General features: G+C 41.9%; 1 protein-coding gene across 1 annotated transcript; it reads left to right on the forward strand.

The window, feature by feature from the left end:
- Nucleotides 1–838: 838 nt before the first annotated feature.
- Nucleotides 839–47,723, forward strand: PDXK (pyridoxal kinase). Its single transcript, XM_082219908.1, has 11 exons — nucleotides 839–1,178; nucleotides 19,894–19,948; nucleotides 24,643–24,747; nucleotides 28,498–28,581; nucleotides 29,412–29,458; nucleotides 30,267–30,352; nucleotides 31,416–31,461; nucleotides 35,956–36,067; nucleotides 36,613–36,749; nucleotides 37,675–37,741; nucleotides 39,386–47,723. The coding sequence occupies exons 1-11, from the start codon at nucleotides 1,086–1,088 to the stop codon at nucleotides 39,496–39,498; spliced, it is 945 nt and encodes a 314-aa protein (XP_082076034.1). The 5' UTR covers nucleotides 839–1,085; the 3' UTR covers nucleotides 39,499–47,723.
- Nucleotides 47,724–72,089: the final 24,366 nt, after the last annotated feature.

Consider the following 72,089-nt stretch of genomic DNA (forward strand, 5'->3'; position numbering starts at 1 on the left):
TGATGCCCAACTGTCATGGGCAAGCATCTCATCGTTTTAACACGTGCCTCTCCTAACTGAGATGCGCATTTAAGTGGGAAGCGAAGCCCACTGCGAGAATTATTCCTCCAGCTGGTCGTGGCTGCTTGTGTCCCGGTGTGGCCATTTTAGGCATCTTTATAGCGATTGTGCAGAAGCTGGAGACTTGCCCCTCTTTGCTGTCGTGCCCACGGAAAGGGTCCAGTAGGGCTTGGGGCCTCTCTACTGGGAAGAGGAAACCGCTGCTGAACAAATCTTAAACCACAAAAGCGCCTTGAATAACTGACAGCAGCTTTCGTCGAGCCACGGCCTTTCTTAAGAGGCGGGGGCTCCACCCCACCAGAGCTCCCGAAGGCGCCAACCATCTGTCAAAGTCTTTTCAAGGTGGGGCGCGCGGGCCACAAAGCTCGCTCCCCCCACCCCCGTTTTATTTTTTTACATGTTTGCTTCAGCGCGTAGGAAGACGGGTGGGCGGGCGGGCGGGCGGGCTTTCGGGCAGGGAGGCTGGGGTTGGGAAGCCCCTCACCGGGGGCGCCTCTCGCGCGCAGCTTCCCTCCTCCTGCCTCTCAGGGAGGCGGGCAATCACGCGCGGGCGCAGAAAGCGTCGCACGTGGGCGGTTCGCCCGTGGTTCCTCCTTCCTTCTCCCCCCTCGCCCTCGCCCACCCCGCACCAGGCTCGGCCTACGGGGGCAGGTGGCTCCTTGCGCGCGCCGTCCCCGCTCCCTCCCTCCCCCCTCCCTCCCCCTGCTCGCTGGGCGGCGTGTGCGGGTGCCTTTAAATTGCTTTCGCGGGAGCTGCCGCCTGCTCAGTCTCATCTGTGATGTAAGAAGAGACTTTTAGGTGTCTGCGCCGATCGCCTGACTTTCTTCTCTTCTTTTCCCCCTTCCCTCCTGCCGCCGGTTCTCCCGCTCGCTCTCTGCGCCGCTGTCCTGGGCCGCCCTGCTGCTGAGGCGGATTTGCAAAGCCGCCGCCGCCCCTGGGTCCAGCCCGCCCGGAGCTGCGCTGTCCTGGGCGCAGAGGGCGCGCGACTGCCCGGCTCCTCGCTCAGCCGCCGCGGGTGCGCAGGCATGGAGGAGCAGCCGGAGTGCAGGGTGCTCTCCATCCAGAGCCATGTCGTGCGCGGCTACGTGGGCAACAAGGCGGCCACTTTCCCCCTGCAGGTAGGTGCGCGCGTGTGCGTGTGCATGTGTGCGTGCGTGTCAGAGAAGAGACAGAGGGCAAGCCGGAGGGACGCAACCGAGCAGGCGGCGGCGGCGGCGGCGGCAGGTGGCTCCTCCTGCCGTCTCCAAGGCTGCCTGAGGCGCGCAGCCCGGGAAAGCAAATGCCGGCGAGGTTGATGCTCCAGCGTCCGCGGAGGGCGCCTAGGACACTCGTCGGGCGGCCTGGCTGGAGGCAGAGACTTGCCGTTCCCAGTCCAGAGGGAGCTGTGGGGCTTAGGCGTGTAGGGATTCTTTCCCGCTCCACCTCGGTCTCTCTAGGCGAGGCTCTGCCAAGGAAGCCCCTCCTGACACAAGCCTCAGCCTGTGCAGAGAAGGAGGGAGAGGGCGGAGAAAGCGCCCCTTCTTCGGGGATGGGGTGTTTTGGGGGAGGAAGGGAGATACTGTACAGTGCATATATATATATATTTAAGGAGCGGCTGCCTTCAGGCAAGTTCCTAACCGCAGCAGCGCCTGCCAAGTAGGGCGAGGGTCAGAGAAATATGCCGAGAGAAAAACAAAACGGAGGCGCACCCCGTGTCAGATTGTAAGCTCTGGGGAACGATGGGAAGTGTCAGCGGTGGCGAGGTTGCTTGGCCATGACACGTCCTTCCCATTAAAAAAAAAAATGTTTTCATTTGGGTATCTTAAAAGGCTTTCCAGGGTCGGTCCTGCAGCTCCCCTGAACGCCATGAGTGATCCTCTAAAGAGCCAGTGCTTTAAAAACACATAATCAAGTATGTTAAAATTCCGAATCTGGCTCTTTTCCTCCAGTTGTTGTTAGCTTGTCTATGTTAACAGGCCCTTTTTTGGTGTTGCTGATTTTCATGGTATATTCATAAGGTGCTGGCCAGTATTACTACATAGCACCAACAGGAATGCAAAGTATGTAGAAACAACAACAACTGTACTGTTAACAGTGGTTGTTTAGGCGATGTTTTAATGACAGTTAGACTTTATTGAGGGACACCTTGTTTCCAGGTAGAGCTCGGGATTTTTTGGGACTTACAGTGCTGTCCAGCATGTTTTGGAATGTAGCTTCAAACCATTTTTCAAATGCTGCATAATTACATTTCCTAAAATAGCTGTGATAAAATGCAGTATTTCTGGCTGTCATGTGATTCCCAAAGAATCAGAAAAGAATGGTCACTTCATAAGAAATGTTGCACACAGCTAATTGATTTTTGCACTGCATCAAGCATATTGCACAGGCAGCAACAGAAGTAAATAATGAGTAACCTCACCATGCAGTACTGTAAGATGAGTAACCTGTTCCCAAAAGAATTTGTCCAGCTGAGCACAGGTCAGTAGGTTCATCACACACAGAGAGCTCAAAGCTAAAGCAGATACTAGGGCTGGATTTTTGGATTATATAGCTGCCATTGTCCCAGACTACTTGTGCTAACAAAGGATAAACTTCTTTTTTGTAGTATCTCCATTTCCCAATATATGAAATAGCCATTTAAATACATTTGCAGTGCAAGTCTGTACATGTTTATTCAGAAGTAAGCCATAGTGTGTTCAATGGGGTATTCTCCCAGATAAATATGGATAGGATTGTAGCCTTAAAAAACCCAAAGAACTTTTAGATTTTTCACCAAAGGACCTTGAGCGTTGCTTGATATAAAATGCTTCTCTGTAAAATTTGATATAGCCAGTTGATGCCATTTATAAGTACAATCACTTGCCGTCATTTGTTTACAGCTACTGCCTCAACTGTAGCAGACGTACAAAAAGAAACAAGCTACCACTGCAAATTTCAGTGTGAAAAAATATATACCCTAAGAGTTATCCCAAATCATTATCTTTTATCTTGCCTTCAGCATATATACTTGCCATTGTCTCAGTCCACCTGTTGAATTAAGCTTCTGACTATGATAGCACAAAAGCACTATATTGTCTTTGTGGTGCTTTAAGCACCTTCTCTCATTTTGTGGCTGCAAACCCATATAACTGTTCTTCTGGAATTCATCCTAGGCTAGGAACATGATGAAACATCACCAGCAGAAAGTTGCCATGGTGAAGATTAAGCATTTTATTAGCTACTGTAAGCCTATGAAGGGATTATTTTAAAATTTTAAGTACCCTAGAAATGCTGTGAAATGCAATTCAGTGTGCTGGTGTCTGTCCTCCCAAGTTGTGTCTGTATTAGCCAAACAAAAAAAGAGATCTAAATGTGCATCTGCCTTTTCACTTTTATCAAAGTTTTAAAATGGCTCAGGTGTGGAAGGGAAATATTATGCTGGGGAGGGAACCATAGCTTGATGGTATAAAACAGGCACCATATGCAGAAGGTCCCAGATTGAGTCCCTGGGATTTCCACTTGAAAGGGGATTATATAAAATATGGAGTCTTCCATCGGTAGGTTGGGACACAATATTGAATCATAGCCTAATCCAAGGTGGGTTGTAGCAGCAGTACTAGCAATTTCCATATATATATATATATATATGGTAAAAGAATTAAGAAGAGGGTCCCCAAATGCATGTTTTGGTTAAAAGTGAGTCACGGGTCTGGAAAGGTTGAAGATCACTGATGTAAGGAAGAGTCATTGTCAGAGTAGAGACAACAGTGGACTAGGTCAGCAAACATTTTCAGCAGGGGGCCGGTCCACTGTCGCTCAGACCTTGGGGGGGGCGAACTATATTTTTTTTTGGGGGGGGAATGAACGAATTCCTATGCCCCACAAATAACCCAGAGATGCCTTTTAAATAAAAGCACGCATTCTACTCATGTAAAAACACACTGATTCCCGGACCGTCTACGGGCCACAGTTAGAAGACAATTGGGCCACATCTGGCCCCTGGGCCTTAGTTTGCCTACCCATGGGCTAGGTGGACAAATCATCTGACCTACTATAAGGCAGCTTTCTATGTTCCTTTGTTACTGGTCATTAGTAAATAATTGCTCTGGCCCTTGCAAGCATAGAGCATAATGTGCTTGCACTTGTGCTGGAAGTGCAGGGTTGGAGAGAGGGACTCACATTTTTTCCAGAAACAGCAAGTTGTGGTTTGTGACTTCTGGTTTATGCACAAGCTTCACTTTTTGCCTGGTACTCAGCATTGTCAGCTCTGATTAGCAGTCCAAAGCAGCACCAACCTACTGGTCGAAATATATCCAACACCCCCTTTTGCTTTTCTCTAGTGCTTGAGCATTTGAAAGACCAATGATAACATCTCTTCCTGCATTTACTGTAAGGAAATTAGTCTGGGGGAGGTGTAGAAATACAGGCCAACTGAGGCAAATTTCAAATATGCTGCACACTTACAAGGAAGGAACTGCTATTGAATCCTGTCGGAATGACCCAGAAATCCGCCCCGCCCCCCAGACTTATGTGTATGGAACCTAGCAATTCTATTGCTTGTGTTTCATTGCCAAAGCTAAGAGCTATTTAGGGTTGATCCACACATTGAGAAGCATCTCATTGTACATCTTAAGAGGCCAGGGAGCTAAGAGAGCAAAGTCTACTTTCTATGTGATGAATTTCTTGCATTGTCACTACACAGAACGACAGCCATGCTTAAGCAGTTATTTAGAGGATGTTATAAGAATTTTAAGGTCTCAAAGATAGAATAAATATTCATAAATGCACACATATCTAAATATATGAACGATGGGTCTGAAATAGTATGGGAAGGCAATCCTGAAGCCATTTTGACTCTCCCAATGACCTCAAATATTCCTCTGCAGTAAGGGAGGCAAATGAGGAAAGTCTTCCCATTGTCTTTTTGCGTGCAAATCCTGTTTTTAAGGTGCATTTGTGTATGAATAGGGTAAGCCTGTGACCTGGATTGAGGAACTAAAGTATTAACCATCACAAAAGAATGGCCAGACTGCCCAAGTAATGCAATCAGTGAGCATTATCAGGTCTCCGGGCAGACAGGAGTTCTGCTGTAGACCACCTCCTTCTGTGATGTATGTATGATGTTTTAGGGGGATGGTATTGGGCTACAGGGTGGGCAATTTCAAAAGTCTATATAAGGCCTTGTGCACCATTGTTCATGTTTCTCCTCCCTCCTGCGTGTGGTGAGTGGGGACCCTGTTGCAACAGTTCCTTTAATAAAGATCAGGCTTACTAGCCACTTTGCTTTTCAGTTTGCTCTGGTTGGCCTCTGTTATTTCTCCTACCAATAGGGAACCCACTCAAGGTCTCTATACGTGCTCTTGGATACCCCATAAGGGAAAAGGAGCAGGTTTTCTTAAAACAAGGATACTTAAAAACAAGCTGAGACACTGTGAATAGATGGAATGTACCAAAGTATTTGGAAGAAACCCGCATGAACATGAACATGCAGTCCGATTAACAGCAGAAGCCCTGCAGTGTGTCCCTTGGCAGGAGGGAGCACAAGGCAGGGCTTTTTCAGTTGTAGCAGCAACCCATAGAGTGCCTTTTGCAGAGGAGTCTGCATAGCTCCTTTACAACTTCACAAGCAGTGAAGACTTGGCTTTTTCAATAGGCATTTGGGCTGAGTTAAACTAATTCTGGATTGTTTTGCTCTATATATCTATATATTTTGCTTGCAGCAAGTTGTTGTCTGAGTTCTGTTTTGTGGGGTTGGAGGAGGTTTTTGGGGGGTGGGGGTGACGGCTGCTTTTACTTTCTGATTTTTTGTTAGTGTAGCTAGCCTCCTTGAGGGTCTTTCAGCTGAAAACTGGAGCAGAAATGTTTTAATAAATACATAAAGGGTGAAGTTTGTTGATATGAAAAAGGCCAAAGCTTTTCAGAGCCACTGAAAAGTAACAGTAATACATAAAAATGGAGCAGAAATATGAGTGAAATTAAAACACTTTATGAATAAACACATCAACTAAAAGGTGTGACGAAATTTGTCTAGCACCAAAAAGACATCATACTGGGGCAAGGTGAACCACTCCCCTTGGAAGAGAGTGCCATGGTTTGGGTCACCAGAACTGAAAAGATCATCTCTAGGGTCTCCCTCCCATCTGTGTTCTGAAAGTGAGCGTGGTCAAAGAAAGGCCTCCAAGGAACATCTTAATGGCTGTATATATTCATGTGGCTGGATAGGTTCAGGTGATTGTTAAGGCAGCCTGGTGCTAAGTCATTTGGTACCAGAACCTCTAGTTATACCATGGCATGCATCCTATGACAACTCTCAACCAGTCCCAGAAGATTTTACCTCAGCATAAAAGGTAAAGGGACCCCTGACCGTTAAGTCCAGTCGCGGACGACTCTGGGGTTGCACGCTCATCTCGTTCTATAGGCTGAGGGAGCCAGCGTTTGGCCGCAGACAGCCTCTGGGTCCTGTGGTCAGCATGACTAAGCCGCTTCTGGTGAACCATAGCAGCCCACGGAAACGCCGTTTACCTTTCCGCCGGAGTGGTACCTATTTATCTACTTGCACTGACATGCTTTCGAACTGCTAGGTTGGCAGGAGCAGGGACTGAGCAATGGGGGGCTTACCCCATAACGGGGATTTAAACCGCCAACCTTCTGATCGGCAAGCCCTAGGCTCTGTGGTTTAGACCACAGCACCACCCAACCTCAGCGTAGCTCTGTAATATTTTTGCAGTTCCCCACTATACTGGATCAACACATGTATATGGAACAGAATTTCACATCAGGATGTAGTGCAGACCCCTTTATTCCCCTTTGATTCCCTTCTTAGGGGAGAGGCCATAACCCAGCGAAAGAGCATACACATTGCATGCAGAAGGCCCTAGGTCAAATCTCTGACATAACCCAGTTTTAAAAAGGAGAGTCAGAATGGACAGTACTGGGATAGATGAACTAAGGTCTGATCTTGTATAAGACAGCTTTTAACTGGGCATAAGATGATGTATTGTATAGTAGCATCATGCCAACTCATTTTTGTTTTACTTTAAGTTTGTTAAAAACTTATAAAGTGACTCTGAATGTACCTTGGGGAAAGAGTTACTAGAATTAATGGATGGGCATTTTTACAGGGCACATTACAGAGTGTTTCACATGCAGTGTCTAGTTAATCCTTACAACAGATATGTACAATAAAGCATTGTTATCCATATCTTGCAGCTAGGGATATGAAAAGACATAGGTTATTTTGACTACCTAGCAAGTTTGCATGTTGATAAAGCCTTTGCTGGTAGAGAGAAAGATAAATATGTTTTCTGATAGAGGAAGTTCTATAATATTTTGCTTTCTGCCTTGAATATCTGTGATGCTCAGGCATCTTGCCAGCCCCTGCCATCTGGACCAATTATGAATGGAATGGAGGCAGAACCAGTGATACCTAAATAGTCTGCATATTTCATTATGAACACGTCTCATTTGCCACTTAACAGAGTTTTGAGGACCATTCTCTTTATTGATCAGAGACCACATGGCTTTAAAATCTGCTCTGGGTAAGTGTCTCCATATTAGGAGAGAGAGAAGATTTTTTCCCCCTTTCCACCAGAGGATAATCATCATGCAAGTCAGTGCTGGAGCAGACGTCAGAGCATGCCAGTATATGCTCTGATGCAATGTAGAAGCTGTGAAGCTAATCTGTCCTCTCTAGTGGCAGCTGTTTCTAATGGCAGAGGTTAGTGGTCTTTCTGAGCAGTGGAACCTCTGTAGGCTAAATTGCCCTGAATCACAAATGAAAGATGTTTCAGCATTCTGAGTCATGCTGACGTTTCACTCCTATTTATAGAAGGCATGAAAGCTGTTTTAAAAATCAAAATGAACAGTAGTAAAGAGGTTAAAAAAAATATGAGTGAAACCAGCAGTGGTGATGAGGGACGGCTGCCACTGCTGATGCCACAAGACTCTTTGCCCATGTTTGCAAGCAAAACATATAAAACCACTGGTGTGTGCAAACTATGAGGTTATTTATCAAATTACCAGCATGTTTATCTTCTTTATTGCACTGTGGCAAACAAACAAATGTGTCCATTGTAGCAAGACCAACTTTTATTTTAAGCTAAAATATAGTTGTACTTGCTTTTTACATGAGGTTACCTGGCTCGGCAGTTGTCAGGGGTTGTTTTCCAGCCGGCACTCGCTGGAACTCTCAGGTGGGCACCATTGCCATTCTAAGAGAACGAGGGAGGTCTTCATGGTGTGTTATGGCATCTCTTTTTCTAAAAAAAAATTAGCACTGGCAGTTGTATATGGGAATCTTTGGACCTCAGGACTTCACAAGCTGAACCATGAATCAGCAAGTGTTGTGTGGCTGCAAAGAAGGGTAGTGAGAGTTTATTTAGGCTGTATTAACAGAACCAAATTTTCCAAGTCATGAGATGCAGTAGTTCCACTTTATTCCACATTGGCTGGATCTTTTGGAATATTATGCCCAGTGCTGGGTGCAGCACTTAAGAAAGCTACAGACAAATTAGAACAGATTCAAAGAAAGACAATGAAGATGGTCAAGGGTATGCAAAACAATTCTTATGAAGATAGCTTAAAGAAGAGGAGGAGGAGGAGTTTGGATTTGATATCTCGCTTTATCACTACCTGAAGGAGTCTCAAAGCAGCTAACATTCTCCTTTCCCTTCCTCCCCCACAACACACACTCTGTGAGGTGAGTGGGGCTGAGAGACTTCAGAGAAGTGTGACTAGCCCAAGGTCACCCAGCAGCTGCATGTGGAGGAGCGGAGATGCGAACCCGGTTCACCAGATTACGAGTCTACCGCTCTTAACCACTACACCACACTGGGCACTGGGAACTGGGTATATTTTATCCTGGAGAAAAGACAGAGATACAGTTATGTTAGCATTCTCAAAGTGCTGAAGGGCTGTCTCGTAGAAGAGAGCAAAGGCTTGTTCTCTGCTGCTCTGGAGGCAAGAGTAGATCTAATGAACTTAATGGTGGTGGATTTGGGCTGGACATTAGGAGAAGTTTCTTAATGGTAATAACAGTTGGACTTTTAGGGCTCTCACTTCCTGGGAGCAGAGGCATCAGAGATGCTCTAACTCTATTTCCGCATTGAGTAGAATGGTGTTGGACTAAATTGCCTGCAAGACCACCTCCAGCTCTATGACTCTCCTGGGAACTACAGATTTCATTTATTATGCAGTGGACAGTGTGCATAGTTGGGATTAAATGGGTGTGCAATCTTTGTTGAAATCACCATTCAGCCATGAAACTCTTTGGCTGAACTGTTGCCTCAGCCAATTCTGTTTCACAGAGTTGATAAAAGGATAAATAAAGGTTAGAAAATGAAAAGCACTTGGGACTCTTCCAGCCATCCTCTTTACTTGCATTCAGGATGATTTGTGCTCATGATGGTATTGGGCTGGTTGTTCATGACCTACTTTAAATAACGTTTGTGCCTGTAAAACCTTTGAAACAGACATACTGCTTTGTTTCCAGTTGGTGCATGTCATAGAGTGGTAAAGTTAGAAGGGATTTCATGCTGAAATCCTCTAACTTCATGCCACAATGTTATAGAGGGTTGTTGCACTATTAGATCAGTGGTGCCCCTCCAGATAGCAATAATGCAGAAGCATCATAGAACAACTAATAAACTGGAATGATGTGTGGATATTTTAGTATAAATCCACTACTAATGGATTATTATTGAGTCACTGACAGGTTGCAGAATACACCCACAAAACACACTCCAGTTTGGAGGGGCCCTTTGTAGAAACTAGATCTGTGCAGGTGGACCATAAAGAAGGCTGATCGCCAAATAATTGATGCTTTGGGATTATGGTGCTGGAGGAGACTCTTGAGAGTCTCATTTCCCAAGGAAATCAGCCCTGAGTGCTCACTGGAAGGACAGATCGTGAAGCTGAGGCTCCAATACTTTGGCCACCTCATGAGAAGAGAAGACTCCCTGGAAAAGACACTGATGTTGGGAAAGATGGAGGGCACAAGGAGAAAGGGACGACAGAGGACAAGATGGTTGGACAGTGTTCTCGAAGCTACCAGCATGAGTTTGACCAAACTGCGGGAGGCAGTGGAAGACAGGAGTGCCTGGCGTGCTCTGGTCCATGGAGTCACGAAGAGTCAGACATGACTAAACAACAACAACAACAACAGATCTGTGTGCACTGGATTTGGTTGAGACCTAATTGGACCTATTCAGAGGTCTCGTTTGAGTTGGGTTGTAATAGCCCTTGATTGCTACAGGTTAGGTTGAGTGGCCTAGAGCCACCTGGGACTTTTGTCCAGCAGGAATGTCCAGCGGCAAGTAGACATGAGCAAACATGAGCAAGAAAAAGGGGAAACCACAAAAAGGAGGGGACCTACCAGGTGGCTGCCTCTTCACAAGAGAAGGTTGGGGGGTGCACTGCCAAATTGCCTCAGGGATGAATATGAGTTAGGTGGCTGCTATGGCAGCACAGGCCAAAGTGGAGCGATTCAGGGGCCACAAATGAGGGCCACGGGGCAGATAGGGTGTCCGTACAGAGCACTAGAAGAAACAGCAAAGCCAAACTGACATAACAAACAAAGTTCTCTATCTCTACATCAGGGGTTCAAAGCTGCCCTTTGTTGTTAGGGCACCAGAGTTAATTTCAGCTGGTTGCTTTCTCACTTAAGTGCAAATAAATAGTGAGTTGCACTCCACAAAGTAGTAATCAAATTCTTAAAAATCCAAGTGAAAACTTTACTTGGAGTGTGACACATTTGTTTTCTCTCAGTTAGAAGCCTGTAGTAACACATTTCTAATTTCAGTTGGAAGAACATCTGCTGTTTTCATAACAGCATCCTTGATCCAAATGAAGGGCTAGGCACATACCCTCAGAATTCAGAAGTGCATGCTAGCTTTGCTCCTTAAACTTTAGCCTCAGGTTTTGCACCTGTCAGCACAGCGCAACCATGCTGTGGTCTGCAGTACAGAATATTGTCTTTCAAGGGTTGTGGCCTTTTTCCATGTGCCCAACTTCCAGATACACATTTCAGGATGTTTTCTGACTATGTGAATGAGATCATCTTTAGCAGAGGCCTACCAGAGTACCATATTTTTCCATGTAAAAGACGCCCCTTATTTTGGGGGACTCCAAATTAGGAAAACACCCCTCATCACTACCCGTGTATAAGATGAGCCCCAATTTTAAACCTATTTTTTGGTTTTAAAAAACCTAGTCTTACACACGGAAAAGTACGGTATATTGAGAAGCAAAGTGGCTAGTAAGCCTGATCTTTATTAAAGGAAAAGGAAAACAAACTGTTGCAACAGGATCTCCACTCACCACATGGAGGAGGGAGGGAAGGAGAACCCTGAGCCCTTATAAAGACTCCTGAAATTGCCCACCCTGTAGCCCCCACAAAACATCATACATACATCACAGAAGGAGGCAGTCTACAGAGAAATCCTGTCTGCCAGGATATCTGATAATGGTCACTGATTGCATTACCTGGGCAGTCTGGCCATTCTTTTGTGATGGTTAATACTTTAGTTCCTGATTCCAGGTCACAGGCTCACCCTATTCATACACAAATGCGCCCTTAAAGACAGGATTTGCAAGCAAAAAGACAATGGGAAGGCTTTCCCCATTTGCCTCTCTTACTGCAGAGGAATATTTGAGGTCCTTGGGAGAGTCAAAATGGCTTCAGGATTGCTCTCCCATACTATTTCAGACACATGGTTTATATATTTAGATATGTGTGCATTTATGAATATTCTATCTTTGAGACCTTACAATTCTTATAACATGTATATGTATTTTTTCCACACAAAAAATCAACAGAATTTGGATTCTCAACCTCCCCCCCCCCCCGCAAGAGTCACTGAGAAGGGAGGGATCAAAAGTGCTGCACCAAGCTCTGTTTCCATGCCCTGAAGCAGAGTGCCACCAGTCCTCCTTCACACCTCTGTGGCTTAGCAGCAAGATGAGTCAGTTGGCTCTCACCAGAGGGCTTCCTGATCCCTTTCTCATTGCATGAATTTTGAAGCTGCACAGTTTGGTCTAGGTTCAAATATTTGGTCCTGAAGGTACAAAGGCAGGTCTCTTAGACATACTTTGAAAAGGGGGTGCAGGAATTATGCATACTTTCCCCAAGAGTTTCGTTAACGTTTGCTAGAATATTGCAGTTGACAGTGCAGCTAAATGATTGACGTCTTGAGTTCCCATGCTTGGGAGCATAAGACTGAGAACTTGGGCCCTTTGTTCTTTGAACAGCAGACACACAGGCTAAGCACAGTTTGTAAAGGTCTCTTCATTTTAAAAGCTATTTGCCATGTATCTTCCGGGAGTGGGGGAACACACTGTTAAAGAAGAACAAGTCCGAGCCCTTCCTTGGGCTCATGGAACTAACTGTACAGTTTGTTGGATACTGGTCATTGACTTTATTGGTCCACATTAACTACAAGAGTTTATTTTCTGTTTTCATGACAAGCCATAGATTTATACACAATAGTCATCATTTGCTACTGGTTTTATAAATTCTCAAAATTGCATAAAGTAAAACTGTTGAGAGTTAAATGTGAACTCCTACTTTGGACAATCATGACCTCTTCAGGGTCATAATAGAATACATGAATCAGCATTGTTTCCACTCTTTACACCCTGAAATAGCTAACTCAATGCCTCTTGCCAGGGCGATGCATTATTGTTGCTTTGTTCCTTATCTTTAAGTCAATTGCCTACCCACTGTATTGCATTATTGCCCCAGGAATATATCTCCAAAATCTTAATGAGATTTTGGAACCTCATTGTATTCATTTCTTTCAAATACAGCTAAACTATGTCGTCCCATTATATAAGCTTGATGTGCTGTGCTAAATAATAAGAGAACAAGAGATACAAATTGAGTAGGACCAATTTATGATTGGTTGACCTATGCTGGCCATTATGTTCTACTCTGAGATTACGCTGCATTTTTAAAGCAGCTTTATCTGAGGGGAACTCAGTTTTACAAAACGTAACAGCAGTCATGTTGACCTATAGGAAAAATTCATAATATTGAGGTAGCAGCAAGCTTGCTTTTTTTTTTTTTTTTTGAGAATTCAAAAGAGGAGAATAGTAGAGATTCTGAAAGCTTGCACACTATTTTGTGATATTTTGAATGATCTAAGATAAATAAAGGTAGTTTTCTAACATAGCTTTTGAGTATTGTAAATGTATTTCTTTTAAGCAATATTTTTAATAGTAATTCTCTCCCTCCCTTAGGCTAGAATTTCCCAGAATGAGTCATGCCCCCCACAAATATATATATATGCTAATTAGAGACCCCTCACAAACTCAATCCCAACTTTTCCTAGAACTTGGCATATGTTTTGATCTACTGCAGGGCCAGCCCAATGTTCATAGAGCCCTTGATACCTAAATTCAGTGGTCTAAAGTGGCCACCTCAATCTATCTTAATAGTAGATAAGCAGATACACAAAGTGTTTTACATTTACACTGCAGCATTTAAATACAGCTTGTGCATCTTCTCTGAATGAGTTTCTCTTTGATGTCATAGCACAAGTATTTGCTAGCCAAATTCTGCCCTCCATTGATCTTGCACAACCTCCTTGAATTTGATCCAGGTGTCTTTCTTCTTGTGTTCAGTTTATAGTTTTTTTCTTGTTTAGAGTAGAGGATCTTCGTAAAACAGCTGTGAAAATCACAATATGTTCTTTTTTTACTTTCCCTCAATTTCTGTTGGACGTAACACTACTTGACTTGTACCACAATCAGCTTGTAATTAAGATTGTTGTAGATTTAAAGGAAGAAAAAAAAAATGGCATGCGAGTGTTTAATTTGAATGCAGGAGTGATTAGACTAGTTACAACAATGACAAAAATAACTGTCAGGGCTGCCTCAGGTCTCAGCTCACAAAAGACCAACGCCAAGTTCTTCTTATATACAAGGATGTTTATTTCAGTTCATTATTGGTTCCACAACCGAGGCGCGCAGCCCCTTATCTGTTAGCCTTAGACCGTAGAAGTCCCTTCTGAGTCGGTCCCCCCCCTACACCAGCTTAAGATGCTGGATTTGCTCCACCTCCTCCTGTCTTTCCTTTTCCGCAGGGTCTTTCTGCCCGCTGGAGTTCCGCCCCTCCTAGATTCCTCTGACGCTGAATCTCCCGATGGCTCTCCCTCCCTCCTGCGGGCTTTGGGACCTGGCTCCTCCCCCGGGCTCTCCGTTTCCCCGCGCGCTTGCACATTTGAACTTGGCGCACGCGCCCAGTTTCCAACCCTTCTCCTGACGGTAACGTCACTCCTCTCACTGCTCCCCTCCCCTTCCGGAAGAGTGGCTTGTTCTGACCTCTCCTCCTTTCCAGCCAACGGAACTGCTTCTCCTGACACACTGGAACTCCCCCCCCCTCGCTACGCTCTGGAGGGGAAGCCGGCTTTGATCTCCAGCTGCTGCTTCGGGATTCCCTGTTGGCTGTTTCCCCCTGATGAGTCCCCCCGGGGCTCCTCTCCCCCTGGCTACAGGCGCCCCTTCCTGGGAATCCCCTGATTCACTGGGAAAGCTCATGGAGTCCCTTGGGCCACAGTCCTCCTCCTCCTCGCTGTCCTCGGACTCTGCTCAATGGTCCTCCCTCTCCTGCCTCCCATGTGCCTCTGCCCCTGAACCCCTGACAATAACTATTATTTCAGTGACTTCTTTTGGTTAAAATAAAGTCAGCATAGAGAATGAATTAATGGTGTTTTCTTTTTGTTTTGGATTTGAATTCAAAGCAATATGTTTTATCCTTTAGAAAGCACCATGCAAGTTTGATCTAGCTAGGTATGTTCTAGGTCAGGCATAGGCAAACTTGGCCCTCCAGATGTTTTGGGACTACAACTCCCATCATCCCTAACTAATAGGACCAGTGATCAGGGATGATGGGAATTGTAGTCTCAAAACACCTGGAGGGCCGAGTTTGCCTATGCCTGGCCAATAGTAACAAAATTCTACACACACAGTTTCAGCAAATTCTGCCATTCTGCTGCAGCTGAAAGAAAGGCTGCTGTGGCGTGGGGGAGGGGAGGTGGCAACCAAAGCTGGGGGCGGGGGAGAGTATACAGAAGAAAAAGTTCTGGCTGAAGATATGAGACTCAGTAATCTCAGAATGCATTGTTAATCCTACTTGACAGCTGCTTAATCTGAAGAAGAAAAAAGTTCACATATTGAGATGCGCAACTTAATAAGAAAGAAAGAAATCTCCTGTATCTGAAACCATTGTTGCTTTTAAAGCACAATAACTTTCAAATGGTTTGAGTGATTTACTATAAAATTTTAAGCTTCTAAAGAAAAACCTTGCCTGCAGGACAACACTTGGAACGCCAATGATTTATGTAAAACTGCCTTGCACAAAGCCGTCTAATTGTATTTTGTAGTTTCTGTCTGGAAATTAACAACTAAACTGCTATCCTGATAAACTGAAGACAGGCGTATTTGTTCAGATGCACTCTCTTAAATACTGTTCCTAATTTGGTGACGTGTATTGGAACACTTTGAGAACTTTGGAATGTTCCAGTAGAGGAGCTATGCTGTGTCACGATCCTGCAATGCAGTTGACATGCAATTAAGTGCCAGTTACAGATAGGTAGCCGTGTTGGTCCTCATAGTCAAAATAAAAAAATTCCTTCCAGTAGCACCTTAAAGACCAACTAAGTTAGTTCTTGGTATGAGCTTTCGTGTGCATGCACACTTCTTCAGATACACATGCACACGAAAGCTCATACCAAGAACTAACTTAGTTGGTCTTTAAGGTGCTACTGGAAGGAATTTTTTTATTTTAATTAAGTGCCACTCTGCCTTGCAGCTTGCCACTTCCATCAGGGGACGGAGGAACTGAGATTAAAGCATGCTGTGGATTAAAACAAAAACAAACTGTGGTATTACTTTGATTTGGCAAACAGTTTTTGATGTGGCTCTATTTTGTTTTTGGTTTTTTTGTGCCATAACTTTTCAGCTGATTCTTAGTTGGTCTCTAAAATGCTACTGGAAGGAAGTTTTTTATTTTGTTCCATCTTTCCAAAGTTTAAGATATTCCTCTTTAACTTTGTTTGGTGAAGAGATGGAAAATTGGGAGCTTGTTTCGGGCATAGAAGTGACTAGTTGCATCTAATGATGCTATTAAAGGCTGGTGGTAGCTGGCTTGTAGTGTGCATTGTTGCTTGCAGTATTTGAATGCGTTGCAGACATTGCTCATCTTGGCCCTGTGTGGTCTGCAGTCATCAGACTAGGTACTCAGATTAGCACATGTTTACTCATTGCTGAGATGGATGAACGTTTAAAAATGGGTATGTAATTTTCTGAACAATTCTGTCAAAAGATATGTGATCTAGTCACGTGAGTCCTGTTGGGAAAACTAAAACCTCCAGCTATCAGAAACAGATCACAATAAACCCATGCTTGGTAGTATGATAGTATTATCCAGTTATTACACGGGGTGAATGTCAGAATAGGTGGCTTGTAACAATAATTTTGAAATGAAGAAAATAATTCCTTTTGCTCAGGGCTCCGCTCCCCATCAAAAGCAGATCTGATTACCTTCCCAGTCTTCCAATCAGCCATTCTCTTCTCCCCTCCATACAAGTTGTACTACGGAAAAGCTTTTGCTTAGTATAATGTTACATGTTTTACAAGCAAAAGATCCCAGATTCTGTCCCTGACATGGCTGGGAGAAACTCCCGTTTGAAACCTTGGAATGCTACTCACAGTCATTGTAAACAATACTGAGCTAGATGGACTAATGTTTTGACTCTGTATAAGCTGGATCACTGAGTTCATATGTTCAGTTATTGGAATTGGGAATACGAAGGGGGACTAGGCCAAAATGTTTTATTTATTTATTAAATTTCTATACCACCCTTCATCCAAGGATTGCAGGGCACTGATGGCGGCAACTCTTCTCTGCCAGTGGCCAGTGCAGCAGGGCACATGGCAGCAAAGCAGGGAGTGTCGGCAGTGGCAGCAGCAGCAGGTATGGTGGTAGTGGCGGCGGCAGCAGGGTGGCACTTCCGGTTTTGCCTCAGGCGGCGAAATGAGATGCATTACCCCTGTACTCATGAGATGGGTAGTGGAGATGGATCCTGGCTTGTATAGACTTGGGCTTGTGTATAGGCTTTCTCTATAGTTACAAACCTTTTGGATTGCATTCAGACACTGATATACGAGGCAATTTAAACCTGCTGTTGTACAACCAGTAAACGCTGTGGCTTACTTGTTTGGCTATCTGTATCTATTAGAAATCGCAGTAATGCATTCCTCTTGTTTCTAATGACTATTTAATCAAAGCAATAATTCACTGCAAAGTAGAGTGGTGTTTACCCCCCCCCCCTTTGGTGGTGGCCAGCTTGTCTTTAAGATGAAGTTAGAATTTTAAGGAGCTACTATGGAAATGTTTTATCTTTTAGAGTTCTTTATTATTTTGGCTCTGCAATTATTTCCTCAGCACTTTCACTTTCTTTGTCTCCGCTGTTCTTAAGTTGAAGAGATAGAGAGACAGACAGACAGACACATATTGGTTGAATTTCAAATGGTCCTTGAAGAAAGAAAGCTTGCATGGAATTATATAAAACACACACATCTTCCTATACCGTATGGAGCACATAGACTTCAAAAGTGCATAAAGTTTTGAGTGCATGTGTAAGTGACAAGTGAAATATTCAGTACCTGGCTAAAGGGCATTCATCACATCGCAACGGTCTATGAGGCAATCAGTGGTGATTTTGAGGTGGCCTTCACTGCATTTATCAGGCAATAACTATAGCTACTGCTTGCTTTAGTGAACCGTGACAAATGGTTACCAGCTTGAATTCTTTCTTCTTCAATTAAACTGTGTGAAATGACCATATGGATCCAGTTTCATAAGTGCTTGCTTATTCCACTCAGGCTTTCAGCTGACTTACATTATTCTAATTGCTCACAATGAGATTTCACTAGTAAAAGAGCTATACTAACGTTGGTCACACAAGGAGCTTAAAAAATATTAACACCAGTAACTTTTATTACTGCATTTTTAAAAACAATCAATTAGGAAAGCTGTACTAACTTGGGCCCTGATCTAGGAAAAGTCCAGATATGTCACAATTAATGTTAAGTGTGATTGATTTTATCCTAGATCACAGGTGCCAGCATGCTGCACTCCAGATACTTTTGGGCTGTAGCTCCCCTCGTGTTTATTTGTTTATTAAAACAAATAAACTTTAAAATAAAATAAGATACAATAAACCACAGAGCTCAAAAACAGCCTTTCTCCAAGTGCCATTTTGTCTCAACCTACCAGAATTTTTTATTAAGTGTTGGACATTAATAAATATTATCTACCTACCTATCGATTTAAAGTTTGTATGGGAATAGGTGGTCCTTCAGATATCCAGGTCCCAAGCTATAACGGTCTCTTAGAGGTTATCAAATCAGCACTTTCATATTGGTTGCAAACAAATAGGATGCCAGTGGAGCTATTTTAACACTGGTGAGATGTTCCCTGTGGCTAGTACCAATTAGCTGCCTTGTTCTATACCAGTGTAGTCTTCAGACGTCAAATGCATTGCAATAGTCTCATTTTGAAGACTGTTGTGGCCAGTACACAAACAAATCTCTTCCAGCTCTATGGTTCTGTGTTTTCCTGCAGTAATAGCAGTTCACATTAGTTTTCCTTTGCTGGGAAGTATCCAGGGGGCTGTATACCTTACTATAGATGATGTCAGGATATGTGTGCATGGATATCTTGGGCAGCCAGATTCACACAGCTGCCTGTGTGAGAACAAATTATTGGAGTGGCATGAGGGCTCTTAATAAACTGCCGTCCCTATATTTTAAAGTTAATGCAGCTGTGGTTGCAAAGAACCAAGAAGCCAGCTTTATCAGTGGTTGGTGCAGATTCATCCAATCTGTACACTTCCCTAGGCCACAGAAAAAAAGATATTGCAATCTGCTAATATTTTGTAAGTGAATCTGATATGAGCCGTATGGCATAGCCTAGTTATGTGGCTTAAATTTACGTGAAGGGGCTACCCTGTCATGTCAGGGAAGACACAATGTCCCCCAGTGTACTGCGTGACTAGCAAAGCTTCAATTAAACTGCCAGCAAATTGCTTGAAAATGGATCATACACGATTTCTGCACTATTACTATTGTCTCCCTGTGACTCACTCTGCTGTATATAGTAGCTTTTATTTTTAAGACTATTTTATTCCTACCAAGAGAGGTTTGAGAGCAAATATATTAAATGTCAGATGTTTCCATCATATTTGCAGCCTAAGACTTAAGCAATGGATGGAAATGTAGCATGCCTTGAAATATCAGATAAATATATACGGTATTTACTGTTATCTCTATTGCTACTGCAAAGAGTCATTTACCTCTTTGCTACAACACCATACACATATCCATCTCACCCGCTCCTCCCTCCCAGGCTTGGCTGTTTTCGGGGAGGGTTTTTTTGCATGTTGCGTCATAATTCTGCGCAATATCAAATATAGTCACTGCAAAGGAATGCTGTTTATTAGTAATGTTTCTGTAAACAACCTTCCCTCATCCTCCAAGAGTTTCCCCTTTTAGGCCCTTGGGATGCTGAGAACTGGACATTCATATTTTCTACCTTTTTCTCTTCCTGTCCTTATAATTGCTGTAATATTGTCTTTACAGCTTTGCCCTGTTTACCTTCTATTTTAGTTTATTCATCAGTATCTTTCAACTGCGTGTGTTGGCAGAAGAAGGGAGACTTCCAGCAGAAGCGTTTTATTGTTTATGGGTTTGCTTAATTACCCAGCTTTTAGTAATCAACATACTGTACTTAAATGCATAGTGGGCCACAGAAATATGTTGCTGCCCTAGAATAAGGAGGAATTTTGTTTATAAGTATTATTTGGTTTTTTGCAGGTTTTGGGCTTTGAAATAGATACTGTGAACTCTGTCCAGTTTTCAAATCATACAGGTAAGTATATACATATATCTATTCTCTTGAGATGCTTTTAGTTTATGGAAAAGGGGATGGATTTTCCCAATGAAGGGATGCAGAAAGTGGAGTCTCCCAAGGATCAGTATTGGGACCTGTGCTTTTTAACTTGATCATTTAGAGTTGGAGATGAGCAGAGAGGTAGCCAAGTTTGCTGATGGTACCAAATTGTTCAGGGTAGTTAAAAGTGATTACAAAGAGCTCCAAAAGGATCTTTCTGAACTGAGTCAGTGGGTGATAAAATGGCAAATGCAATTCAGTGGTAAGCAAGTGTAAAGAGATACACGTTGTTGGGGGGGGGATCTTAATTTTAACATATACACACATGGAATCTGAACTTGTGGTGACTCACCAGTAATAATAACTTTGGGACAAAGTGAATAGCTCAGTGAAGATGTTGACCAAGTGTGGCAGCTGCTAGGGGTCCATGCAAGGGATCATTAGGACAGGAAATGAAAATAAGCCAACATCATAATGCCATCATACAAATCTATGGTGTGATTACACTTGGAATACTGTGTACAGTGCTGGTTAACTCACCTCAAAACACCTATTGTGGAGCAGGAAATGGTGCATTAAAAGGCAACTAAAATGATTAAGGGGTTGGACTGAAGATTACAGAATTTGGGACTTTTTAGTTTAGAAAAAAATATGAATAAGGCGGGGGTGGGACATGAGAGAGTTGTATAGGATTAGACATGGTGTGGAGAAAGTGGATAGCAAAAAGGTTTTCTCCATATCTAATAATGCTAGAAGTAGAAATGTTGGAAGATTCAGGGCAGACAAAAGAAAGTGTTATGGAATTCTCTCTCACAAGAGGTAGTGATGGCCACTAACTTGGATGATTGTAAAGAGGGTGACAGCATGTCTGAATACCATTGTTGGAAATTGTAGGTGGAGAAAGTGCTGCTGGTCTCAGGGCCTACTTCCTAGAGGCCAGATAGGGAAGCTTTTGACCTGCCAGATGTTGAAAACTGCGACTCCCATCATCCCTGGCTATTGGCCATTCTCGCTGGGATGTAATTCTGCAACATCTGGAGGACCAAAGGTTCCCCAAACCTACTGCAGGCACATATGAAATCTACTGTGAGAGCATGTTGTTGGATTAGATGGGCCTCTGACCCGGTCAAGCAGGTTCCTCTGGTATTCTTATGTATAATCCTAAATAAATGTTAAGAATACAGAACACTCAGGGACCATTCCCAACTGCCCAATGTTGATGACTTGAGGAGGGATTAGATTTGGTCTCTGTGCTGGTCTCTCTCTTGCTGCTGTGGAGACCTGAATGGATGGGTGGTTACAGCTGGTGTTTTAACAGTAGTCAGCGTCAGGCCCCCAAACAGGGCATTTCAGGGATAGAGCTGGACTCGAACAGAAATCCACTGATTCCTATGCGGGTCCATTGTCAGATGGTTCTTCTCTGTTGTGCCAGCCTGGAATTGGTGCTGCAAAACAACATCATCATCAACAACAACAAGGAAACCGCCTCTCACCTTCCACCCAGACCAACAAGAGCCAACAAGGCTTCGGATGTGGTGGTGGCTCTACTGCTCTGATGGTCCCCTAGGCAAGGTTAGGATTGTGTTACCTCTCTTTATTTGTTGGTATTGAGAGGATCCAGCTTTATGCGATATCAAAGGAGCATAAAGAACAGACTCTTGCATCAGATTTCCATCTGAGTCTGATCATTCCAGCCTTGCAAAGGAGCTTGGGTCTGGTGTTGCTCTGGCAGTGTTGGCAGCGAAGGCTGGGCTGGCGTGCGGTGTGCTCCTTTCACCCTCCGATCCCCGCCCTCCCAGCGTGTGTGCCCCAGGTGCCATTAAAGCACGTTCTGCCGCTGCTTCACATAGTGGGTCAAATCTTTCTTCCTCCTTTTCCAGCGGCCATTAGAAAAACACATGTTTTAAGGAGAAACTACTTTGCTTCTAAAAGTTTTGGAAACAGCCCCTTATCTCTCCAGTGATGAAGGATTTGACAATCAAATGCTTAGGGTGTTTATTTGTGTATATATTATGTTTCCTCCTTGGTTCTCCTCCAAGGAGCCTGGGCTAGCATCTGTAGAGGTAGCTTTTTTTTTATCCCCACAAGAATGCTAAGAGGTACTAAGGTTGGTAGTAATTTGTCTGAGGCTACCCAGTGGCAAATTGACACTGTCATTTGTCACTATAAGCACCTGCCCATACATAGACTTCATGGTTCCTTCAAAAAAAATGACTTCCTGATATTGGCGAGGGAGGGAGGAGAGAGATAAGGAGCATATATTAAAACATCTTCCGATGGACACTTGTTTTTTTCTGAATCACTCTGTTCCTTACATTAACGAAAAGGAAGATGTTGATATGCTATTTGTGATGCTCAAGAATATCCTTCTTTTAATCCTCCTGATATAGAGAGAGCATTTTAAGCTGGAGCCCTGAGGGAGCTCTGTTGGCTAAGTTGCCTGGCGAGGAGTATTTACTGTATGATTAGAGTGAGTGACTCACCTCCAAACGACATTGTGCTTCACGCTCGAATAAAAGGAGCTTGTCACACAGCCTACGTAGATGCTCTTTTTTTAAAAGAAGAAGAAAGGGGGGAAAGGGGGAGACAGTTTCAGTTTGTCACGCTCTCTCTCATGTGTACGAATATAAATGTTTTGGGGGAAGGGGCAGGAAATAGACCCTGATAGGCTTCTGGCCTGCTCTTAACAGTTTGGCAGGCTTGTTATTAGCATGCATATAAAGGACTCATTTGGTTTGCTTCCTATGCTTGAAAAGCAAAACAGGTGCGTGTTGTAAACTCAGATGCATTGTTTAATTTCACATTTGGGGATGCAGTTGGACTGGGATCCAAACAGGATTTCTCACAACAGGAATTCTCACTCCTGAATACGGCTTAAGCACATGCTTCCAGCCAAACATTTCCCACTGAGGCGTGCTGCAGAATGCTGATGCTAACTCAGACATTCTCTGTAGCCTCCTGTGGGTTTTGGCTCTGTAGCATCCTGTGTGAGGAACCTTGCAACGGGTCTACCCTAATACCAGGAGGCAGCAGGAGGCAGGATGGTTGTATTTATTGGTTAACAACAGATCAGGAGCTCAACACCCAAGCACCAAGAAGACCATAGAGTAGAGAGGTTTAAAGTAATGTGCAAAGCTATCCTCGATGCCTGTTGTTGCAGTACCAGTTCTGATTTGAGCAAGGCTAATAAATTTGCAGAACTGTGTTGGAGAATTAAGGAAAATGCTCCCACCCCCTTTTTTTTGGAGGAACAAGAGTGGAAATTTGAACCTTCGTTTCCAAGGATAACATATTATAGTATGCTGACCCATTTACTGCTTGCCCAGTACCTCCTGCCAGTCACAATGGGACACTGTGTCCTTGAATGCTCTTTGGCTATTTCCCTCCCTCTCAGAGTTTATTCAAAAGTGTTCTTGGCACCGCTTCTGTTCATCTTTGAACTTTTGTACCATCAGATGCCAAAATGCAATTATGTTTATAAAAGGGGTCAGAGAAAGCAGGTGGGTGAACTCCCTAACCAAAGCTAATGTGGGGAATTAATATAGCCAGATGGTAGATTTCATGCCTCAGGTGGCTTGAGGAACACCCTTTTGTTCTTTCACTTGTGGAATGTGATTGGTTTTCCTCTAATTCTATATTTGGAAAACCCCAGTTGCTTTCACAAAATAATAACAGGACTGTTAATGTTGATTTATTTCCTTTCGAAAATGCATTTATTGGGTCAGAAATTACTAGATTAATCTTGTTTTAGTGCTCTCACTCATTCCTCTACAAAACCTGCCACAACAATTTCAGTTTTAATGAGATTATTGCGCTGGAGATGCTGTGGAGTCAATCATTCCCTCTGTTTCCAGTGTTCAGGCTGTAACTGCCATTGCTTTATTTATTATTTGCATATTCCATTTTTAAACTGCCCTTCATCAGTTAAGATCCCAAGGCAGCTTACAGTATATGGAATTAAAACAGTAACATTTAATTTAACAAAACACTATAATACACACCAAACATGAATTCAAAATTAACAATAAACCAATCATCAATAGACAATATAAATATAACTGACTTGAAACACGTCAGTTTTCCCCAAAGGCCTGGATGTAAATATGTGTCATTAGATGGGGAACCTTTGTCTTGTAGGTCAGATATGACCTATGACCTGATTCCATCTACCCCACAGGGCTTTCTGAACACTGCAGCCTGCTATGGGTCTTTGGGTGAGTAGAGGTGGACTAGTAGTGTGGACACCATCAGAAAGGCAGCACTCTTCCTCCCCTCATCACCTGGAATGATTGGGTTGCCAATCACCCACAGTCTATATTACATTCTATACCTAGTGTGAACATCCTCTGGCCATGAAGGATCCCCTCAGGGGAGAGGTCTTGAGCAAATGGCCTTTGTAGCCACAGCCTAAAGGTAGCTCTGCAGACCTCAATATGTGTAGTACCAGCTGGGTGTTCATGGGTATCCATTCCTCAAGCTGTCAATCTACCTGCCACCACCTGCTGCATAATTCTCCAGACCTGAGATAATTCCCCACACAGACATTATAGCAAGGGTTAGCGCAATCTAAATGAGAAAAAGGTACAGACCAGTTCCAGAGAGATACACCACCAGGTGTAGTCTTACTTAACCCATCCAACCTGTAACTTTATTTGGTCTGTTTCTTTGCTCAGGTTATGATCACTGGAAGGGGCAGGTGTTAAATTCAGATGAACTTCATGAACTATATGAAGGACTGAAACTGAACAATGTAAATCATTACGATTATGTACTTACAGGTAAGCTTCTTAATTTTTGCGAGAGTGTTATCGTGGCGACTAAAGAACCTGAATAAAAAAATTCCTTCCAGTAGCACCTTAAAGACCAACTAAGTTAGTTCTTGGTATGAGCTTTCGTGTGCATGCACACTTCTTCAGATACACATGCACACGAAAGCTCATACCAAGAACTAACTTAGTTGGTCTTTAAGGTGCTACTGGAAGGAATTTTTTTATTTTGACTATGGCAGACCAACACGGCTACCTGTCTATAAAGAACCTGAAATATGTAGGCTGAGGGTAAAATGATTCCATAGCTGTTGTTAAGGCAAACGGGGTCCTAGGTGGCCTTCTCTCAATCTCTTAAACGTGGTTAAGAGATAACTCAGTGTTATGTCTCCATTACCTCTCTAGGAGAAGCGTTTTTAAAAGGCAACCTCAGCAGGAAGCTTGTAATATAAAGCTTTGCATCCAGCAAAATACCCTCGCTCACATTTCTGCAGATTATTATTAATAACATAGTTTCACCTCAATGCATACAGTGCATATGTTTTTAATTTCATTTTCTGTATTCCTTACTGCAGTGAATAGGCTTGTTATAAACTTGCTAGATGAAATTGATTGCCATATTGATTTATATAACTTCCTCAAGAAGGGAGGTGGTTTCAAAGCCGGGGATAACGGAGAAATTTAATGATACAGGTCCAGAATTATCGCCCATAAAGGCTACTCTGCCATGAAGGGTATTGCACAACTGACAGTTTATTTCCCCCTGCTCTGGTTTCCATGGAGTTCTTGGAGGTAAAGGAGATATTTAATAACAAAGCGAAGGAGATTGCACTGATGTGGCAATGAATTTTCAGCATAAACAGATTCCATTTGTTTTGAAGACCTTTTTAATTTTCCCCCTGAGGAAAATCTTAATGTGCAAAATGACAGAATAGCTTCACAGAATTGCTTTCTTTTACCAACCACAGCTGGCCAGCTAAACTATTTTTCTACCTGCACTATTGCTTTTTTTATTTCTTATCCTGCTTCTATCTGGGCTCAGGGTTGCTTTTTTCAAAGTATAGTTTGAAATAATTGAGGTAATTCCAAGACTGGAAAGTCTATATCATTTAAAGTTGATTTTTAAGGTATTACTCTGTGTCCATATTCAGAGCTTTTCAGGAAAGTGTAAGTTGTGAGGAACTATATTTTCAGGGAGTTGTGTGTAAGTGGGAAAAAGAAGCTTTGATGAAAGAGAGTATGGCACCAGTGAAACAAATCACATTTCAGACATTCATTGGCTAATATATTGTGCTTGCTGGGTATAGAGGTTAAAACTCTAATTTTAATCTTTATTTTTGCTCATTGTCTTAGCCCTGTTTGGGAAGAGAGAACAATAAAATTTTTCTGAAAATATTGGCCCAGGATGCGGCACCCTACACAGACACATTCCAATGAACCCAGTTTGGATTGCTAGTCTAATATCTAAGAGCGATACAATTTATTTATTTATTTATCTATTTAGATCGACAAATATATAAACTATTTAATCATAGAATCTCTAAGCAGCATGCATAAAGCAGCTGTAAACAATATACAAATAAAATAATCAAAATTTAAATGCAGTTATCTGCAACTTTGTTTACATGTTCAGGCAAGCTTGCTAAATAATTTTTTTAGCAGCTTCTACTGCATGTGGCGACTTTGGTCTCTACTTTCAGTATCACACATTGTGACTAAAGAACTAAAGAACTAAAATCACTGTTATAAGGGATATGGCGTTGCTGCTGTTTTTGTCCTCTTTGCTTTATAACGCCTATTAAAACAGCGGCATGTGATGTTATCACACGGGCCTTCTCCTTGCCACCGTCTCACATAATTGGCTGGTAGGGGATGAGAATGGGGAGTTTCAGAGTGTGGTGACATCATACTGCATTTTTTTTTGATACTATATGTTGTTTGAAAACATACAGAGCAGCAGCTGCCCCTTGTCCCTCACACTACATTTTTTCTCAGGTCTCCCTAGTGTCTCTTGTTATGTCTTGTTTAGACCTAAGACTAAGGTCACTGCCACACCATACATTTGCACCACTTTAACAGGCATAGCTCCTCGCAAAGAATTCCGGGAGCCCTGGTATGTTAAGGGCTATGACCTCACAGAGCTACCATTCCCAGCACCCTCAACAAACTACAATTTTCAGGATTCTCCATGAAGTGGTGTAAGAGTGCTTTAAATGTATGGCATGGATATAACTTAGGCCATATTTCTCAACTCTCTAAGGAATGATGACTAGACATGTAAATTATTCACTAAAGTAACCTTGCTAAACTAATGAATAACTTGAGTAAAATGTATAAGGGTCACTCCTATATAGGCAGGGCAAAGTTTGCTCTGAATTTCATCTGAATTACCCGCTACAACTCAACAGTGTTGAAGAGCAGAGGTGGGGGCTGGGGAGTTCTTGCTTCATTTGGTTTTGCAGAATAGCAAACCATCTATTCTAGTCACGGCCATCTTATACAGTAAATTTATGTATTCATTCAGGGTTTCTGAGGTGCCATTCACTTTGCCTCACAACAAGCCCCTTATGGGTGGGTGCTTGATTTGAGTGGCTGCAGCTTGCAGATGGGAGAACTTAGCCAAAACTAACAAAATATATTTCAGTAGGAAAATGTGTGCAGAATGTGTGCAGAGGAGGATGACCGAGATAATAAAAGGTCTGGAAGCTAAGCCATATAAGGGACAGTTGAGGGAGTTGGACATGTTTAGCCTGGAGCAGAGTAGACTGAGAGGAGATATGATAGCCATCTTCAAATATCTGAAGGGCTGTCACGTGGAAGATGGAGGAAGCTTGTTTTCTGCTTCTCCAGAGGGTAGAACTCAAACCAATGGATTCATATTACAAGAAAGGAGATTCCAACTAAGCATTAGGAGGAACTTTCTGGCAGTAAAAGCTGCTCAACTGTGGAACAGACTATCGTGAAAGGTGGTGCACTCTCTTTCCTTGGAGGTTTTGAGCAGAGCTTGAATGGTCATCTGTCAGGGATTTTTTTAGCTGTGATTCTTGCATTGCAGGGGATTGGACTAGATGATCCTTCGGGTCCATTCCAACTCTACATTTCTGTGATTACTCCCTTCAGCTCACTCTGGTTTATGGAGGGGTTGTGGGGGGAGAAGTTGGGAGGGTTCCATTTGACATGTGTGTGTGTGTGTTTGCAAAAGTAGGGTAGCTCTACCCTTGATAAAGAATACATTTATCATAGAATCATAGAATCATAGAGTTGGAAGAGACCACAAGGGCCATCGAGTCCAACCCCCTGCCAAGCAGGAAACATTTACCATCCTCTGCACTTGAACTGGCAAAGCTGAAAAACTAAATGAAGATCAAAATGTGACCTGTGGCACTTCAATTTGTGGTGACTGAGTCACACATGGAGGAAAGTAAAAACCACTACAGCCAATCTGCATCCTGAACAGAAAATTTGGTTGTCTTTCCTCAAGGGAAGAGAATGATTTTGTTAGCAGAAAAACTGTTTGGAAGCTTATAGTGGTTTCTGGGTTTGTGTTTTGCATTGATCTCTTAGACCTATGAAAAAAGATTGGCTTAAGAGTCCTTCCGCACGTCCAGGCAGATAAACTCTAATATAGCAAACTCACCCCAATTTATAGAAGTGACAACTACAGTACTGGCCAATTCATAGAGCTGCTGCCACTGAACAGAAATTGGGTGTGGAAAATACTTTCCCAACATAATCTTAATTTCCCCTCTTATCCCTTCAAAGGCTACACAAGAGACAAATCATTCCTTGCAATGGTGGTTGATATTGTTCAAGAGCTAAAACAACAGAACTCCAATTTGGTATATGGTAAGTTTCTAATATACAAATTATTCACTTTACATTATGTAGTTAGGGAGATCTCACAGACGGAAGATATTGGTGGCCCTTCTGAACATAACTCTAAAGGCTCAGGGAAGGCAAAAGTGGTTATGGCATTGATAGTATATAAAAAATAGATCATGATATTTATTGTGAGTAAATTAGTTTTGATGTCACCAGCTGGGACACCAGAGAAATCTCTTAGCAGCGCGGTAGTGACAGTAAAAGGGCATTAGCAAGTTCACAGCTCATGGGTGTTTTGTCTGGCAACAAGAGACTGATCTCCTCTGATGTTATAGTGGAACTTGCTGCCTTGACTTAGCTGCTCTGATTTCAAAGAGGCAACTGAGTGCTGGAGCATTCGCTAGAGAGAATTCAGATTCAAAGGTCACTGAATAACTTTCGTTACATTAGCTGTTTAAGTCTTGCCTGATATCCTGGAGCTATGAGACAAGACTTTGTTTGCTGGAATCAATATAGGTTAACATCGCTTTCAAACTGTTCTAAGAGGGCCTGTTCAAGTTGCTGCTGCCTGCCCGATTTGGTCCCTCTATGTATGAGTGACAGATTCACAGCCTATAATCCTTCTATCCTTTTATGGATCCTGTACAAAGTTTTTTTTTTTTTTTTTTTTGTGTGTGTGTGTGTGTGTGTGTGTGTGTGTGTTTTAGCAAAGATCAAAACAGTTTATTGTAACTACCATGGAGGTTTTCAATGAGCCTGGCATGGTTATGATCTCTTGGCTCTTCATACTTAAATGTGTTCTTATACGGTGGCATTATTGCATCTGCATTAACAATTTTAACTTTCTCTTTCAGTATGCGATCCTGTGATGGGTGACAAGTGGAGTGGGGAAGGCTATATGGTTGGTAATCATCTCACTCTTGGCCCATCTTAATGAATAACGTTATACCAAAAGAAACCCCATTTCTTCAGGACATAGATACAGACTGGACCAGTATAACAGGGAATGAAAACTCGTGTCTGCATGTGTGGAATGTGTGGTGTGCTGGCTGCTTGAAGTGCAACTGCATGGTGGCTACTCTGTATGGAAAGCCATTTACGGAAAGCAGCTTGTCTTAAAAAAAAAAATAGGCGATTCCGCGCCCCCCTCCCCCACGCCACAGCAGCCTTTCTTTCTGCTGCAGCAGAATAGCAGAATTTGCTGGAACTGTGTGTAGAATTTTGTTACTATTGACCAGGCATAGGCAAACTCGGCCCTCCAGATGTTTTTGGGACTACAACTCCCATCATCCCTGACCATTGGTCCTGTTAGCTAGGGGTGATGGGGGTTGTAGTCCCTAAACATTTGGAGGGCTGAGTTTGCCTATGCCTGCTATTGACACTCATGTGCAAATGTTGACAATCACACACACATATACACACACATTGGGGCATTCACAGTATTCCTCTGGGGATTCTCGGTATTTTTATGTAGATGCCAGCATGTAGCAAATTTTGAGCACTCCCTCATATGAAATCTTCAAGTGCAGTAATAGTTGTGAATCTCTTCCTACCAGTGTGCTTATCAATTTCTGGATTGAGCTGAGAAAATAACTGCTCATTCATGGATTTGTTTTTGGAGGATTTGAACTTTGTTAGAATAAACTGTGAATAATGAAGAATCTGCTTGAGCTTTCCAAAGCCAATATCCTTTTTCTTATTCTTTACAGTATGTTCCAAAGGATCTTCTTCCAGTTTATAAAGACAAGGTTGTGCCTGTAGCAGATATAATAACACCTAATCAGTTTGAGGCTGAGTAAGTATTGTTTTTCTCATATATTTTTAAAGATGTAGAAATAAATTGTTTTCATTATTTTCCTGATTAAAATGAAAAGTTGCATTTTGTAATGAATTAAAATTAATATTAAATGCATTCTTGACATTTCTTGCCATATATAAAATCACGTGCTCACAAATCTAAATTTTGGTAAGTTTGCTAAATTAGTTTGGCTGGGATTGTTTAAACAACATGGAGTACATATGCTGTTTGAGTCTATTATTTTACAGGGTCTGTTAGCTGAGAGGATTAGAAGATGCCAAGGGTTGATGAGCAACATAGATTAACTTCTTGTATTTGTTAGTGTGAAGGCAAACTTACACATTTTTCACACTGAATAACGCCTTAGTAAGACAACATTCAGAGCCTTTTGATTAGAAGGCCTTTGCCAAAGATAGTAAGAAGACTTTTAGAAATATAAATTTATAACTTTTGTTATAAATTTGAATTATTAATTATACCTTTTTGCCTTGAACTCTCCTTCGAGTACCCCTGTGTCAGAAAAAGCAGCTAAAATACCTGAAATAAATTAAATGAAATATGTTATGATAACAGTGCAAAAGGGAACTCTATGCAAACTTTTCTCTATCTGTTGAACCAAGGCAGCCCATAAATTCACAGAACTGTATAAAACATGACACAGAAATAGATTAAAGAATGAGAAATAGGTTAAAGAATGAGCCTCAGCTGGTGAAGAAAGAGGCCAGAATTATACTTCGGGTTTTATAGTAGCTCAGAAGGTTGTTAGAACCTTCCTTAAAAGTTCCCTACTTGCTAGACTCTTGAGCTTCTGTAATACTATGTCAGAGACAAAGGATACAACATAGGGGCTTGTTATACCATGTCTCTTGTTTTTGAGGACCAGTTTGATGGGAAACTGTTTGAATCTTTGTGCAATGTGGCGTTTATTAGTTTTATCTCATTTAAAGTTGGAGGATGATATTCCGCAGTAAAGTGCACTATAGATTTTATTGCTAAAATATTAATTAGCAAAAGATACCTATTTTAAAAGGACACTGGACTGTTATTTCCTGCTTTGTAGGTTACTTACCGGGAGGAAGATACACACTGAAAAAGAGGCTATAGAGGTAGGTGTTCTTGAACGCTTAGATTTCTAACTGCCCCAGTGAAAACTTTTTTAACGCCTCCATGTAATCGCTTGTGGGTCGAATATGGTGCTGTTGGTAGACTTGTAGAAATCACACAGAGATGTCAAGTGTATGGAGTGGTGCCTCCATGTGACAGTTGTTGTAGCCCTTACCATTGCTGTGTGATTGTGACTGCTCAAAAAAGGGTTGTTGTGACTGCTTGTAGACATTCGTACACTTAGTGCAGTCGGTCTGCTTCCATGCATTTACCACAAGTTAGTGGCACGTAAGAACTTTTAAAACAGAAGTGGGCAACTTTTTTTGTATTCAGGGGTAATTTGTGGGGTGGCTACATGACAAGTGTAGGTGGGACCGGAGCCAAACGTGGGCAAGACCACCTCTTTTCTCTGCCCCCATTCACAAACCATGTTAAGCAAAGCCATGGCTTAGTGCAAGAAAGCAAATTTGTGCACTCCTGGAGAGCAGATTGGAGCTGCTTTGCTCCTTCCTGGTCATGGTGATGATGCACTTTGCTGAGCTAAGCTGTGGTTTGGCTTAGCATGTTGTCTGAATCCAGGCTCGTAGTTTAGCTCTCTCCAAACAAACCACAAGTGGGTAACCGAAGTTTGGCCTACGGCTTGCAACTTGTGGTTTGTCCAGGAGAAATAAGCCACAAGTCCAAGTTCAGATGACACACTAAGCCAGACTATGGTTTCGCTCAGCAAAAGGCAGCTGCAAAACGACCGAGAAAGAAGCAAACTATGGCACACTATGCCCAAGAATTAACCTCATCACTTGCAGATGGTTTTTGAAACTGGGCCCAAGGGTTGCAGGTTGCCCACAACTGTTTTAAAGTATCAACTGGGACTCAGCCATACTTAAAGCCACAGTGTTTAGGATTAACTCTGTCCTTGTAAAAATGTTAATGATTCAGTGCTTTATTCTGCACATAGAGCAACTTTTTTTTTGGTTTTGAAAAAATCTCGGAGAAATGAACTCAACACTGGAGAAAACAACACTTGCAATTCAAAACTGACTTTCAGCATTGCTTTACTTTGCAGTACTGCCCCCTGGTGCTTACATGCTGGTGCTGTGACAACAATAGTAGGAAATGAGCATAAGCATATTCCACTTTACCTAGGGCTGCCATATGTCCATAATTTCCTGGACATATCTGGGGTTTGCCCGTTGAAAATGGCGTCCGGACTGAATTTTCATAAATTGTCTGGGTTTCCGCTTTTTGAAATATGGCAATCCTGACCATAAGGTTGATTAAGACACTTCACTAAGAAGATCTTTTAGTGCAATTATGTCTTTGTTCAAGTCTCCTGATTCCACATCTTAGCTCCTGGCACTACTTTATTTCCAAAACAAATTCATGGTGACCCACAAAGAAGCCCCCTTTAATTTAACCATCAGCCACAAGAAAAATAATAAGCGGAACAGCTTCTATTGCCAGCAAACCAGTGTCTCATGCGGCATTCAATAAGTGGTATGGAAGGAGCCCTGAGTTCTTGCTCTTGGTAGTTCCTCCTTATTGTTAATAAGAGAAAAGAAGATAGTTTTGTCAGTGTACTCTGGGTGCATGGCGAGCTGTTCCTTTAGGCTTTGATTCATGATGACAGAAGAAAGAGCCAGGCTGGCATCCAGGCCGGGCAGATTCAGTTAACGGGCACAGAAAACTGTGATGCTAAACTAAAGTGGCAATTGTGGAGTATCTCTGCACATTTGAAAAGTGTGCTGTATAAAAAGATAAATCGGAATAATTGTGTTTTGAGATAGAACTATTGTTAGAGTGTAGTAACTGTTACTGCTGTGGTAATTATGTGTTAGATCAAGGGTTGCTAAACGGTGGTCTGCAATAAACACACAAGACGTAACCGGCTGTACTTTTGAATAAATAAGGTATACTATTCATTGTATCAAATGTAGATTTCAACAGAAGTAGCTCATAAAGTTCAACGGAAAAAGCAGGATATTAGCCCTGTTTCGCCATCCTGGGCTTCAGGACTTAGACTCTGTGAAAGGATTCTGTGGAACTGTAGCAACCTTTCATGTGGATTGTTGAACTTCAAGAACAGACAGGTGGAATAGACACTTATACACATATGGACCTTATGCATGAACTGATTACAGAATGAACTGATCCACTGGGTCCTCTGCTTTTTCCGTTGAACTTTATTAGCTACTTCTGTTGAAATCTACATTTGATACAATGAATAGTATACCTCATTTATTCAAAAGTACAGCCAGTTACGTCTTGTGTGTTTATTGAATATGTTTCACATAACCATAGGTTTGTTGTTGTTTTGCAAACTGGGACTCAACCACACTTAAAGCCACAGTGTTTAGTCTGCAGCATATGTGTGGATTTGTGGTTGAAGAAGGCAGGTGGTACATCCCACATAGTAAATATTCATATTGATTTTTAATTGTATTTTTATTGATGCTTTTATTTCTTGTATTGTATTGCAATTTGAAGCCTATGGAATTCACATAACGTGATATATAAGAAATAAAAGATGCAATAGAGATGTAACAAAAAACCATACAGCATCTGTAGCACAGCACATTACAAGTGCTACAAGAAGCAGAAAAAACAACAATCCATAAGTGATCCTGCAAAACCCTTGGCAATTTTCCAGTGGTCTGTGGAGGGGGAAAATGTTTGGGAGCAACTGTGCTAATAGTTATGGTCACGAATGTGTTTTCATGACACAGTTCTGCACTGATATAGCTATGGAAGTCCTATAGATATAATTTACAACTGGATTGTAGTCTTAAATTTCTGGTAAACACACCCTGTCTTTAAATGGGATAATTGGGTACTGAAGCGTAGATATTCCAGCAATCTACTGAATGCTATTGATTCCTGTAAGTAAAGTCCTCTGATGTTAAGTTTCGCTAATTAGGTTCTGTCTAGACAAATATCCTGATGCCAAGAATAAACAGGCCCCTGATCTTTGCAGTTTTTCTCCCAGCAAAGCCAATTGAATGTCAGCCCACAGATTACACTTTTCCCTGCATCAGAAAGCATCTCCTGACTATTACGGCTATTTTTATCCTTATTCTCCTTTTTTTTTTTTTTTAATGCTTCTGGAGTCACCAGGGAATACCCCTCCTGTCTTTCATTGCTAATTATAATGCTTTGTTTGCCATTTTCAGTCTCATTAATGGAAGCAAGCCCAAGTTAAGTAGTCTCTGGACTGCCTGACAAGTTAATAAGATGCTAACTTTAGGTCTATAGATTTTCTAGTCACATTCCAAAATCTTTACTGAAGAATTTTCTGTCAGTCTGTTTGCTTGCTCAGTCCCATTCTGAAAGGGAAAAAATATCTCTTTAAACATAATAAAGTTTCAGCCAGGCATAAAACAATGTGGTTACAATGCCATCTCATTAAAACACAATCCCATCTCAATTATACTGCAACACTCAAGTTAACACAGGTGGGTTTTTTTATTATCTGAACACTTGTTTTGGAACAAAGAGCTGGCTGAATCAGGCATTAGAAATATTCTCATAAAGTGAGCCCCAGCTACCCTCAGGGGCACACTGACATGCAATACATCATGTACAACCTTGGCCTTTGTTTCCACAACCGCAAAGTTATGAGCTGAGAACCACCTATGCAGTAAATCAAAGCCAAGTTTAGACTAGTTTAATTACAGTGGCTTCCCCAAAATAACCTTGGGAATTCTAGTTTTGTGAAGGTTCTGATAAATATTTTGTTTAGTCCCATCTTAGCACGGTAAATATGGCTCTGGGAGGCAGGAGAGCACACCTAATACATGCAGTATACCCACATGTAGTCACTGTGCAACAGCCCTGTGTCTCTTGGCACAAACAGGATACTAAGCCCAGGCCTTCTTGTTTTCCATGCAGATATCCTACTTTGTTATCCTAGAGAAAGAAGACTGCTTTCCTTTCTTTTTGTTAGAAACAAAAATGGACTGTGTGAAGAAGAGTTATTTCCAATGCAGCAATCTTATACCAACTTCATTGGGAATAAGACTTATTGAAAGCAAGGGGACTTGCTTCTAAGCCAGGGGTGGTCAACCTTTTTACACCTACCGCCCACTATTGCATCTTTCTTGATGGTAAAATTTCTTTACTGCTCTCCACTGCTTGATGGAAGGAGGATTCAGCTTGTGCTGTAGAACCCACTACCGCCCACCTAGAATCCTGAAATGCCCACTAGTGGGTGTTAGGGACCAGGTTGACAGCCCCTGTTCTAAGCAGACAGGTATGGAATTGCACTGTAAGAGCCCAAATTGTCAAAAGTAGCGTTACTGGAGCAACTTGGCTTTTCATGAGGTGGAGGGTATTAAAAATAGTGGCTCTCACTAATACAAACTTTATAATGTTAAATATAACATACTTGTAAGTTTGTATTTTACATTAGTGCCTGCCTTTTGAGAAATGCTGGGACATTTAACTATTTGTCATTATTCTTCAATGAGAATTAACTGCTTAATATTTTGGTTCATGGAAAGGTAATGGATATGCTACACAATATGGGACCAGAGACTGTTGTAATCACCAGCTCAGACCTCCAGGCACCTTCAGGAGATGATTACCTGATAGCATTAGGAAGCCACAGGAAAAGTAAGTTGATTTATCTGTTTAAGTGAGAAAGCCCTGCTTTGTCATATGCATACACATTAAAAATACACACCACAATAAAGGAGAACATTTATTGAAAATTAAGTTTCATATATAAATACAGATACATGTAAAAATAAATCAGTTACCTTTCTTTCGAGATATTACTAATACATTTTGCAGACACTTGTTATTGTTGTGGTGGTTGTTGTTGGCATCGGCATCCATCCATCTCTAGAGACAATGGAGTGTGCCGCCAGGGTTGAAGTCAGCTCACTGCATTAACAGCACTGAAGTGAGCTCCCTGGGGTGCAAGCCTGGCCAGTGTGTAAGGAGTACATGGGCTGCTCGGATGACAAGACCCCGCTCTTGCCTAGCTGGTGTGGGCCAAAGGAAAGGACCACAATTGGCCTTGTCTGCTCAATTTGCCAGAGCCTTCCTTCGCATGTAGGAGAAGGTTGCTATGTTGCCCACCTATGAGTTAACCTCAGATTCCTGTTTGATTACATTAAACTGGGAAGAATATAAATATGAGCCTTCCTTGACAGCTTCACAAGATGGGACCACAGTGACACAGAGGATCCGAATGGAGTCTCCTAAAGTAGATGCTGTCTTCGTTGGTACGGGAGACCTGTTTGCTGCCATGCTCTTGGCCTGGACCCACAAGCATCCAGACAATCTAAAAGTATGGACAGACACTTTCCCCAGTTTTCCTTCCTGCCTCAATGACAGAAAAAATATTCTCATTTCTTTACTTTAAATTCTTAGTATGTAAATTTGTAAATGAAGACGACAGGATAAGGAAACGAGACCATATAAAGCAATAGAGGATGAATGCCCTTGTTCAGATGTAACAGTAAACCATAGGTTAGTGGTATGAGAATGAGCATGTGATAGTGTTGGGTTCATGCACTTCCAGTGTCAAATTATACACCTACCTACTGCATCAGTGCTGGTTATGCTGCTGGGTGCTAGTTCCTAGGTGGAGTAAGGGCTATGGAAACCTGCAAGATCAGCTTGAACAGAGGCAATGAAGTGTCAAAATAAAACAAAAAGGTGCATACAAGTTAAAATACTCTCCACGTAGAAGGTTTTTGGGCAGTAGGGTTGGAAAATACTGGTGCTTGACACTTTGGAAGTTTGGTACAAGTCAGAATAGGCAATACTGAGGTGGGAGTGGTTGTAGATGAACTGATAGGTTGATCTGGTATAAGGCAACAGAATCATATGTTTGCACATACTATAGCTTTCTGAGCAATGTCTCAAAATTTCTGAAAAAGCAAGAAAATACCATGTTAAAATATTGTATGTATTAAATGCTGACGCCCAGAATATCTGTATTGTGCTATATACCAGTCTGTCTTCATTTTGGGAAATAGAATATAATGTGCCAAAGGCTTTGTTTGGAAATAAAGCCTGCTACCTATAACTCGGTTTCTCCTGCATATTCCTAGTGAAATTGCATTTAAATTTAATGTTTCTCCCCATGGGCACATGTTTCGAAGAGAACAGCTCCAACAAATTGTCTTCAGTGTCAGTAAAGTAGTAGTGCTACTGGCCTGAGTCAATAAAGTGCCAATGAAACTGAAAAATTTTCCTTCCAATTGCAGGTGGCATGTGAAAAGACAGTGTCAGCCATGCAGCATGTTTTGCAGAGAACCATAACGTGTGCAAAAGGTAACCTATTTACACCATGCTTCTGAATTCATTCATTTACGATTACTGGAAAATACATATTAGGGAGGGGGCATAGCAGAGTAGTACAGCCCATATACAATTCAGTTGAGTTTGGTTTGAACATGATTTTAAATTGACCATCTATTACTCCTTTAATTTCATGCAGTGGCTCAATGCTTACAAATTAAGGGGCATATAAGGAGCAATACTTACAAATTCCACTCTGTAAATCTCCCAGGTGAGAGCTGGGAGGGTCCACCCCCTTTTGTGTGAGATAAGGGTTAAAATCTACCCATGACAGAGAGCTCTGTATTTTATTTTCTCTCTCTTTTTTTTCTATTTCCTCTCTCTATTTTCTCTTTTTTTTTTCTTTCTCCTTTTCTTTTTTGTTTGTTTTCCTTTTCCCTTTCTTCTTTATTTTTATTTAGATTGGTTTGGTGGTGTTTATTGCATTGTACGTTGAAAAGTTTCAATAAAAAATTATATATAAAAACAAATTCCACTCTGTAAAACAATGCTACACAGGTCATGCACGTCAATTAATATTTTGAATTGTGCTCTATTATAATCAGCTTTAATGCAGTCAAAGAAGTGGCAAATTGTGTTGAATGTAATTGCGTATGACCAAGAGGAAGGGCCTTATATACCCTTCGGGGTTGGGGAAACTATTCTGAGGGCGGGCGGGCATGATAGATGCTAACAAAATTATGCGTGGTTTAGAGCAGCTGTGGCCAACATAATACCATCTAGATAGTTTGACTACAACTCCAATCACCCCAAGCCAGCATCACCAAGAGTCAAGGATCATGGGGGGTTGTAAGTCTGAAAGGCACCACATTGGCTTAGAGACGGCAAATAGAAACCCTGTATTTTTCCCTCAGGGAGTCATCCAGTGAAATAGTGATGGCCACCAACTCGGATGACTTCAAAAGAGGGTTAGACAAATTCATGGAGGATAAAGCTATCAGTGGCTACTACCCATTATGGTTATGTTCTACCTCCATTGTTGAAGGCAGCATGCGTCTAAATGCCAGTTGCTGGGAGGCCCAGCAGAGCGTGCTGTTTGTCAGGTCCTGCTTGTGAGCTTCTGGGGAGCCACTGAGAGATTCTAGACTAGATGTGCCAGTGGCCTGATCCAGCAGCTCTCCTGGTGCTCCTGGTCCACGACTCCTAGAATCCTTGATCCGTATCCATTGTGACTGGGACTGTTGGGAGTTGAAGGCTATCAGCATCTGAAGGGCCACAGGTTCTCCATCCTCAAGATAACAAAAAAATAAGGAGTGTGCTGCCCAAGGTGGCTTGGACGGCTTTTAATACCAGCTAAGTTGTACTTTGTGTTCAGAGGCCGTATTCTGCTGGGAAAGAAAGAGTGGGGGCATGTTGTTTTATTGCTTGTGCGCTTCCCAAAGGCATCTGGCTGGTCAATGAGGAGAACAAAGGGCTGCATGAGATGGACCTTTGGTTTGATCTTGCAGTGCTCTTGTTGCATCCTGAATTGCAGTAGAGCTGAGATTCAAGCATATTGATTTGGGAGTCGGCGGGAAGGAGTGAAGGGCTGGGAGGGACAAGTTTTTCTTCTGGGCTGCTTTTGTTAAAATTAAACACCTGTGGCATTTCAGTCTCTTTGTTGCTTTTGTTTTTAAGCCCAAGCTGGAGAAGGAAACAAACCCAATTCAGCCCAGCTGGAACTGCGGATGGTCCAAAGCAAAAAGGACATAGAAAACCCAGAGATAATAATAAAAGCTACTGTGTTATAAAGGTTGTATATCTCCTAACAACGCACAATGTATTGATGTCCTCATTTTCTTTCCTGTAAATTGTAATGTTTGCCTTAGATCTGTGACAGAAACCTGACTTCCATGAAATAGTGCCCAGCATAGATGAGATCCACTACCAAGCACATGTGCTGGCCTTGCTCGAATTAAGAAGAATGAAAAAAGCTAGGTGTATATTGCAACTCCCTCCCAGGTATGAAGATGGCTGTCAGATCAATTCAGTCTTGTTGGGAACCCTGGGTTTGGGAGCACAAGGTTTCTTGCCTTGCCAAAGACTTTCAGAATGCATTTGTTAGTGGAATGATTGTCTGGAGTGTATAAACTGTGGGAAAGCATCTTGTGCCAATTGAGCAGGTTACCTCTCCCCTTAAATGCAGTGGTTTGGCAGCCTGCTTCAATGTTCAGTACCTCAAAAAGTAGAGAGAGATTCAGGCCAAGTGTGGAGAGGGGTCTGCAGATGGTTAGCTTTTAGGTTCTCTGTCTGTACAGCCCTTGGAAGTATAAGAATGTGTTGTTGAGAACAGCTCCCATGTCTGGTCTGTGAAAAATTGCAAGACTCCACTATCCAGAGGTGCTAACCCTTTAATATTAAGCAACCAAAAGTCGTCAGGTTTTTTTGTTTTGTTTTGTTTTGTTTTCTTTACCCCTTCTTTCTCTCCACAAAAAACACAGATGAGTAAAAGACAATGGTGGTTCTACCTCTGATAGAATACACTTGACACAGTTTTATCAAAAGACTCACAAGATGCAAGTTTCCTTAATAAGTACTTCTTATGAAACCTGAATATCCCATTTCATCTTGTAATGGCTAGGAGGGGAGTGAAAGTCTTTGTTGTTTGTTGAGACCAATTCACTGTTTATGACCACTGGTTAGCGTGCTCCTGCTTCTGGGATGGATGATAAAAAAGACTGTATAATCAATAGGTTTCTCCAGACATACACATCCACCAAAGGCACTACACACCAACCACTGCTATTGTACAACCTCCATGCCTTTCAATGACACTTAGGCAGGAATCTCATGCAAGCCTGATAGAAATGAATATAGGTTGCACCCTAGACGTTTGGGAGGCATTTTACCCATATTAGTTATCAATGCAACGCCCAAACCTTCAGGAATTTTACAGGAGTTATTGTTAAATTTTAACTTGAAAAAATAAATGACGGTCTGGATGCTCCAGTGAGCATGTCTGAATACCTTGGGAATCAACACAGAGTGCTAGGTTCTGTTACATGCAATAATCTCTTAAAGTTATTAAAACAATTTCAGTTCCTCTTAGTTGTTGATGATTTAATAGTGCCAGGACTAAGCATATTAATTCAACTTAGAATTTTAAACCTGTTTTCCTGTTTCTCTTCTCTCTGTCTCTCTGTTCCCCGCCCCCAGAAGAATTATGGATAAATTGACATTTGTACTCTTTGTTTTATTTCTTGTTATTTTCTTGAGATAAAACAGGGTATTGAAGCAATCCATGGCACTTTGCAAAACACTTGTTGCAGTGTCACTTTCTCTTTCCTTGCAAATGACCAGGGTACTTTTCGCCTAATTTTTATTAGAACATCCTTTTCTCTGGATCTCTCTGGAAAACAGGATTTCTGCAAAAGTGCTGCCATTAACAGGAGTGCTGCTTGAGTCTTAAAGCTCCATTGTGCAAACTGTTGTTCGCTGTTGTTAAAAATCAGCTTTTAATTACTTTATTGCAATGTTTTAAATTTCTTAGATGCCTTCTACTAAAAATGGTCTTGAGGTGATCTACAATATAACATACAAACAATATAGAAATATACAAGAACTAAAACCAGGGGTAAACAGCAACCAACAAATTATTCAATTCAAAAAGCAACACCAGCCTTGCCCCCACTACCATAACGCCCCCCCAAAGAAACATGTTCATAATTGTCACTAAGCAAACCAATTTAAATGTCTAGCTGTACATAAGAATGTTACATTAACAGTCATATGCCTGGTGCCAAAACAATGTTTATGTTGGTTCAAGGTAGGCCTTGATGGGGACAACATTCTAAAAATGAGGGGCTGCAATTGAAACATTTCAGCTTTTTCATTCATTTAAAATACCCATTTGTCTAATCATTGTGGTTGTAGATGTAAGCTTGTTGATAACTTATTTCCACTGTGGTCCCCAGTGTCACACAAGTTCCCCACCCTTCCCTGTATCAGGGATAGGACAATGTATGGCCTGCCAAGGTTTTTCTCAATAAAAGCTTTTCCTGCCAGCCTCAGATGAGCACGACAGCAACATGGGGGCATAGTCATAGGAAGGTGGTGAAACTCATCAGACCAGCTACAGTATGAGTGGGGAACCTTTGGCTCTCCAGACATTACTGAACTGCATCTCCCATCAACCCTAGCAGGCATGACCAAAGGTCAGGAATAATGGGAGTTGTAGTTCAGCAACATCTCAGAGGCCAAACCTTACGCACACATGAGCTGAAGTTTACAAAAGCTTTACATTGTATACACATTGCCTGCAGACTTCAAAGTATGAATTAAATTAGGAATTGCTATTTTTCAGAACATATTCACTCATTCATTCATTCTTTCATCCAATAACTGAGGGTGCTTCATAGATTATACAGAAGTGAGATGAGAAAGAGCATGAGTGGCTCATCTCACCTTGGAAGAGTACCCATTTCAGAAAGCATGAAAAGGCAAAACACAAGAGTTTCCTATACTGTCTTCCCTCTACTTCTGCTCAACATCCAAATATGCCCTGAATGGACTGGCTGCCATGGGAAATAATAGCTGGGTTTCTTTAGCAGAACCAACAATGGCAATGTGGCTTATGTATGTCTAAACCTTACATCAAGCTGAGGTTTTGCTTTTTCACAGTGTTTACAGTTAGTTTCAGGGCTCAGTCCCCAACACTTTTCCTCACTTTTAGCAAATCTGAAGGGAAATTCCATGTAACTAATTACTGGATTTTACTGTTACTCCTTTTAGTCACCACTGTTGTGAAATTGCCTTTTATAAATTAAAAAAGGGTAGTTTTAATTGCATGAGATTCTTGCCTTTGCTCATGCTGACAGAGCCAAAGTAGGCTTTTAGGTTAGCAGCTGCAAACCAGTAATCATTTTCCTATTCTCATACAACAATATACACTGCCCTGTATTGATAACGACATTCAACACAATTTTCAGGTTGGAGGGATATAGTTGTTGAGCAAAACGTAGCTGCGTGGAGAGACAACTTCTAAAGCACAAATACATTTTAACTATTAACCCCATCTGATCACAGAACACTCAAAGGATTAAAGTTTCTTTTTGAGTACAACATTCTATGTTAACATCTCCAGCAGCTTAAGGAAGCTTGCAAATTAACAGTCATGATCAGTCCTGGCCTTCTCTGTGCTTGGTGGGTTTGTTACTGGTAAAATATCAATAAATTTATAGCAATAAAATATTCATACACTTTTTTCATACAAGACATAAAGAGTCTTGAAAACTACCCATTGCTATATAGATCTGCTGTAAGTTGAGCCTTCCTGGTATGTGAGTTAATTAAGATCCTACAAAATCCACATAATACTGTCTTTGTCCCTCTTCAATGTATTGGGGCTATTAGACATTCATTAAAATTGCAGCACTTGATTTCCATAGATAAATGAAGATAAGTAGTTTCATTAGGTATGCTTTTTTAAAAATACTACTATTGTTGAGGTGAATTTTGATTTAATGTGGGATTTTCATATATGAAACTTTCCCAAATACTTTCCCCATAGAACACTGGACAAGCCAATATGAACTGTGATTTTAGCCAGGAATCTAGAGAAAGGGAAACTCTTTATCCCTCCCAATTTTCAATTTTCTAGCATACGCAGGACAAATTGCACATCAAAAAAGCACAAGTAAAATTACTAATTTTTAGTGAGAGTTTTAGAGAAAATATTATTCATATTAGGTCTTGAGTCTACCCAGATTAATTTACAGCACTCCCTTATTTTAAGTAAGTCTTATGCTGCTAACATGTTAGAACCTGATTCCAGTATTCTAAGGCTTATCAGGAGAATCACTGGAAAAAAGGCATTTTAAAAAATCCCAGTAGGCTATTGCAGGCTATTTTTAATTGCTGCAGTTTTTGGAGACATTTCTCTTTAATATGGTTTGGGCAGCATTTATTTCTTGTCGTGTCATCATTTCACAGCCCTTGAAAAAATGTAAGCAATACTCCGCATAAACCTTGCAAAAACCATGTCAGATCAGTTTTCTTTTCTTTTTCGTTTCGTTTAGCTGTAACAGACACCCAAGGTTTCCAATGATATTTTTTTTTGGAATTAGATGCAGATGGAACAGCTATTAAATATTCTACTTCACCCTTTTATGCTTTGGAACATTTATTTAAAGGAGTGAGCATCTCGTAAGGGTCATGTCCTATTTACAGATCCGCCCATAGGGAGCCTTACCCTCCAGAAAGAACTGCAGTGTGTGAACCTATCAGCTGGCGCCCTTACTGATGCCGCCTGAGCCTTTCCCTCAATAGGGTGCCAGCCAATACAATCCCTGCAGATGTGAGACCCCATCCTCTGCACCAGTGTATCAGCTTCTGCAGCAGATAAGTTATGGAGAGAGAAAGAAGAAAAGCTGATAAAGTCAGATCAGATCCCTTTGGCCATTGTCTTTCACTAGAGCAATGAGATAGATCTGGAGAGAGGCCAAGTCTTTCTATAGCCATAGGTCAGAGGTGGCCAACATGGTACCTTTCAAATGTTGAACCGCAATTCCCATTACCCTGATCATTGGCCATGCTGGCTGGAGTGGATGGGAGCAAAAGTGCAAAACATCTGGAGAGTGCCAAGTTCACCACCCCTGCCTAGTGAAACTCGAATGAAGCTAATTCTCTCCGCCATAACCACTTAAGCTGCTTTTTTTGAAAGGATCTGGAATTCTTCCTTCCACCAACCCCCATATATAGGGTAGACCGGGTCTAGCTCACCCAGAGAATCAGACTGAAAGTAAGGAAGATGAGCTTAAAGCAAATCAGCGTGTGTCTCTAATAGTCCCAGAGGCATGAGTTAAGTAAATACTGCAGCTGTTTTTATGATTGTCTTCAACTGGAAAGCTGGTGTTATCATCTACTGTTGCTAATTTGTGTTTAATTCCACTTTTTGTAAAGATTTTTCTTATTGTGGTTTCAGTTCTTTGTGAAGCATAGGGGCTAACAAGATCTTATGTGCAAGTATATGTGATCGAGCTCTGAAGCTTTCTTTTTTTTCAAAAAAAGACAAATGGCTTTGTGAGGCAATGGTTTTGAGCATAAAAATGATGGGCAGGGGAAGGGGTGAAGCATTCCCTCCACTACTTCACTTAAAGCCTCCCTCTTCCAAATCTGTTCTTTAAAATGTACGGCATCAGGAATCTGTTACATGCATTTGCACATAACCTTTAATTAGTCCCTCAGCAGGACCAAAACTCTTGTAAAATGAAGTATCTCACAAGCTTAAATCTAGCTTATATGTACCCATAATACTTTGACTTCCTTGCACCTAACGACATTTAGAAAAGTAAATAGAAACTGTCGTTTGTGAAATCTTACTTTTAAATGTGCTTTTAAGAAGCATATGTATTAAAATTTGCTATGTTTTAGATGTTTATTTGCCAAATTGCATTCAATATGCAAGAGATCTGTGATCAGCGCAATATTTTAAAAAAGAATTAAGAGGACCAAGATTTCTAGCTAAAGATACTGCCTTGTTAAGAGTAACCTTATACGTATCTTGATTGGATGGTGTTAATTCATTGTCTGTCTGGTACTATTGCAGTGATTGTACTAGTCTCAATTTACAATATGTGGCAAGAAAGATTGTAATAAAGCTATATATGTTTAATAACACTGTGCATAACTATTGTTAGATTCTGTTTTGTATATGTTTAGCCACTTCATAATTAATCAGAACATGAATAGTTTGATAGTGTTGCTGAATCAGGTGGCCTTTTATTAAGTTTCCATCCCATATTTTAAAATGTGAACCATTGTTGGTTCAGGGGCAGAGCCCACAGACAGTATATCCAAGGGGGAAGCAAGGTAAAGCCACTGGAAGCACAGAATGAGAGGGTCCATGCAGATGGCCAAGCTACCCTTTAATGAGCACTTTTGCTTCAACGCAGTGTGGTCATCTGTTTCATGCAGTCAGGAGATGAGGAGGATCTTAATGCACATCTACAGGTAAAAGGTCTGGTAGACTACGCAGTGAAATGATCACCTGTATGCATGCCAGAAAGAAACACTGAGAGGTCTTGCTGAAAAACTAGATGTTAACTCTTTACTGTCAGATGTAAGGTGGGACTTCATTGTTTGCCATACCCCTTATGTAACAGGATTTGACTCTTCCTCTGCTCGTGAGAGTTAGAGTTACTAATTTGTTGACTGAAAAAAAGATGTCAGGTCCCTTCATCCCAACAGGAGTCCAGGGCTCATAGCTTTTCATGCCTGGATAGGTGACTACTCTGAGCTTGATACTACATCAAATGCCTTTGTTTTGTCTTCTGTGCCAGAATAGTTGGTGAGGAAGTGTATTGATGGTGCTGGACTTAAAGGATTGGGTTGTGTAAATGGATTATTTATTCCATCTTCAGGCTGCTTGTAGAAATATCTCTGCTTGGGAGAGCTAGGACCCTCCAGTGAAGGGAGAGTATTAGAGCCAGCAACAACCACCAATTCAGAGAATCCTGACAGCCGCCCCATTTTCTCATTAGTCCCCCTGCCCTTTGGGTCTTGGACCTTAAATATGGTAGGGCATGCATATTCTACTGGCTGTGTACATGGATATATATTTTCCCTCTCCAAAGGGACCCTAATTACATACTTTATCCCCTGATCCAGTCTCTCTTTGAACCATACAGTTCTTCATAAGGCAGCCTGACTTTGAATGTTGAAGAAGCACATTGCTGAACTAGGTTCTGCACTGCTCCAATAAACAGATTGTGCAGCTGATAGAGCAGTTGTATGGCATGAGCAGCAGAATTCCAGCCTAATTGGAGCACTGATGAAGTTCCTCTCTTAAGGATTCTACTTATGCAAGTGCATTTGTGCCTTGGTAACTTCTCAGACATTTAGGAGGCAAAATTAAGCGATCTTGTGAAAACGTAAGAACAGGGTCTTCAAAAATCATGCCTATTGAGGAACTGGTAAAATGCAGAACAGAAGAAACGAATTGTTCACTTGTTTCCTTTGAATTAAAAAGAATCTGCCCAGAAGGGTAGAAAATGTTGGCTTTTTAGTCACCCCACTCCTTCCATGCAGTTTTCCAAAATTCCACTTCCAGAGCCATACAAAACAGCTGCTATCCATGCAAATGAAATATAGTATTCCAAGCTTGCTGGTCTCGGGCATGTACGTTTCTGAGCAAGGATGCATTCTTGAACTGGAGACTTCTGTTAAAAACAATAGTTTGGTTGCAGAAAAATATAATAAAGGAAGCACACTGAAAGCATTTCTAACCTTAAACAGACTGTGCCATATAATAATAAGTGGAGATGACATGCATTATTTACATACTGCCTTTTCATTGCATTGCTACTTAGAATAATAATTGTGTCTAGGAGAATGTGGCATGTGTACTCTGTATCTGTATGTATTGAAGTTCTAGCTACAGCGGGGTAGAAGTAGAATATGAGGGCTGGCAGTGCAGGCCTTCAGAAAGGGAAATAATATATATATATATATTTTTATAGACTGTAATATGATTTCAAGTCTCAGCTGCGCCACATCAGCCTCTTCCAGGAATGTAAATCTGCAAGACTGGCTAGAAGAGGGTGGCTGTAGAAACGAGAAAGGTAGCTCAGTCAATCCCAACAGCCCAAGATGGATTTAATTAATATATAAAGATGCCTTTGAAATATATTTTTAGCTCTAAAATATTAAATGGATAAATATTTACAAGCAAACTTTATATGTATTTGACATTTGTGTAGTGCTTTGTATTGAAGAAACTGATCTGTTATATGTTTATACCTCTTATTAATTGTTCTTGAGTTGTAGGGACAAAGAGTAGATAACTTGTTTATATGCCAGAAAAATAATAATGATAATACGTGATGTGTAACTGTGTCTAATGTTAGTGGCCACAATCCCAATGAAAATGTTGTTTGTATACTTCTGGTTTGCCACATGTGACTTTTATCCATTTTGTAGTAACGTTTACATGCTAAAATATGTAGGAAGATGATAATAAAGTCAATGAACTACCTAAGTGAAGGCCAAGAATTAATTCCTGTTGAGCTAAGAATTATGATTTATGGATTTATTACTCAAAAAAAGTATATCATCCCAGAGCCTGTGTATCACTCTAAAGTAAGGAATTGGGAGGTGCATTCTCTACAGTGTTCTCTGTCAGTTTGTTCAGATTTATGAAGATTGGCAGGGTGGGACATGGAACGTTTGATATCACCCCTTGGCAATAATTCAGACACTTGATGAGAATAATAGAGAAATGGCACAACTGAAGCTAAACTTAAAGGTTTGCCAGCCTTGTAAACTGAAGAAGAAGAAGAGTTTGGATTTGATATCCCGCTTTATCACTACCCGAAGGAGTCTCAAAGCGGCTAACATTCTCCTTTCCTTTCCTCCCCCACAACAAACACTCTGTGAGGTGAGTGAGGCTGAGAGACTTCAGAGAAGTGTGACTAGCCCAAGGTCACCCAGCAGCTGCATGTGGAGGAGCGGGGAAGCGAACGTGGTTCACCAGATTACAAGACTACCACTCTTAACCACTACACCAGGCTGGCTCTGAGTCAAGCCAATCAGCATTTGAACTAAATAAGATGGTGGGAACTGCTCCACCGTTTCTTGGATGGAAGTGTTCAGTTTGTAGTTGGGGAAAAGAGTGTGTGGCTAAATGGCTATTGCAAAAAAAAAAAAAAAAAAAAAAAATCATAGTGGTTTCCCTGGCCACCAAAGGCATCCCTAGCCCAACATCCTGTTCTCACAATGGCCAACCAGATGCCTGTGGAATCCCTGCAAAACCTGATTGCAACTGCACTGGCTCCATTTGGGATTCTCAGCAACTGGTATTCAGTCATGCTATGTCGCCCATTTCATATAATTAAACAAAGGTGTGACTGTTGTTGTGCTTCTTTGTAGCTATACATAGGTTATTACTGTGGAGCAGCTCTGCATTTTTAAAATAAATAAATAAAGCAGCGTTCCAACTTCCAGTGCATATTTTATTTATTTAAATGTTTATAAATCACACTTTGATAAGAAATATAACAAGGGGGTATACAACACAGAAACAATTCTACAATCACATTCTTAAAAACATCAACAGTATGCCAATAAACTGGTTGCTAATAATTCTAAAGGCCTTTCTGAATTAAAGGAATGACTCTTCCAGACTTTCCTTGGCGAGGATTCCACAGGGCAGGGCTTGCTACTGTAAAAGCCCCGTGTCTGGTGAAGGCTGATGGAAGCACAGGGGCTCCATCAGAAGATCACAAGCAGAGCCCAAGGAGTAAGGTGCTTTGGGTCCAAGTTGTTTAGGGATCTGTGAATTAAAGCAAGAACACTGCCTATTTTACTGAGCTAGTTTCAACCAGTGCAGTTCTCTCAGCAAAGAAGTCACATGTTGCCAGTAACTTGCTTCTGTGAGCAGTCTGGCCACTACGCTAGTTGCATCTTCCAGGCCAGATACAAGGGCAGCGCCACTTGAGAATACTGATGCATGGACTGGAATGGTTGCAGCTGACGTACCAGCTGAACCTGATAAAAGGTAGTCTAAGCCACAGAAGTCACTACGTAGAGCTTCTAGTGACAAAGAACTTGGATCTTTGATGGAATGAGGCAATTTTGTTCCCCCCCCCCAAACCTTTAAAAAGATGGCAATATAAGACAGCTTTGGGCTAATGCACAAGATCAGTCCATACAATAGGGCTGGAATGATTCATCAGCCTTTATATCTCTGCCTTCTTGCTGCTCGAGAAACGCGCGACTTTGCCAAATGGAGGATCTCTCTCTCATATGAGATCGGGCGAGTTATGAACTATCTAACTGGAAACTGACTCTCAGCCTCTCCTAAACTAGCAAATAACAACCAGCAGAAAGGGCCCAACATTGTTTGGGAATCCCAATGCACAAAAGATCAGTGCTGTTTTGAAAGATTCATTCTATCATCTTGATTCAAAATGGTTTCCATCTGTATCCAATTAGACCAAAATAAGATTCTTCCTTGATCTCCAGAACCATCATGAAAAATGTGGTTATGATATCTTGATTAAGATGTGTCCAAATACATACAGAATGAGGAAACTAACAACTTTCCAAGCTATGTAGTAGATAATTGTAAGCATCAGTGAAGCCCAAGAGAGGCTTTGATTAACGGTTTACTGTACTGTGATACGGAAATGGTCAAATCTGCTGCAAGATTACTTTTTGCTAAGTTTATTTATGCCACCAGAGGGCACTCTGCCAGGACCATATCCAGCACAAAGTCCACTGACATTAACATGTTCCATTTGTTTCAATTGGCTTTCTGTGGAGAAGATTCTGTGGGCAGTGCTCAGAATCTACTAATAATGCCATACATTAATAAATGCAACCCCCCCAAAAAAAAACCCCAACAACGTGGTATGCTTTTTTTGTGAAATCTTTGCCATTTCTTATTAGGAATATTTTAATCCTGTAAAATTAAATTCCATCCCCCATCACAATAAAAATTATTTCTTTTCCAAGCCTTAGGACTTTGTCTTCCATTCTTAAACAATATTCAAATTGTTAATTAACCTTATCTGAGGGACTATTTCTTAAGTCCGCAGTTTAGGCTCAGAATGGCTAAATATATCCATGGGCATAAAATTACTAAAAGAGGCAGCAAACATTACTGTGTAAACCCTGACCTTTGACATATAAGAGATGTATTTTTAGGACCTACCCTGTTCTGATAAAAATCGTTTAAACTTACTTCAATTTTGCATTTTTATATTGTTATCTTCCCCAGGACAGGTAACAAGGATGGGTAAGAAATCCAAAAAAAGCACTGGCTGGAGATTGACTAAAACACATCAAAACAAACAGATGAGATGCTAAAACCACAGATATTGTTGTCACCCGTTTTCCAGCAAAACTACATGAAACAGTCAGCAGATGATCATTGTAATGTATACATTCAAGTATAACTGCATGAATGATACTCAAGCATGAAATTCATGCATCTCCATAAATTGAGTTTGACACCTCTGCTGCAGGCACACCATGAGATTTCCAAAGCTAAAATTGCAAAGGTAAAGGAGTTGGGAGGTATTTTAAGTGGCAGTTTATTAGGATTTTAACAGTATAATAAAAGAGACTGTTCCCTTTATACTTGCTAATATAGAGGTTCACTCTATAAAATTAATGAGCAGAGACTTCTAAAATGGATATGGGGAAAACACTATACACAGCTCAGGCAACCTGAGAATTAATTTACCGACGGAGTGTTCTGAATCAAGAAGCTGTGAATGGGTTTTTAAGCGCACAGGACAGTTACGAGATCACGGAGGACCAACTTCGGTGATGTAATCTACAAGAAGAGCAATCGAACCTATTTACAGAAACAAAACTGTTTACCACCTCTTTATTCATAGAGTAATGGGGAGCAGGGTTAGAAAGGAGAAGAGTTCGCAGGTACAGCACAGGGAGAAGGGGAAGCAGCAGAAAATGATGAAACAAATCACAGGTAGCTGCTGAACTCACACTCTGTCCCACCTCCTCTCACACATACTAGATTCAGATGATGCTGTTTCCTCCAAGCAATTTGCGTGGCCACAAATATTTATTTCAATATTTCTTAACCACCCCTCTGCAAAAATAATAATAATTCATGACTACAAAACTGAATAAAATCCACGCACAACACAGAAATAGAATTTGAAACAAAGAATGACAAAATACAACCCCCAAAACTAAAAAACAATTATTTTCAAAAGGCTACTGGTGGAGCGCAGTTTACACACAAAAGGGTTCAATCTCTGCAGTTTGCTAAAAAGGGTTAAATAACTGGTGATGTGAAAGATCTCTGTCTGAGACCTTATAAAGTTGCAGCCAGTCAGAGAAGACAATACTGGGCTAGATGAACAAATTGTTTGAGCTGCTTCAGGAAAGCTCCAGATGGAACACAAAGAAGTTCAGTCCTAAGTACAGTGGTACCTCGGGTTAAGTACTTAATTCGTTCTGGAGGTCCGTTCTTAACCTGAAGCACCACTTTAGCTAATGGGGCCTCCTACTGCTGCCGCGCCACCGGAGCACAATTTCTGTTCTCATCCTGAAGCAAAGTTCTTAACCTGAAGCACTATTTTTGGGTTAGCGGAGTCTGTAACCTGAAGCGTATGTAACCCGAGGTACCACTGTACATAAAAGGAGTTCCCGCTGGATCAGACCATCTGGTTCAGCTTCCTGTTCTTATGGCAGCCAACCTATGCCTAAGGAAGTCTGCAAGCAGGACCTAAGGGAAACCACACTCTTCCCAAACATGCACCTCAGCAACTGATATTCACATTCACAGTCATCGATAGCCTTATCCTCCATGAATTTGTCTAATCCAAGTTGGTGGACATCACTACCGTTTATGGGAGCAAATCCCTTAGTTCACATATGTGCAGTGTGAAGGCATACAGTGGTACCTCTGGTTACCTTAACCTGAAGCACCACTTTAGCTAATGGGGGCCTCCCGCTGGCGCTGTGCCGCCACCGTGTGATTTCTGTTCTCATCCTGAAGCATCCTGAAGCAAAGGTTTTAACCCGAGGAACAATTTCTGGGTTAGCGGAGTCTCTAACCTGAAGCATATGTAACCTGAAGCATATGTAACCTGAGGTACCACTGTACTTCCTTTTGTCTGTCATGAATTTTCCAACATTCAACTTCATTGGATGACCTCAAGTTCTAATACTACATTCCAAGCTCCAGTATTCATGGTTCTTTCAGCTCAATATCTGTTTAGGTTTCCCTGACTAAAGCTTCCATATAGGTGCTCAAATGCCTGGAAACAGAGTGAGCAAAGCAGAGAAATGGCACCAGATCCGCTGTTTTTTTGAGCTTGTTTTTGTGTGGTGGAAATGCCATCTTACTATGAGAGTTTGTCTTTAGGCAAGAATGATCAGAGCAAAATAGACTGAGCCATGCTTTTATGTAACCAGGCAGAATTATTATCTCTGAGACAATGGGAAACCCTACTGCAACAAATTTAATTTCTTTTCAGTTCAGTGGAGTTTAATACAGTGATTGGGTTGCCTCATCTAGGATATGGGACGTTGCTGCCCTGAGATTTCAGAACTCATGGGATTTTGTGAGGGGGAAAAGGGTGCCCATTACTACCTATGAAGCTGCAATGCTCTGGAAAATGAGGTAACCTTCAGAAATGAAAGGTGAGGTCATGAGGAGAAAACTTTGTAGTAGTCAGAAGACGGAGATAGTATATGAGACAGAGGAGCCGGGGGGGGGGATATAAATAGGTTTTATAGCTCAGGGGGATATAAATAGGTGTTATGCCTCTGGGGTGATCCAATTTCTCAAGTCTCTCTTGTAGTGGCAGCTGTCTGACAGGAGTTTGCAGGAAGGAGTACAGGTGTTTGAGAGAAGTCTGCCACAGCAGACAGGATGGAGGAACAGCCTGGCCTAGTCAGAGAGAAGAGCTCAAAAGTGCTGTGGAACGGACAGTTGCACCGACACACTAGCTGAGGCAACACATGCTGAGTGGATGGCTCCATCTTGCTTCTAGTGCAAGTGGGTGGCTAAACCAGTGGCCCTTCGATGGACTACCACTCCCATCATCCCTGACCATTTGCCATGCTTGCTGGAGCTGATGGGAGTTGGAGTTCAGCACTATCTGGAGCGTCACAGGTTCCCCATTCCTGATCTAGTGTGCCTGAAAGTCAGTGTGTGCGCATGAACATTAAGGCACCATGCAGTGCACAGAACACCATTTCACACATTGCACCTCCTGAGCTACATTTTCAACCCATGCCGCCATCTTGTGGCAATTAGAATGCAGCAAGCATATCCACACCTCATCTGTGAAATGTTGGGAAGTGTAGCATAAAACAAAGCTCTCTTGAAGGAATTACTACTTTTGATGCCTATTTTTACTGAGCTGAAGCAGTTTCCCACACCCACATCATACATTTAAATCACATTTGACACAGATTTAAAGCACACGGCTTCCCCACAAGGAATGCCAGGAGCTTTGGTTTGTTGTGAGTGCTGGGAATTGTAGCTCTGTGGGTGTAAACTAGAGTTCCCAGGATTCTTTGGGAGAAGCCATGTTCTAATTGTGCATTGAATGTGCTCTAAGCAGATGTCAAAGAGAACAACAACTACCAGACTTTTAGAAGACATCTGAAGGCAGCCCTGTTTAGGGAAGCTTTTAATGTTTGATGTATCACAGTATTTTAATATTCTTTTGGAAGCTGCCCAAAGTGGCTGGGGAAGCCCAGCCAGATGGGCGGGGTATAAATGATAAATTTTATTATTATTATTATTATTATTATTATTATTATTTGATTACATGGACAATCAGCTGTTAAGAGGAAAGAAATGAGCACCCTCTGGTGGCAAACAGAAAACTTTTCCACACCAAGTAGTCTGTGAATTAGGAAGCTGTTAAAAAACCCATGTATTATTCCACAGAAAATTGTTTTTCCTTTTCCATCCTGAATCATTCAAACAACCCCCCCCCCCACACACACACACCCCTGGTCACACTCTCCATGATTCTTTATGAAGTGTCCTGCACAGATTCGAGTTCTTAAAAAATGTGCCTCATTTTCTATTTTTCAAGGGGGGAAGTGCAGAATAAAAGATAATAACCACCTGTCTGAAGCGCTTGGGGGCTGTGCCACACAGTACAAAGGCATTTGCACAAGAGATTCTGAATGAAGAAACAGCACGCAACATGCAACCAGGCAGGATTCTGTTCTTCTGTAAGTGTGGAAGGGAATTTTACCACACATCCATACAGTACCTTGTTACACAGACACCTTGATAAGCACCATTTCATTAATGCTTCTTTATATTGCTTCCAGAAAGCACCCTTCTTCTTTCTGTCGCTATTAGAATGTCTTAACACATATATAGAAACAGAAAAAGACATTTAATTCAATTTATCTTTACCACAGATGATAAAGTGGCATTCTCTGGGGATGCACCCCCTCCATTAAGAAAACAAATGTTCAAGTGAAATGTGGTGTGTCACCATCATTCATGCAAGGGAAAATTAAAAATATATAGATTTAAGCTTCTCTTGTGAATGCAACCTACAGCTGCCCCCAGATGAACACAGCAAATGAACATCTGTTCTGACTGGAACAATGTTTAATGAGGACAGAGATGATGATGCACTACTTGCCCTATTAGGGCCTATCGGCTGGAGACAGCCATGCACTCACTTATACAAACGAACACACTGATAATAAATCGTAAGACAAGCCTCCATTCGTGCTTTCAGAACCCTAACCTCATGACTCTCCCTACAGACAGAAATGTCAGTTTCTTCTCTTTTAATCAGATGGCCTCACAGGAGACACACTGTTTGAACAAGACAGACTTTTCAACTCTGTTATTGAACATATAAGAGGAGTGAATAACCTTTTTTTTAGTTTAAGGGCCACATTCCCTTCCAGACAATGTCCACATGGCAGTCCTGGGGGTGGGGCCAAAGGCAAAAGATGGACATAGCAATTAAGGTGAATTTTGCATGTGTAGTGTACAGTAGGCTGGTTTCTACACACATCCCTCTACCCCACATCCAGGCAAGCAGGAGTCACTATCAGAGCTGGAGGGCACATTCCAGCCAGGCACAAACACTCCAGGAGGGTGCAGAGCAAGGCTGGTGAAAGGTGTGACCTGGGGAGTCCCAGTGAGATATCTGGAGGGCTACATTTGGTCCCAGGGCCTGAGGTTCCCAACCCCCTGATTTACATCAATACCAAATATATGCATTTTTGTTGCCAGGGTGTCAAAGGGAACCAGTCATACCCCTCCCCAACAACTACCTCCCCTCTCTGATCATACCATGCAGGAGCCTCCAGATCTTGACCTTTGTATTCAGAGGCAAGATTCAGGGTCTGAGGACTGTGGTGTTGGGTTTGGAAAGCATGTGGGCAATGTGAAGGGGAGGGCCAATAGCTCAGATGAAGAGCATGCGATTTGTGCACAGAAGGTCAACCTGTTGAAGAGCAGAGGATTTCAAATAGGAAAATATTTCCCTCAAGGCCACTGGCAGTCCATGTAAACAATACAGAGGATTAGCTAGAGTAATGAGCTGACTCAGAGCCAGTTCATGTCAACACCTGGGTTACACGTAATATCCACATAGTGGGAGACACAGCATCTTTTCCCACCTTGTATACAACCTGCAATTCAAACCAGGGCCTATACCACACCCGCCAACATTTCTCCGATGAAAATAGGGACGTCTCATTCCATAATGAAAATTTGACTATTTATACCCCACACATCTTACTGAGTTGCCCCAGCCACTCTGGGCAGCTTCCAACATATATAATAACACAATCAAGCGTTAAACATTTGAAAAGAACAACCTTCCCTATACAGAATTGACTTCTGATGGCTCGGGGCTCAGATAACTCCATACCCTCCAGCATTTCTCCAATGAAAATAGGGACATCCTAAAGAAAAGTGGGACATTCCAGGATCAAAACAGAAACCGGGGTGGCTTCTCTAAATCAGGGACATCCCTGGAAAATAGGGACACTTGGAAGGTCTGCTATACACATAAGTAGTCCGAGTCTGTCCAATGCCCTGCTTGTAACCTACATGTCTGGCCCTTGGTATATTAAAAAAGAGATCTTCATATCCTAAAGCCTGGTGAAATCTCAAAAGCCAGAGGTTCCTGTGATCAGGCATGGGGTTTCAATGCCCTGCATTGCTCATCATCAGACTTAGCAGAACCAAAATAAACCATGCAAATATGCATCATTTACATAATACATATAATTCACAGCAGGTAATTTATCTTGGCATAGAATCTAGGTCACCTTGGAGCAGAATCCTGATTGGTTGATCGATTACCAGAGTATATACAGCCCTTGCTATATAAACTATGGTGCTACTTCTGTGGCAAGAGCCTTCAGCTGAGTCACAGCCTGGGATCCTAAGCTTGTACTGCAAATTCACAAGATAGGAGAACATCTTGTATATTTTGCTCACAGCATGCAGCTACTGATGCTAAATACATGTTCGTAAAAGTGACTTTAGCAGTCATCATTCCTGCTTTCTTTCACTTACCTACCCAGCCATAGCCATACCCTTTGTATGGTATTGTAAATCTGATTCCAGGTAGCAGCATTTGAGAAGAGCATATCAAGGCTCCTTATACTGAGACCACTGCTCTGTCTAGCTCAGAATTGTCTACAATAACTGGCAACAGCAATACCATGGTTTCAGGCAGGGTTCCCTCCCAGCCCTACCTGAAGATGATGGGGATTGAACCTGGGACCTTCTGCATGCCAGGCAGCTGCTCTACCCCTGAGCCATGGCCTAAGGTCTGAGCCATAACAACAAGTGGGCATCATAGGGAGAAAAGAAGCAAGGCTTGCTGGAGAAAGAGGTTTGGAAGAGAGATTCCTACTCTCTACTGCCAGAGTTGAGCACAGTGGTGATTGCTCCAAGCATATCTACCCTCACCCACCTTTAACAAATGTTCCCCACAAAAATACTTAAGCTAGAATAAATCACAGACATTGAGCTTTCAAAATACGGTTAAGTGAATATTTTACTCACGAGGTTTCCAGAAGTTACATCAAACAAGTCTCCATCTGCTGGCAATAAAATGAAGATGGAAAAGGTTCCAAATGAAAAAGAACTTGGTTTCCTTACCAAAAGGATCATGCAGTCTTCAGGTTAGCAAAGACGCAGGCTTTCAAATCTCTATTTTGGGGAGATGCAGTTCACTTAGTTTTACTTGCAGCTGAGAGCTGTTGGCCACATGGCTCCTTGCTTGTTCCAGGAAGCATAAAGAGAAAAGTCTGAGGAGAAGAAAAGGCTGCTGAGTACCTGCTAAGACACCTGCAACCTGAGCTCAGTTTAACCATTATCATCATCATCATCATTTATATCCCGCCCTCCCCGGCCAAAGCCGGGCTCAGAGAGGCTAACATCATACATGCAAATGTGAGTCAGTAAATTACAAAAGGCTTTGTTTGTGAACTTTGTCACTTAACACAGCTTGCTCTATATTATAACTTCTTCAGAGTTTTTTGTCGGGCAGTAAACCACTAAGAAGAAACAGCCATGAAACAGCTTCTTGAGATGCTTTGTCTACTGGCCTTTTGTAATGCAAGAGAAGGAAGTACTCAAGTTTATCCTAGTAATAATTCAATACGTTGGCCAGTCATAGCTCAATATTTACACAAATCAACAAAGTAGACAAAACATGCTGGAAGCTCTGTTGATCCTTTAATTAAAATCCAAGCAGTGGCATAATACCTTACAAGGAAGCTGTAAAGTAATGAGCTAGCTATTGAGTTTCAAGGAACTTTCCCTCAGGCTGGATGTTACACAAAAACATGGGAGTGAAAAGAAGGTGGGGGGATGTTGCTGATACAGGACATAATGGAAGCCCATCTGCAAAATACAGCAACTTTGGGCCCCCTCCAGACTGCTATTTTATTGCAGCTGTATTTTGTGACATGTTCATGACACAATAACAGTGCATTAATGATGGATTATTCTGCTTCAGTTTGTTCTGCAATGCTTCCCCATTGCTACCACATTATTGCTGCACGGAGGGGCTATAGAACAACAAAAGTGGAACAAAAAGAAAATCAGAACTTTTGTGACATAAAAGGTAACAGGATTTCAGCAGGAAGTTATAGGTGATGTCATGTGCCAATTGGCAATGAAGCAGTGTGACTCCCCCAAAACCTTTGCAGGTGCAACCTGTATTGAAAGCAGGATGGTTTGTCACTGCCCCAATAACATATTGAGCAGAAATGATCATGAATGCTCAATAAAAAGGATGCCTAGAGGGTCCATTTAAGATGGCAGTTCAGGAAGTTCTTCACAAACTAATAAGGTTCGCTCATTTATTTTTAAACTTTTGTTGGAAGCCGCCCAGAGTGGCTGGGGAAACCGAGCCAGATGGGTGGGGTAGGTATAAATAATAAATTATTATTATATTATTATCATTGTGTCAAGTACAAGAAGTCTTATTTTGCAGCAGACTACATTGGGACAAATAAACAATGGCCACTCTCCTTCTGGAAAAAAAATATATTGAACCATCCTTGATTTTGATCTGCTTCTTATTGGAACATTAAGCTCCTGTGCTACCACATGGTAGTCTTTAAAGTATCAAATCTGGATATTGATTTAAAATGATGCCCTAGATACAGAGTCAATAGAAATCAACTATTATCTAGCAGATGGAGGGCATGTTATTTTATTCCCTTGACAATGTAATCCTTCGGTGGTGCAACTGTGGCCTTTTGTACTTGGCACAAACCAAACTAATTCGGCTGCGAAGAGGTTCCTGGGTTACTACGCACCTGTTTTGCCACCTAAGATGAAATGGGAATGTGCTATTCCCTGCCCCCCACACTGCCATGCCCCGCCCCCACTTCTACCACTGCTGGAACGCTCACCCCCTCTCACCGAACTTGATGAGATCTGGGGTCTTCTGCAAGGCATTGCCGCTCCTCTTCTCTGCTCCAGGGGCAAGGAAGATGAGCAGCAATACTGTGCGCCAATGCTTTGTGCAAGGAGGCTGTCCTAGACTTTTTTTCCAAAGATGGCTGGACATTTTATGTTAAAACCTATGCTTTCCACACATGTGTTTACAATGTCAGTGTTTCATCCCGTAAACCCAGTTTTGCCTCCTATAATGAGAGAAAACAAAGTTAATTGGTCTCTGTCCACTCCCAGTTCGCACATTCATTTCCCAAAGGAATTCACAGTAACTGGCCTCCTAGGAGTTAATTCATAGGTGATTTTTTATTTTTATTTTTATTAACAGAGGCAATCTTTGGGTGGAAAAAGAGTGCATTGCTCCCATGCCAGAAATGCATCACAAAAGCAGAATGGAGAGAGAGAGAGAGAGAGAGAGAGAGAGAGAGAGAGAGAGAGAAAGAGAGAAGGGCATGCGTTTGTGTCGCCCTGCCCACTGCCCACATTTGGGTCTAGCCCCACCACAACTGGCTTCAAACCTGGGCAGTGTCAGCATGCAGCCCCAAATAGATTGCATCTGAGGTAATAGGGCCCTCAACAGAAAAGGGGGTTCCCTGGTCCTACTTTATAGCCATGGTTCCCAACCCTGTTAAGAACATCAGCCTCTTAACCATGAGGCTTGGGAGGATAAAGGAGCAGTGTCTAATAATACAGCTTGAAGTACCCTCAGATTTTAAAAAGACCTCTCTCCTTACATATTGCCTTACATTTTCTGCAATTCAAAGCTGCACTGGAATAAAAATAGCTTTCCGCCGCTTAATAGTCTACAGATGCAATGATAAAAAAACACGGCTTTCTCTATGGAAAGTGGCATGTGCTTTTGTATGGACCATAAAGGAAAGTCAGTCAACTGATAAACGTTCCTGTACATTCACAGACCACTGAGGGCTGGAGGTCACTATACACAAAGCCGTGCAAGCACTTTCCTCATAGCCCTGGCGGCCATGTGTACACCCAGAGAGAAATATCTGAGGATGGTACACTGATGCCTCGCCTTGAGAAATCAACCAGCCCAACTCAGTTTCCCTCCATTATGTAGACACCCCCATGAGGTTCTTGTTAATTGATTTCTTTATTTGTATACTTCCTTTATTATTTCTTTCTCCAATGATCTCAGGGCAGCAAATACAGTTCTTCACCTGCTCAGTTTATCTTTACAACAATATTAGGGGGGTAGGTTAGGATCATAGACAGCAGTCACCCTTGATCATTCCAGGAGCTTTGTGGGGATTTGAACTCTTATCTCCATGGTTCTAGTTGAACACAGTAGCTACCAAACCACGCTGGCTATTTTGCATACCATGTTGTTCTTTTTCATCCTTAGCATGTGGTATTTATCTTTATTCAGAGTCCTGTTCTCTTCTTTTGCTGGCCTCAAGCCCTGGGGTTTGCTTTCAAAGTCCTGATAGAAAGTTTCCAGCGGAAACATTTTTGTTCACCTGCCAGGAACCACAAATCACTGCCAAGCTGCTTACAATAGGCTTTATAGAATGTGCTTTCAGCTGCATCTAGATCACCCTTACAGAGCCATGTGCCTCTCTAGGCGATTGTGAGAGGACTCACTGGTTGCCGTTGACCACCTTGTGTTAAACAATAGATCAGACACCTTTTATGACTGATGCATCCTAATCATACCCAATGCAGCTGACGCACAATCACCTTTGCGGCCATGACTGCTGTGGGGATCATGGTCATGATTATGTGTTCATTGTGCTATAAATAAAACCCCACATCCTTCCCTGCATTAAAAGTATGTGCATTTCTGGTAGACTGGGAGATCCGCAAGTTGAAACAAGCCAAGATAAACAGGGGAATCTATTCAAAGATGCCTGGGCTTAGGATGCAGCTAAGTAAAGTCTGTGATTGGGGGCCATTTCACACATTATCCTTTTATGCTGTGCCTGTTACATATATCAGTGCCGTATGCACAAAGCACTTGGAATCTCATCTAGCTAGCCAGAGTCAGTGAGGGCAGGGCACCCAGGCGCCAAATTCTGGGGGGCGCCCACCTCTGAAGCCGCCTAAGCTCTTAACCACGATCCCCTGGTGATTGCAGTCGATGGGTCATTTCCGTTCTCTTTTGTGGAAGAGCTGCAGAATCAACGTATCTGGAGGCGCCTCTAGTGGTGTCTTTCATTTTTGCATGATCGCAAAAACGGAAAGATGGAGTTATCCATCTTTATTTTTTCATGTTAGCAGTTTTCGCTGTTCCCCTCCTTAAAAGCTCAGCAACTTTGACCTGCTCCCCCCCCAAAAAATTGGGGGTGCTAGGAGGATCTTTGCACCCCGGCGCCGCATATGCTAAAGACAACCCTGAGTGAGGGCCAAGTGCGAAGCTGGTACTGTATGGACACAAGCAGAGAGTTTGGATGAAAAGAACACACCACAGTGCTTTTGACAAGTTGATAAATCAACACTAACCAAGTGTTAGTGGGGAGGCAGAACACATTCCTTGCTTGAGACAGGTTGGTACTGACATGTCAGCACCAAACAGGAAGAAGATATAACATAGGTCAAGACACGGTTGTATGTGCTTAACAAAGGTTTCTCTGCTCTATTACACAGGTAGATGAGAGAACAGAGAGTTAGCTGAAGAACTGAGAGAATGTGAACTATAGGAGTCAAAAGCACTCCATGCATGAGTGCATTTGAATGATGAAAAAAGTCCCAGGTGGAAGTATCCTTGCTATCTAGCTTGGATCTAGTTTCGTGGCGGAAATGTCTCTGGTTTCAGTGGGCTGCAACCACACCTATGGGAATGCATTTGGTTGAAAGTGGCATGTAGATGCTTTAAGGCAGAGGTGTAGAAATTGTGGACCTTCAACTACTGCTGGGCTTTGACTCCCACAATCTCTGTCTGTTAACCATAATGGCTGCAGCAGATGGGCGTTGAAGTCCAAACACATCTGGAGGGCCACAGGTTCCCCATCCCAGCTTTAAAGAAATAACTGGCGTTGGGAAAATGAACACCATTTACCATCATTATGAACAGCAATTCTGTCGTCCAGAGGTGTTGCTGCAGCATAAACGACACAGCAGACCAGTGGCATCTGGCGCACACATGAAAATAGTGATGTTATTCATAATCTAGCAGTGCTGGAAATACAGTAAAGAGAAACAGTGTTATTTCAAAGTCTCCCACTTCAGAGACAATGCATTAGCTGGGGGTGTGCATGTTGGAATTATTCAGCAATGGCAGAATGTTCTTTTGCCGTCCTATACGATCCTCACAAAATAGCCTGGTGGTTTCCAGAGCTTTGGCCTTGCTGGCAAATGGTTACATATCTGATTCTGTAGTTTCTTTCTAAAAATAATCTTGTTTTAATGAATCTGAAGGAAATATTTCAATGGCCCTCTGTGTGACATACCGGTACCTCATTTCCCTCCCTTTGATTATACACTGTACGGAATACAAGTACCAGAAGCTGCAAATGGAACCTTATTGATGCTTTCCCATTTCAGTCAGGAGAAATGTGTTAAATGGAACCCCTGCATGTTGAAAAAGAATGACACACCATGAATTTCCTAGGGAAATGCATTTTAAATATTGTGTAAAGCATTTCAGTGAACCTATCTGAACTTGCTGTTTATTCTTCAGGAAATGCATCCCACTGTAGTTATCGGAGCCTCTACCAAGGGTATTACTAAGAGCAGATTCAGGCCTTTACTGCGAACCCTCTAACTAATCAAAGGACCTCTCAAAACTGTATTCTGATTACATAGTATATTTTGCTTCTTTTGGATATGTGAATGAATCCTAACATTTACTCAGAACTAAGCCCTGTTTTATTTCAGTGACAGTTTTGCAGTGGCACTTTGAAAAAACATGCACATGTATTGAGACAGGATCTTTCATTGGCACAAACTTTCATTTTCTAAGCATTTATTTTAAGGCGCTTTTCTGTTTTTGTTACAACTTAGCCTTCTCTGGGATGGATTGCAATGGGACTGATGTCCAAATAAAGCCCTGTTCATGCATTGCTCATGAAAACTAAAGTACAGTGGTACCTCAGGTTAAGTACTTAATTCGTTCCGGAAGTCCGTTCTTAATCTGAAACTGTTCTTAACCTGAAGCACCACTTTAGCTAATGGGGCCTCCTGCTGCCACTGGAGCACAATTTCTGTTCTCATCCTGAAGCAAAGTTCTTAACCCGAGGTACTATTTCTGGGTTAGCAGAGTCTGTAATCTGAAGCGTATGTAACCTGAAGCGTATGTAACCCGAGGTACCACTGTAGAATTATTTTTCTGGAGCTATGTCTTTGACATCCACAGACAATTCCTACTCATTGAGCATAGATGTCTGAAAAGGACCTATCAATATATCCTTCCGGTAATCCCAAAGCTACTATCCTTGCTCTTTCCTTTTTTGTCTGTGTGATTGGATCATTATGGCACCTAGTATAGTGCACAGTATTCTTAAGCGGTCAATACGCTTCTGTGAAGTAATCATTTTCATTCAAAATAACTACGTTGTCAGCTGGCTTGGATATGATGTCTTTGTAGTTCTTAAGATTGAACAATGCAGCACTTGCCTCTCTAGTCAAGCTGTGTCATGTATGCCCATCAGTTTTTCCTATATTTTGCACTTCACTAATATCTAGACGCTCAAAAACCTGAATTCTGGGAGTTTTTTTTAGAAAATACATTAAATGTGGGATTGAGTCTAACTAACACAGATCTGCCCTGGAGATGTAGATCCCGCCCCCTCCTCTTTTTAAAAAAAGAAAATCTGCAGTTTATGTTCCATATAGGTAATATCTGTCAAAAGAACACAGTAAAATTGGTCTCAAAACAAATATGTGGAGAAAAACTAGAATAGCACCCATCCATCCCACACATCTTTGACACATCTTCAGCACTAGCAGCTGGGGGAGGGGGGTGAGGAAGAGGACGTGCCATTTTTGCCCTATCAATACTTCCTTCTTCTTGCTGCTGCCAGCCTCCTCTGAAGGAGAGATTCAGGGAGCCAGCTATAAACTATCTAGCTTGGTCAGGAGACCCCACCCACTTTGGATTATTTATGGAGCAATCACACAACGTTCTAAACCAGGCATAGGCAAACATGACCCTCCAGATGTTTTGAGACTACAGTTCCCACCAACCCTAACCACTGGTCCTGTTAGCTAGGGATGATGGGAGTTGTAGTCCCAAAACATCTGGAGGGCCGAGTTTGCCTATGCCTGTTCTAATCCTTTGGCAAGCATCCCATGGCTTTTCAAGCTTTTGTCCATTTTTGGCCTGGCAGACTGGATCTATCCTCATTCCTGTGGCCCAACTTACACAGACAGGTTTGAAAACCCACCTATCACTTCTGATTCCGCCTGCCTTAATGAAGGCAGCCCCCACGACAGCGAAGATCTGCAACATGTTTTTACTGGTGAGACAGAATGGTTTCTAGCAGACTGTCGCCTGTTTCGAGACATCGAAGCAAAGGATGGAGAGATAAGACCTCTGAGAAACTTCAAGATTCAGTTTCACCCCAAGTCACAATGAGAGAGAACAACACCTGGGAAGTGAAAGAGACAACACCATATATGGAGAGAAAGAATCTCCATGTTTTTCACACGCAGGGCAGAGTAAAGATAATAGTTTGAGTTCCTCACTTTAAGCTTTATAAATTTATATATTATAACATCACAATATTTGGCTCAGATAATGTGTAATGGGGTAGCTGGTGCAAATAAAATTGAGATTTGAGGATTAATGGCCTTAAATGGTCTCTTCTGCTTAATATGTCCCTTGGGATATTAAACCAAAATACTATTAAACACCTGAATAGAATGTTGACTTTGCTGCTAACATTAAGATTATCACCATTTGTACTAAACGGAGTATCAAGAAATTGAAATTATTTGATTTTGCAGCATCTCTCTCACACATCAGGAAGAAACAGGTTTTTCATAATTCTTAGGACAGGAAATATTGTTTTAAAGGCAAATTTATTCTCACCCAGCACAGTGAGAAATTGTTGGAGTGTTCCACAATTTAACACAGAAAACTTTTTTTTTTTACCGAAAGGACAGAGCATTGTAAACTTAGCATTGTTTGCTGCTGTAGAAGTGGCACTTTCCCACCTGGCACACTTGGTAGTTGCAAGGAATTCAACTTGACAAGAGAGCATGTGGGGTCTGGAGATGCCACCTGTGTTAAACATGATCCCCGTATAACCAAATTCTATCCATTATTGTTTGCTACCAAACTTCAAAGGGCTTTCTTGCCTGACAGGATGACAAATTGACAAGCCTTCAAGCTCCCTTGCTTTAGGATTGTTTCATGAAAAAGCAAAAACAAAATATTACCTACTTTAGTTTTCCCCTCTAATGGCTGGCTCAGAAAACATAAATATAGTTCTGCTCCAGTAGCTATTTCTGATGGCAGTTCTTTGTGAGAATTCAGCGTGTGCTTTAAAACTTGAGTTGTTTGTTTTTCAATATGTAGAAGACTCAACTTCTGTTGAGCTGCTCAACAGTAGAATGGACTAGCCAGGAAAGGGGTAGACTCACCTTCATTTGAGATGTTGTTAGCACAGAGCCTGATGGGAAGCCTGAGGTACTTGTTACCCACTTATCCCCTTAAACCTCTGAAGAGAAGGGCAGACCTTTTGCTAGAGAGAAACAGGCACAGTTTTTGAATGTGAATAGTGTGCATATAACTCAAGAATGCAGGTCCAAAGCAGGCTAAGGCAAATCTCAAAGAGAAAGATAGAGATACAAAATTATTGGGAGATGGGGTGGTGGTACCATTAAATATTAATATTCTAACTAGTAAAGGTAAAGGGACCCCTGAACATTAGGTCCAGTCGTGACCGACTCTGGGGTTGCGGCGCTCATCTCGCTGTATTGGCCGAGGGAGCCGGCATACAGCTTCCTGGTCATGTGGCCAGCATGACTAAGCCGCTTCTGGCGAACCAGTGCAGCGCACGGAAACGCCGTTTACCTTCCCGCTGGAGAGGTACCTATTTATCTACTTGCACTTTGACGTGTTTTCAAACTGCTAGGTTGGCAGGAGCAGGGAACCAGCAATGGGAGCTCACCCTGTTGCGGGGATTCGAACCACGACCTTCTGATCGGCAAGTCCTAGGCTCTGTGGTTTAACCCACAGCGCCACCCACATACCTTACTCTAAACATACAGATGAAAGGTACCTGCTGCTCTGAGAAATATCAAGGGTGGATCTACACACAAGAAAAAATGCTATACATAAGTCAGAAATTAAATCGTTATAACAAAAGGGGGAAAACGCTATGTAAAAATTGCATAGAATTTTTGTTGCTCTCCTGCGCCATCTGGTTTTGCATGTTTCTAACGCATTCAAAATGGTAGTGGTGGTGGTTTTTGCTAATGTAGCTGAGTCCCAGGTGTCAGAAATTACTCAGTCAAACAACTATGCTGTTGTAAAAGTAGACAGGGATTACTCCAACCTGATCATTGCTTAACTTTCAAAAAAAAACTTACAGTAAAAACAACACATATCTGAGCAAGTAGGTTACCCATTTAGGGTTTTGCATTCTTTCAATATCTTTTATTACCTGATAAAATTTGAACCATTTTTTCTGGCCCAAAGAATTTGGTGAAGATAAGATTTTTCTCCTATACTGAAAACACACGTATTTGCCAATATTTTGCAAAGAATAGATATATTTGTCTTACATAGTTTGAAAGGACTGGAAACACATAGCTGAGCAAACCAGGCTCTTTCATGATGTCTGGTGGTAAGCCATGCAATTGTGTTTGTGTGGGGTTTTTTTTTTAATATTCATTTCAAAGTTTACATGTTCTTATAGAAAAATAACACTTTTATAAAGAGTATTTTTTATTGCTATACAACCAGCCTCTGGACTCTACAAACACTAATATTTTCAGGACTTTAAAATTCAGTGCACACTAAAGCAGCAGTGCATATTTACTTTGAAGTAAGTCCCATTAAATTCAGGATTGTTTTTCATAAAAGAATGTGTGAGATCAAACAGCATTGTTTGGGCACAAATCCTACATATGCGAACATAAGAAGAGTGTGCTGGATCATGCCAATGCCCCATCTAATTCAGCATCCTGTTCTCATACAGCAGGCGCACAGATACCTGTGGGAAACCAGTGAGCAAGACTCAAACACAAGAGAACTCTGCTCTCCTGTGGTTTCCAGCAACTGGTATTCAGAAGCATTATTGCCCTCATGCGGGAGCAAGTTCCACAGTTTGTACAGCAAGTTTGTACAATGTGTGCTGTACGAAGAGCTATTTTCTTTTATCTGAAAACTACTTTTTCTTTTAACTCTACAATATCCTTTTTGAGGTGACCAGTAATATACACAGTACAGTGGTACCTTGGTTGTCAAACGGCTTGGCTCCTGAACAAATCAGCTCCCAAAAGCCACAAACCTGGAAGTAAGTGTTCAGGTTTGTGAACATTTTTTGGAAGCTGAACGTCTGACGTGGCTTCCAATTGAGTGCAGGAAGCTCCTACAGCCAATTGGAAGACGCGCCTTGGTTTTCAAACAGTTCCAGGAGTCAAACGGACTCCCGGAACGGATTAGGTTCGACAACCAAGGTACCACTGTATTCAAAACGCAGTTGCAACATAGATTTGTATAATGGCAATAGTACTAGCAAGTTGTCCCTAATAGGACCTGCCCCTATTAAAAAGTCATGGTTGGAAGTATGATCAAAGTGTGTTGTACATGCAGGGGGTGGAGGCTGGGAGTGGGTGGAAGGCAGGCCTTTGGGAGGCAGAAGATTGCTTATATACTTCTATATCAAAGGATTTAAAGACACAGACATTTCTCTCAGAGTCTTTCTTTAGCAAAGTCAATGCAAACATAGAAATCAATGGGGCCTAATTTGTGATGAATATGTCAGGGCAAAAACACAGCATATAACAAACGGCGCTGAATGAAGAAAGCAAACAGTTCTGGAAAAATAGGACCAAACTGTTATTCATGCATCACTGACTGCTAAATGAGATTTTGTTGATGGATTTGTTTTCATTGGTTTACTTGAGTGGCGTGTGCTCTATAGGGTGTTTAAGACTGCAATCCTATGCCCTTCTTCATAGTAAACTCCATTGAAAAAAGCAAGATTTACTAGTTTTTAGTAAATATGCATACTATATAGGCTTGTTTCAAACTTTGATTCATTCATATAGGTTTATTGGCTTAAAAAGAAAAACAAATTAAATCTTCCATTTCAGAGTAAATCAAGCAGGCTTTTAGAAATCAAGCATTAATTACTGCATTTAAAAAAAGTTTCTACCCTGAATGTGACAGATTGGATGCTAAGAAAACTCATGTAATACTCCCCATTACAATCTGGCTTTCAACTAATTAAGAAAAACACCCTTTCCCTAAATCACACAAGGAGTCCCTCTTTTTTTCAAAAAACAACAACAAAGTTTCATAATAGCTGAAGACTGCTTTCTATTTTTGATGATTAAAACAACAGGAATGTAAATGACAAGTAGAGATCTGCAAGACACTGATGCGAGGAAAGAGCAGAAAAGAGGGGGCTTCCCCCTTCTGTCCATCTCTGTTATCCATTGTAGCCTTTGTAGTGGTTGACACATAATGCTAATGCATGACTTATTAACCAGCTGCCCAACAGCTTAACTGTGATTTGTTTATTGCAAGCAAACAAACCGAATCTATGGTTTACTGTTGACTTATGAACTTAAGATTTCTTTCAACTATTGCTTATAATTGTGTATGATCCCAGTACTCTTCCTTAACCATGGTTTGTTTGCCATCCCTCTCCAGGCGCTAACCAAGCCACAAAGGCGCAAGGCAAAAGCAGCTGTAAAACAAAACAAACTTTGGAGAAGCAAGCCATGGTTTGTTTGATCACTTGCACAACTCACCATGTCTCATCTGGAAGCTACCTAAGGCACCTGTAGCTTTTTTTTTTTAAGCTATAAGAATAAATGCAAACGTTAAAATATTCGATTTTGGGGTTTCATTATGAGTAAAATATAATATGCACGCTGGGATTAACACTCACATGGAACACCAAATTTCATGGAGGTGAAGTATGCGAGGAGGAAGAGCTACAGCAAGGGTGGGGGACCTTTTTCAATAACCTTATAAGGGCCACAAGCCAGTAATTGGCAGAGCACCTTTGCTCAGTAGACTAGCTTCTCTATCCTCCATCAATGCAAGGAAGAGGCAGTACAAAAGTTCAAGTAACATTACGGCCAGGCAAGAACACTCAGGATGCAAAGTGGGGCCCAGTGAGGCCCATGGCCTGGGGAGAAGTTTGAAGGCCAGATAGAGGGCCTGTAGAGCTGTCATTGACCCCTGGGTATGAGGTGCCCCTCTGCTGGGCTACAGGCAGGGTGAGTAACCGTTATACCACAGCCCCATCACTCCAAGCTGTGTCTAACGCACACATTCATGAATGTGTGAATAATCTGTAAACTCTCCCACTCCTGGGTCTTCGAAAGATGGCATGTCTGCATTGTGTAGGAGTCTGCTCAGTTTTGCTCTCTAACAAAAGGATTAAGGAATAGGAACAACCCAGCACCAGAGTCTGTGAAGCAGAGCTGGCAGAGTGAAACTGAAATACATTCTTAAGCCATCTGTGGTGCACTGCAGAATTAACCCAAGCCTTTCCATATGAGCCGACTGTAAATAAACCAAACATTCAGCCTATACACACAATTGACTAAGAATAGACCAATGGGGCAAAGCAACCCCACGTTAAGTAGGACCCAACAGCTGAAAAACTTGCTCTTGAAATCAGAAGACTGGGTTTTCATAGAGCAGAAGTGATCTCTCAGATCAGTTTCCTGAGGGCAGGGGTGCAGGAAGCCTGGCAGGGGAAGGGTGAGTTGCACCAGCTCTGTGGCCAGACTTCCTTATTATACTTCCACATTCCTAGGTGGGGCACTTGGTAGGAGGGGGAGCGAGGCAGAAAGCACCAGGCAGTCCCACTGACTGGTGGAGAGGATACTGTGAGGGCCGGGCCAGGCCAGGGGAAGGGGAAGGGGAAGGGAAAGGGAAAGGGAAAGTGAGTGAGCTCATGCACCTGATGAAGTGAGCTCTAGTCTGCAAAAGCTTGTGCCACAATAAATGTGTTAATTTTTTATATGCCCTAATACCCTTTGGCTGCTTCCAGCCAATGTTTATTGAGCCTTCATTCTGATCTGTTTGCACAAGGTTCGTAGGGAGATTGAGCAATGTTGTCTATTTATTGAACAACCATTCTGATTTCTCTTCTTTGATAGTTCTTGAATCTTCCCGCCACACTTGTCATCTTCTCCAGCCACACCAGTGTGGTGCACCACACTCTTTGAGAACCAATGTGTAAAGATGTATGCCAGACCCCTCTAATCCCTGAATCCAGCAAGTGTTAAAAGCTAGCTATGCCTTCTAATTCTTGGAATAGCCAACTAGCTTCTTAATGAGGTGGTGGTGGATTAAGGAGCTTGGTGCAAGGCAGCAAATGAGTGGAGTCCCCTCCTTGAACAGGCAAAGCCACAGTTGAAAGCTGAAAGTTTTCCAGTAATGCAACCTTGAAGTAAAGCAGCAAGCTGAAGGAAGAATCTGAGTAACATTTGAGAGCAATGACTTCTGTTTGAATCCAAGGCTGTGGCTCTGGGAGAAACAATACCCTTTTGGGGTGTTGATGCTGTAAAACCCTTGATCATAAACTCAAGGTGTATATACAGTGGTACCTCGGGTTACATACGTTTCAGGTTACAGACTCCGCTAACCCAGAAATAGTACCTTGGGTTAAGAACTTTGCTTCAGGATGAGAACAGAAATTGGGCTCTGGCGGCGCAGCGGCAGCAGGAGGCCCCATTAGCTAAAGTGGTGCTTCAGGTGAAGATCAGTTTCAGGTTAAGAACAGACCTCCGGAATGAATTAAGTACCTATTTTTCGCTCTATAACACGCACCCGACCATAACACGCATGTAGTTTTTAGAGGAGGAAAATCCGTAGGCATGCCACCCATAGGCATTTCCTCCATAACACGCACAGACATTTCCCCTTACTTTCTAGGAGGAAAAAAGTGAGTGTTATGGTGCAAAAAATACGGTACTTAACCAGAGGTACCACTGTATGTGTAAATAAATCCTATATCCTAAAGACACCAGAGATTAGGGTGGCGTGCAACAATATTTCCCCATAAAATTTCTTACTGCAAAAAGTCTGGTTATAGATGGAAGGTTTGTTGCGAAAGAGTACCAAATTAACTGTTAATTGTCCAACCTGAACTTGCTGGATTGTGACATATCTGAAAGTATCAAGTGTAGAAAAAACCTTTGTTGTGGTTGCAACACAGCTACACAGCTGTTCTGGAAGGAGGCAATAGTTAATTTTTAAAGAGAAAGGTATGGTCTGGAAGCTACAGCCTTTGCCCTCAAGGTTTTAATCTAAGGTCTGGTGGCAATTAGCTAGTGGTAAAAGAAAGTCAACCTGTTTATGCTCTGGTTATGTATCCCAGGGCTGAGATAAGGATTAGTTCAAGAGGTGAGGGTCTTCTGGGTACCTGTCCCCAAGGGCATCTCCTCTGACTCTATGTATTCATGAGTGTTCATGCCAAACTGCTTTTGCCCTGTTCTTCACTTGAGGTTTTCTTTCTTTTTAAAGGGCATTTCCGGATGACCCGTTTATTGAGCATTCATCTGGATTGGTTTGCAGGGATGTTAGATGATATTGCACCAAAGAAAGTGTTATCGGACACTTTTCACTACATTTTCCTGTCATTTTCTTTATCACTAAAAGCCTGATCTTTGGGGGAAGCAGGTTTGTTGCAGAAGTCCTCCAAATCTGCTTTAATTCTGCAACTTGAATTTCCCAATGTGTGAAAGAACCCCATCCAAAAATAGGGACAGTTTGGAAGTGCCAGATGAATATAAGAAAACTGCACCAGAATATGTTGACAAGGTTGGCCAATGTTTAAAACTATC

This window comes from Podarcis vaucheri (assembly GCF_965113315.1).
Source record: "Podarcis vaucheri genome assembly, chromosome: 4".
NCBI lineage: Eukaryota > Metazoa > Chordata > Lepidosauria > Squamata > Lacertidae > Podarcis > Podarcis vaucheri.

What these genes read in the sequence shown, in the direction of transcription:
- PDXK (XM_082219908.1), top strand. Translation starts at nt 1,086, where the DNA reads ATGGAGGAGCAGCCGGAGTGCAGGGTGCTCTCCATCCAGAGCCATGTC. An exon ending in AGCATCCAGACAATCTAAAA is followed by an intron (nt 36,750 to 37,674) that starts GTATGGACAGAC and finishes TTCCAATTGCAG; the next exon opens with GTGGCATGTGAAAAGACAGT. An exon ending in AACCATAACGTGTGCAAAAG is followed by an intron (nt 37,742 to 39,385) that starts GTAACCTATTTA and finishes TTTGTTTTTAAG; the next exon opens with CCCAAGCTGGAGAAGGAAAC.